Source organism: Gadus chalcogrammus, chromosome 14, assembly GCF_026213295.1.
Source record: "Gadus chalcogrammus isolate NIFS_2021 chromosome 14, NIFS_Gcha_1.0, whole genome shotgun sequence".
NCBI classification, from domain to species: domain Eukaryota; kingdom Metazoa; phylum Chordata; class Actinopteri; order Gadiformes; family Gadidae; genus Gadus; species Gadus chalcogrammus.
In genome coordinates this window covers 20,553,960-20,625,339 of record NC_079425.1, presented here as the reverse complement: position 1 = coordinate 20,625,339, position 71,380 = coordinate 20,553,960, and the positions used below count along the sequence as shown (strand labels likewise).

Genomic DNA, 71,380 nt, shown 5'->3' with positions numbered 1-71,380 from the left:
GGCTCTCCACTGACATCAGCACAGCTGAAACCCTAACCATCATCTGCCAGCCGCGGGCTGAAAACTCATCTGTTCAGACTGCATCTTGGCCCATTTAAAGAATAGATGAAAATACTTAATCCCTTGTTTCTATCTTGGAGCACTTCAGGCGGTTTGCCTATTTGATACTATACTTCCATGATTATTTTTCTTCTTCTTCTCCTTCAGAACTATCTGGGTCGTATCCTTGTGGTTTGAAAGCTGTTATTGTTCGTCGCAGTGGATTAAAGATCAAACTAAAGTTAAGGAAAGTCTGGTTCTTACCCCTGGGGGAGGAGCTGGGGCTGGCTGGCATGGTGCCCCCTTGTGGTACACGTCCGCCATGACAGCTGAGGATGACCAGACGCCAGATGATGGCCGTCTTCCCAGAGCCGGCGTTCCCGACGATGACGGCCCCCCGGCCCTCGTAGACGCTGCACTCTTTCAGGACCTCCTCCAGGCGGACAAACAGCCAATCACGGCCCACGAAGGGCGTCTCCGCGGTAACGCCGGGCACTTCAAACAGGAGCGGCTTCAGCATGATGTCAGTCTGCTTTAAGGGCGCCAACCTCCCTGGGCGAGAGACATAGAAAGACAGAGAGGACAGATGGAGAGATATACATAGAGGAGAGAGAGAGGGAGAGGGAGAGAGAAAGAGGGAATGAGAGAGAGAAAGAGATGGAGGGAGAGAGAAGTATTGTGTTAGTTGGTGTAAGCGACACGTAAGCAAAGAGAGTGAGAGACAGAGAGAGAGAGTAAGAGAACAGAGTGCACGATAGGAGAGTGAGAGAGAGAAAACAAAGAGTTTTGTTGAGAAGACAAATATGGAGGGAGAGAAATATATAGATATTTGCAGATTTTGGCCGGTCAGTTCAGTTGGTACATAAGTGTACATCGTCTGGTACGTGTACGCTCGCTGACCTCTGACCCCAGGGGGGTGGTCTGGTACCTGTACGACCTCTGACCTCTGACCCCAGAGCAGCGGTCTGGTACGTGTACAAAGCCTGACGCTTAAAGTCTCAAATGTTATCTCCATTGTATTCCAACGTTTTAAATGGTATGCATGTTTACATTGTTTACTCCATTTAGTCTCTGTTCAAATCCCTTCACTTGATTAAAGCCGTTTAACATTTCTTTACGTCTTAAACTATGTGGCTTTAAGATAAAGTATTTCTGACCTAAATTTGCACTACAGCACTCACTGCATTTTCTGCCGGAAATGCATTTTCTAGTTGTTATTCTGATCATTACCTCTGGAGTCGTGGTGTGACCGCACCGACTTGTGTTTCCTCACAGAACCGCGATGACCTGCGTCTCGCCGTGCGTCCAAATACCCAAGATCCTCCAGTCTGGTGGAGCTGGTCGCTTTGGGGGAGACACGGAGGGGAGGGAGGAGAAGAGAGACAGAGGAGCAGAGAGTGAGACTCAGAGCTGTGGATCAAGTACGAGGACAAGATGGTTCGCAACGCAGTGTTGGGATACGCTGCTGCCGTCACCATGACGACGACTAACAGAAGGAGATGTTGGGCATCGCTGGAGAGGAATCACTAATTGATGGCACCGTTTCAATTAATGATCAATAACTGGGGTATTATTGATCTAAAGGGGACGACGCTGTGTTAATGAGCAGTCAAACTTATCCTATTGGCAGAATGAGAGCGGGAACCAATTAGAAGGCACTCAAGTGACACTCATCGGAATTCCTTTTGACAACAGAACAGTGAATAACATTGTTAAGCGCATTCAACCTTACCCAGAGACCAAAAACAACCACTAACTAACTAACTAACTAACTAACTAACTAACTCCCTGACGCTGTGTGCTACCGCCCCTTCTCCTGACTGGGGAAATCCTCTCCAGATGGATTATTAATCCTCTGGCAGAAGACCAGTTAGCCAGAAGACCAGCATACCACACCCCGGTGGGTAGTAGCACGGGCCTGTCTGATATCGAATCAGAACAGATTGATGAACTGTGGAAATGACGTCCGGAAGACGCAGAGCAGTATCGCAGATCACACAGAAGAGCCCATTAATGACGCTTGTGATTCATTGACTTCACAAATACAGTCCCTCTCTCTCCTCCCCCTCTCAGTTCACCACTAGACTCCAAACTCATATTATATTCGACTGAAGTAGATATAATAGATTTAATTTGGATATGCAATGTAATCAACGATACTCTGTAAGAGATTGAATTGAGAGCAATAGATATGATCTACTGTGAAAGAAATAATTGAAGTGGATTCAAGAGAGAGAGATGGGTTATTATATCCAGGTGTTCATCCAGGCTTTGTCCCTCCCAGCTCTGCCTTGCCTGTCTATAGACAGGATCACTCAGTCTTCTCAGGTAGAGAGGAAGAGAGTGGTGGAGGAGCACGACCACGAGTCCTGCCCGTGAGTCGTGACGTAGCCTTTTCATCCAGTGGACGGAGAGGAACGCCGGACACATGGAAGGGTGGAGTTCCCATCTGCGTTACCCTGGCAACGCCTCCTCCTCCGCGACCACACTCACACCACGCTGGCCCTGCTGCTGCTGCCGTTGCCGCTAGTGTTAGCTGAGGCTACTTTATTTATTTAGCACCCTTCAAACACAAGGCTTTTCAGAGTGCTCTACATTTAAACACATCATTAAAAAGACATAGGCAGATATAGCTGTTTGTTTTGATTCGTGTCACATTGGGAATCATGAGTTTCATAATATGTCAAATTGCACACTCTTGATGTTTAACATAGACGCAAATAAATAACAATAAAGACATGAAAGGAACATTTTATGTAATAAATAATTCAAAGACATTCTAAGACTCTAAAAGGGAAGATAACGAGAGATTTGGTAGGTTAGACATAGGAGAGAAAATAAAGAGAGATAAGATAGGTAAGAGATAGTAGAGACAATAAAGAGAGATAAAGTAGGTAAGAGAAAGTGAGGAAAAGAGATACTGTAGGTTAGAGATGGCAGAGAAGATAAAGAGATACGGTAGGTTACAGATAGGGGAAAAGATAAAGACAGATCGGGTAAGTTAGAGATAGGAAAGAGAGTTACAGGAGTTTAGAGATAGGAGAGAAGATAAAGAGAGATACGGTAGGTTAGATATAGGAGAGAAAATAATGAGAGATACGGTAGTTTAGAGATAGGAGAGAGATACGGTAGGCTAGAGACAGGAGAGAAGATAAAAGGGAGATGCGGTAGGTTAGAGATAGGAGAGATATGGGAGGTTAGAGATAGGAGAGACGATAAAGAGAGATACGGTAGTTTAGAGATAGGAGAGAGATACGGTAGGCTAGAGACAGGGGAGAAGATAAAGGGAGATATGGTAGATTAGAGATAGGTGAGACGATAAAGAGAGATACGGCAGGTTAGAGAACGGAGAGAGATACGGTAGGTCAGAGATAGGTGAAAAGACAGAGATACGGTAGGTTGGAGATAGGTGAGACGATAAAGAGAGATACGGTAGGCTAGAGATAGGAGAGATACGGTAGGTTAGAGATAGGAGAGATACGGTAGGTTAGAGATAGGAGAGATACGGTAGGCTAGAGATAGGAGAGATACGGTAGGTTAGAGATAGGAGAGATACGGTAGGTTAGACATAGGAGAGATACGGTAGGTTAGAGATAGGAGAGATACGGTAGGTTAGAGATAGGAGAGATACGGTAGGTTAGAGATAGGAGAGGATACGGTAGGTTAGAGATAGGGAGAGATACGGTAGGTTAGACATAGGAGAGATACGGTAGGTTAGAGATAGGAGAGATACGGTAGGTTAGAGATAGGAAGAGAAGATAAAGCCCTCTACCTGCTACTGAGTTGGGGGCGCGGCAGCACCAAGGAGGAGGTGGTGTGGGCATTGCGTTGTGGGAGGGGCCTCTTGGGCGGGGGTGGAGTCCTGGGCGCTGTGATGTCTGGTCCTGTCTCCGCCTGGTCTTTGAGGAGCGCCAGATTGTTCCGTAGCGAGCCGGGCGGGGGCGGGGGGTCCGGGGCGGCAGCGCTGCCCTCCTCTCGGGCTAGCTTCCACACTAGAGCCCCGCTCCTCGTTCTCCGACGAGCTGGTGATGGTGGCTGAGGCAGGGGGTGGAGTTGGTGAAGGTGGTGCAGGTGGTGAAGGCGTCAGTGGTAAGGGGGATAGTGGTGGTGGTGGTGGTGGTGGAGAATGTGAGGGTGGTGGTAGGGGTAGGGGGGGGTTAGGGTGGTGGTGATGGTGGCAGTGGTAAGGTTGATGGTGGTGGTGGTGGTAGTTGTGGGGGTTAGGGTGGTGGTGGTGGAGGTGGTAGTGGCGGATAGGGCGGTTGTCGTGGATAGGGTGGCGATGGTGTGTGGTGGTTAGGGTGGTGTAAGGGTGATGGTGGTTGTAATGGTGAGGGTGGTGGTGGGGGTGAGGGTGGAGGTAGTTAGAGTCAGAGAAAATAGCAAAGTCAAGTTAACAGGCCAAAGTAAAGGAGGGCGAGGGTTAGGCTATCTAAGATATTTAATCTCCATACATTTTTATGGGATGTTTGAAATGGTTGTATGATACTGATACTGTGGTCCCTGGCCCTTTGTATTTTTCTATAAATACATCTCTATTTAGGGAGGAAACGTGTCCTATTTTAGCAGGATCAGACACACAAGTAACAAAGACAGGACTAGTGTCCTAGTTCTGACAGAAGGCCAGGGCTTAAGGCTGAGGTGGCCAGAAGTAATGGAGAGATGGTGGACGGACACGGCTGGCGTGACAAGGATCCACCATACAGGGACCCAGAAACACCACAAGACCCCACACACCCTGCAAGACCCCACACACCCTGCAAGACCCCACAAACCCTGCAAGACCCCACACACCCTGCAAGACCCCACACACCCTGCAAGACCCCACAAACCCTGCAAGACCCCACAAACCCTGCAAGACCCCACGAACACTATGGGACTCAGAAACACCTGGGAGACTACAATGGTGGTACTATGCTTTACGTCATTCTCTCTCTGCTTCAACTCCACTGTCGTGTGCGTTTACTTTTTAGGGGCACAAATAACCTAAACAGTGTCATGTCTGGATGATACATAGTCTTATAAATACATTATTCTCTGTAATAATGAAAGTGAAATACTTCACCTGGCTCTGCATAACCAGCTCGTCCCACCCACTCGTACTTATTGTCTGTTGTTCGTCCTGGCACTTAATGTACGTACTTACTGGTTAATGCTTTGCACTTGGTACTCTGAACGTCCTTACTGTACCGACAGCGATATATATTGTTTCAACTTCATCTGGCAAATGTACTTATTGCAAGTCGCTTTGGATAAAAGCATCTGCTGAATGCCCTAAATGTAAATGTGAATGAGGTTGAAGACCCATTCATTCCCCCATTTTCAAATCACAACTCAGAACACATCTGTTCAAAACTGTCTATTCCATCTGATGCCAATTGCTACGTCTAATACTGTTGTTATTATTTTCTCTGTCCTTATTCTCTGTTCTGCCTTTGAGGGACGAGAAAGGCGCCTCCAAATGAAATGTGTTGTTGTTATTATGATAAGACCCAGCGTTGGGACCCCCCCTCTCGTACCTATGATGCCGCTGTCCTTGCTCTCCAGGGTGGAGGTGGGGCTCCGGCCGGGCCAGGGGCTGCCCCCAGGACAGAGCCCCGGGCTGGGGGCCGGCCCGGGGTGAGGGGCCCCCGAGACACTCCTGGGCCCAAAGGGGGCGCTGGGTGCCGGAGGGCCAGAATGGGGACCCGGTGAGGGGGGCGCCCCGGTAGTGGGTATCATGTTGTTGGAGGAGGAGGAGGTGGGGCTGTCCGATCGCGGGGAGGCGGAGCTACAGGTCAGGGTGGAGCTGGGACTGGCTTCCTGGCACTGCAACACACACACAAACACACACACACACACACACACACACACACACACACACACACACACACACACACACACACACACACACACACACACACACACACACACACACACACACACACACACACACACACAGGAAGTTCATTTAAATTCACATTCACATCATATTTAGATTAATAGCTTTATGATGACACTTGCATTAGTCATTTATATTTACATTCAAATGAATAAATGTGTGATTTAATTTACAAGAGTCCTATATATTGAAATTGACATCAGTATATATATTGACATTTATCAATGTATGTTAACGTATGCATTAGTTATTTATGTTTACATTCACATCATTCATTGATGTTTACATTACAGTCATTAATTGTAATTGTGGATGATGGCTGGTTTAAACAGCCTGACCTGGCCCGAGTTAGACTGACTGGTGCCGAGGGCTGGATGAAGCTGCACACCTGTTGCACATCGAGCAATTCATTTGCACAGGTTAAATCAGCCATCACAGCACACACTTTCTGCCTTCTTTGCCTGGAGAAATCCAACAAAAGGGACTTTTCCTGGGCTCCTCTAGACAAAGGATGCTGGATGGTGATGTGGAAGCCGGTTGATTGTACGTTTTGAAAAGGATGATACATTGTCTGGTGCTCCATGTTGCAATGCAGGAGATCTATCCCTGAGTGTGGGCGTTGATGGCTGGTTTAACCTGTGCACATAGATTGCTCAATGTGCAACATGTCTGCAGCCTCAACAGCCCCAGAGTATAATCAGTCTGACAAGGGCCAGGTGAGGCTGATAAAACCAGCTTTTGTTTTACCAGATTTTCCTGACTAGATATTCGGTAGCTGTGTAAATCCCTCTTTGATTTGTAAATTATTATACATGTTAAAAAAAACAGCCATCATCCACACACACTCCAACATACACTTTATGAAATTTTCCTGACTAGATATTCGGTAGCTGTTTACATCCCTCTGTGATTTCTAAATGATTGTATATATAAAAAATAAAACATTAAAAGAAACAGACATCATTCACACACAATCCAACAGTATATTAATACACATCTCAAAATAGGCTATTGTAGGGGTATTTCTCCCTCAAAGTCTGGAACAGCACAGCTCGACTGTGCTGTTCCTTTGCTGTAATGTGATGTACGGTCATTGGTCACCAGCCTGGCTACCTAGCCTGAGGGCAAAACAGACTCCACCTAGTAAATCAGTTCGAAGGAAATCGATAGACTGAAACTAGGGAAAATCTCAAAGGATTTAGTAGAACATTTGCTGTTGCTAAATGCCCACCGTGGAAACCCTTAACAACATAATTAGAAGTCAATCAGGGATTTCTGTTGTCCATCACTTTGAGTAACGAGATCACAGGGGACCAGAACCTATCCACCGAGGGCAGAATAGGACCAGAGCTGTTCCACAGAGCTTGGTTTGAACCCTTTTTCCACTAGCGCACCCGTGTGAAGTGGGGTGGACAGAAGGCCCCAGATACTCTGGTCCTGATGGGACCAAGAGACCCCAGATAATCTGGTCCTGCTGGAACCAAGAGATCCAAGATACTCTGGTCCTGATGTGACCAAGAGACCCCAGATAATCTGGTCCTGATGGGACCAATAGACCCCAAATACTCTGGTCCTGCTGAGATCAAGAGACCCCAGATTCTCTGGTCCTGCCGAGACCAAGAGACCCCAGATACTCTGGTGCTGCTCGCTAGCATGGCCTCATCCAACGCTGGTTAGCCGATTGTCTTTTATCTCTATTCTCCACTGCACTGCCCGGAGCAATGGAAATGGAAATGTCTCAGATTCTAGCTGAAGGAAAAGCACATGAGAGGTTCAGGCTGTAGCCCAACGCCCATCTCCTCCACCCCGCCCCCGGGGCATTACAGAGATCACACACATCAGAGCTTCTTCTGGAGGGCTGGTTAAAGTATAATTCAGCAGAGACTGACATACCTACATATCTGTCGGTCTAAGAACAGTCACTATTAGATTCTACGCAAAAACGTTAACCAACGTTAAAAACCTCTACCAATATAAATAGTTATGGACAACTTCACTGATGTATCCATGTATACCAGTAGGCTTCGCGACACAGGTGTGTACCTAGCCTTATGTATACAGTATGTAACACAGATGGGTATCTATCCCTATGTATACAGTATGTAAAATAGATGGGTATCTATCCTTATGTATACAGTATGTAACACAGATGGGTATCCTTATGTATACAGCATGTAACACAGATGGGTATCTATCCTTCTTTATACAGTATGTAACACAGATTGGTATCTATCCTTATGTAGACAGTATGTAACACAGATGGGTATCTATCCATGTGTATACAGTATGTAACACAGATGGGTATCTATCCATGTGTATACAGTATCTAAGTCGCAGGGATACAGGAGGCAGACAAGGCGAGCAGGTCCCTGAGCTCTCCTCGGCTATCTCTGCTGCGAGCCCACTTTCTGCTCTGAGCACTGCGTGATAGGGCGAGCCCTATGTGGAGCTCAGCTGCTACAATCAGGCTGAGAAAGTGGGCCAAGGCCGAGCAACAGAGAGGCAAGGAGAGAGAAACACCTAGCTCGGTGCTGCTCATACCTACAGAGACCGAAAGACACCCAGCCTGCTGCTGTTCATGCCTACCGATATAGAGAAACACCTAGCCTTGCCCTGTTAAGACCTGCAAATAGAGAAACACCTAGCCTAGTGCTCTTTATACCTACAATATAGCGAAAAACCTAGCCTAGCAATATCTCTTTCTACAGAGATGGAGAAATACCAAGCCTAGCTCTGTTTATATCTAAAGAGATAGAGGTGGAGGAACACCTAGCATGGCTCTGTTTATATCTTGATTATCTTCAGAGATAGAGAAACACCTTGCCTTGCTCTGTTTCTACCCAAAGAGATAGGGAAACCAACCTAGCGCTGCATATACAGAGACAAAGAAACACCTAGCCTAGTGCTGTTTAATGTTTATAGCCACAGAGATGGCGAGAGGGAAACACCTTGCCTATAGCACTGTTTATATCTACAGAGATAGAGGTAGAGAGACACCTAGACTAGCACTGTTTCTACCTTCCAGAGAGATACATAGCACTAGCCTAGCAATTGTATGAATTGCCACTAAAATTACGTGTGGCTTTGCACTACTACAACTTACAGATAGAGGGATACATGGAGCCCAGCAGCACTTAAACTTGAAGTTACAGAGATACGTGAAGCCTAGCACTACTACAACTTACAGATAGAGAGATACAGGTAGCCTAGCAACTCTTAAACTTGAAGATACAGAGACATATGAAGCCTAGCACGACTACAACTTACAAAGGAGAGATACATGTAGCCTAGAACTACTATGACTTGTAGTTTTAATCATTCACTCAAGCTATGCTTTTGTGCACACTGGAGACACATTGACAGCTTGAAGGAACAACAGAGAAACATACAAAAAATATTGATCTGACGCTATTCCGTTCAGTCTTCAAGTAATTTTTAAGCTTTTTGTGAAGGATTCAGTAATTATTAACAAAACATTAATTAATAGGCCTTTAGTTAATGATGAAAGTTTCATTTACAAAACATGAATATACATTTTTAGATGCTTGGCTGCTATGACTGATGCTCAGTCTACCAGCCTATCCAGCGGACTGCGCCAACTGGGAGGCTGATCCATCCATCATACGGCGGACACTGCAACTTGGAACTCACTAGACTCGAGGGTCGATTTCGACATGGCTTCTAATGGCTAAACAACAGCAGACCTGGCGGTAAAAAAGGGGACCTTTAACAGCCCTTGTTTTGTTTACGATTACCTCCTCATCAAGTTAAAGCGGGAAAACATAAGTTTTGTTAATGATTAGCTCCTCATTAAGGCTTATATATGACCTGTAACTGAACATTATAATAATGTGTTTATATACCCTTATTTTGCCTACAGTCAATTATTGTCAAAATACTATCTCTGTTGAATCCAGCTCTGGGCTGATTGAGAGAAGGGGTCAGGGGTCGCCTTGGTATGGTATGGTTGTGCTCATAGGAGTGCAACCTCATGGTATAATACGAGAGTGGCTTGGAGTTCTACAACACAGAGAGGACATCACGTGACCTACCATGCTCTCCCTGAGATCCTCCATGGTCGCTGGGTGGGCGGGGTCTCCCAGCAGCAAGCATAGTCTGGTCATCAGCTCCTGGGGCGGCAGGACGGAGCCACGCTGGGGGGCGGTCAGGACCTCTGGAACACACACAGAAACACACACACACACACACACACACACACACAGGCACACACACACAAACACAAACATGGACGCACACAAACACATTCACATGCAGGCACACCCACACACATGAAAACACACAGAAACACACGGGCGCACACACACACACACACACACACACAAAAAGAAAACTACACGTGAGATGTACATTTGAGGGAATCCTTGAGACGCAGCTGTAGTGAATTGATGACATAACAGACAGCTGTCTCATCATCATACATACTATATATATATATATATGAAATTATATATAGAAAATATAGAAAATAAAGGCTAGATATTCTATTTACCTAATAAGGAGATCCCAGGCAATACTTGCAAGGACAGAGAGAGAGATTGATATGGACATATAGAGACACATAGATACATAGAGAGAAACAGTAAGAGAAGTAGGGGGACAGACATTGATACAGAGAGAGATGGATAGAGAGAGATGGATGGAGAGAGAGAGAGAGAGAGAGAGAGAGAGAGAGAGAGAGAGAGAGAGAGAGAGAGAGAGAGAGAGAGAGAGAGAGAGAGAGAGAGGAGAGAGAGAGAGAGAGAGAGAGAGAGAGATGGATGGAGAGAGAGAGAGAGAGAGAGAGAGAGAGAGAGAGAGAGAGAGAGAGAGAGAGAGAGAGAGAGAGAGAGAGAGAGAGAGAGAGAGAGAGAGAGAGAGAGAGAGAGAGAGAGAGAGAGAGAGATTGATAGACAGAAAGATTGACAGAGAGACAGCGATCGAAAGAGACACAGACACTTTTAGAGGGAGGAGAGTGACAGCAGAGGGAGAGAGACAGAGTATTGTCGGAGGTGTGTGTGTTGTTGTCTAAGTGTGGCGGACCCGGTAGCGCTCCAACGCAGGGAGCCAGGGAGTGAATGACAATGAGCCCCCTATCGCTCCTCCTGCACTGATTTGTTGACACAACGCCATGTGACACTCTAATTTATAACTGTTTAGGGAGCTTCAGCTTCAACCACAGGGTCACCTGTCCTCTAACGCAGGGGCCGTCGATATAGACCTCCCATAAGACTACTCAATATCTCCCTTTAATAAAGGATGGGGGGGGGGGGGGGGGGGGGCAGAAGAGTGTTGAGGATGGAAGAGGAGGGAGAAGGAGGAGAAGGAGGGATGATGAGATAGGAGGAGGGAACAGGAGGGAGGAGGAGTTATGGGGAGGGAGGAGGATGAATTAGGAGGGAGAAGGGGGGGGGGGGGTTGGGGGAGGAGAGCGGAGGAAGGAGGAGGAAGAAGGAGTGATGGGAAGAGAGGAGGAAGGAGGAGGGAGAAGGAGTGATGGGAAGAGAGGAGGAAGGAGGAGGAAGAAGGAGTGATGGGAAGAGAGGAGGAAGGAGGAGGGAGGCACAGCTCTCTCTGGACCTCGGCGTACATTCTCTCCCCTCTCTCCTCTCGGAAGCTCCCTCCTCGCAGTAAAACTCTGCGTCACCATGGTAACATTGAGAGAATGCCGGCGAACCAACGGGAGGTGAGCTGTGTTCATATTGAGGTCACTTTGAAAACAGGAGCCTGATGCCGAGGATGTGAGAACGGCCCAGTGGGGAGACTTTGGACATAGGGAGGTGTTCCTGTAGCGAAGCCCAAAGAAGGCAGGATGTGAGAGCAGGCTTAGTCAGGATGTGACATCAGGCTTAGTCAGGATGTGAGAGCAGGCTTAGTCAGGATGTGAGAGCAGGCTTAGTCCGGATGTGAGAGCAGGCCTAGTCAGGATGTTAGAGCAGGTTTAGTCATGATTTAAGAGCAGGCTTAGTCAGGATGTGAGAGAAGGTTTAGTCATGATGTGAGAGCAGGTTTAGTCCGGATGTGATATCAATTTATGCCATGATGTTAGAGCAGCTTTATGTAGAATAAGAGAGCAGATTTTGGTTTTGAGAGACATTTATGTAGGATGTGAGAGAAGTTTAGTCATGATTTGAGAGGAGGTTACAGGTGTGAGAGCAGGATAATGTAGGATGATAGAGAAGGATGTGAGACTATGTTCAGTCAAGATGTGAGAGCAGGTCTCGTCAGGATGTGAGAGCAGGTCTCTTCAGCATGTGAGAGCAGGTCTCGTCAAGATGTAAGAGCAGGTCTCGTCAGGATGTGAGAGCAGGTCTCGTCAGGATGTGAGAGCAGGTCTCGTCAGGATGTGAGAGCAGGTCCCGTCAGGATGTGAGAGCTGGTCTCGTCAGGATGTGAGAGCAGGTCTCTTCAGGATGTGAGAGCGGGTCTCGTCAGGATGTGAGAGCAGGTCTCGTCAGGATGTGAGAGCAGGTCTCGTCGGGATGTGAGAGCAGGCCTCGTCGGGATGTGAGAGCAGGTCTAGTCAGGATGTGAGAGCAGGTCTCGTTAGGATGTGAGAGCATGTTCCTTTAGGATGTGAGTGCAGGTTTATTTAGGATGTGAGAGCAGGTTTAATTAGGATATAGGTGCGGGTTTATTTAGGATGTGATTGCAGGTGTATTTAGGATGGGAGAGCAGGTTTATTTAGGATGTGCAAGCATATTTATTTAGGATGGGAGAGCAGGTTTATTTAGGATGTGCACGCATATTTATTTAGGATGTGAGAGCAGGTTTATTTAGGATGCGAGAGCAGGTTTAGTCAGGATGTGAGAGCATGTTTATGTAGGATGTGAGAGCAGGTTCAGTCAGGATGGCAGAGCGTGTTTATTTAGGATGTGAGAGCAGGTTTAGTCAGGATGTGCAAGCAGGATTAGTCAGGATGTGAGAGCAGGTGTCCGGCTCCATCACAGCCTCACCGTTGCCATTGGAAACAGGAAGCTGAGAGGCGCCTGGCAACTAAAAGATGCTTCATAACACATGTACACATTGTAGAAGTACACAAGGCACTACACGTAGAACATGTACTAGAAGTACACATAATACATCGTACAAATCATAGATGTACTAGAAGGACACATAGTAAATGTAGTAGAAGTACACATAGTACACATTCGAAAAGTACTCATAGTACAGGAACTAGAAGTACACATAGTACACATACTAGAAGTGCACATAGTACACATATGAGAATTACACAAAGTTCACATAGTCCACATACTATGCATAGGAGACATACTAGTACACATAGTACACGTTATTAAAGTACAGAGTACACTAGAAGAACAGGTACAACACGTACTAGTACACATAGTACACGTACCAGAAGTATCTGTATCAGCATGCATATTACAACATGTGCTAGAGCTACACATTACATTACCTTACATTAGAATACAGGTTATAAACGCATATACAACACATATTAGAAGTACATATACTATTCTTCTTTACTTACTAGAAGAAAAATATATATAAATACTAGAAGTACATACACAACATATTTAACCAGGTCAATAAAACCTTCTACGAAACACCTTATATCACACACACACACACACACACACACACACACACACACACACACACACACACACACACACACACACACACACACACACAGCCAAACATTCACACACACACACACACACACACACACACACACACACACACACACACACACACACACACACACACACACACACACACACACACACACACACACACACACACACACACACACACACACACATTCACTTACACACACACACGCACATCGGCAAGCACACACCCACACCAATAGGATGTTACGAATAGAAAACATGCAATCCAAGTTAACCCAACCCAAATTTCTCAGATAAACACAAGCATTACTTTTCACAACTTCAACCTTCCTTCCCTCTCTCTATCTCTATCTCTCTCTCACACACACACACACACACACACACACACACACACACACACACACACACACACACACACACACACACACACACACACACACACACACACACACACACACACACACACTCTCTCTCTCTCTCCTCCAATCCTCTCTCTGGGCAAGTGGAGGGGACATACCTCTGTAGTGCTCCGTCGGTCGACACGACGCGGAGACCGGCTCTTCATAAGGACATCCATCCAGCGCCGCCTGCCTCCTCCTCCTCCTCACACCTCCAGCACAACACAAAGGGACACGGAGGGAGCGAGGGAGGGAGGGAGAAAGAGAGAGAGAAAGAGAGAGGTAGAGGGAGAGGGAGATAGGTACAGAGAAGAGAGTGAGGAGAGTGTAGTGGAGAAAAGGGAGACGGAGGGAGGAGGGAGGAGGGAAGAGAGGAAGAGAGAGAGCGAGAGTGAGAGCGAGAGTGAGAGAGAGAGAGAGAGAGAGAGAGAGAGAGAGAGAGAGAGAGAGAGAGAGAGAGATAGGAAGATGAATGACAGGAAGTGAGATCTCAAGAAGGAGAGGGAGGAGATAGAGAGATGAAAGAGAGTATGGGAGAGGGAGGAGAAGGGAGAGGGAGGTGGGAGAGAGGGATGAATGCGAGAGAAGTGAGAGAGGGAGATGAAAGAGAGAAAGCGAGAGAGCAAGAGAGAGAGAGAGAATGAGAGAGAGACATTAATCTTGTACTGATGAGATCTGTGGTGCAGAATTTGAATTGCGTCCCTAGAGATGGCTGGGCGTGAGCTGAGCAGCATGGTTACACACAATACCTGATTCTAACTCACCACAGATGTCTCTCTAACCAGTACTCCTCTCTCTACTATATATCTGTATATATCTCTCTTCAATCTCTCTCTACTCTCTCTGTCTCTCTTCTATATATCTACCTTCTCCTCTATTATATATCAGTATAATTATCGCTACCATTTCTCTCTACTATACTCACATTACACACACACAGTGTGTGTGTGTGTGTGTGTGTGTGTGTGTGTGTGTGTGTGTGTGTGTGTGTGTGTGTGTGTGTGTGTGTGTGTGTGTGTGTGTGTGTGTGTGTGTGTGTGTGTGTGTGTGTGTGTGTGCCTGGTTACATGAACTCTACAGCAGTGTCCATTCATAAAGAGCCATTAAACCTGAATAAATTTCTAAATTCCTGATCAAAGCGTCAACCTATGACTAACATGCGTGAAGGTTCTCTGACACACTCAGCAGACACATTTCCCTTAATTAATTGCTTAATTAGTTTCCCGCACCCTGATTGGCTAAAAGCCTCCAGCTCTAGAAACATCTGGTAGGCAGCTGTTTGGGAGAGACTCGATTTAACAACAGGTCCTCGTGCCCTTACTTGGTAAAACAGTGTCACCTAGTGGTAGAGTTTATACATGACTTTATTATTACTTTCTCTTTATTAGAGAAAGAGACACAAGAATGGTACAACTATAAGGACATAACGGAGTACAGGGCAGGCCTAAGACTCTTACCCCAACCTAATATGGTCTGGAGTGAAGGGTGAAGGCCTTTAATCAAACCTCTTATGGTTTGGTGGACTGGACCAAGACTCAGCCTATAATCAATTATGGTGTGGTGATGTTGGGTCGAAGGCTCTCCCTCACCTGGTGAGTGGCCCCATGCGGGGGTGGGAGAGGGCAGAAGGTAGTCCTGGCGGGGGAGGAGGGGGGAGGAGGGCAGTGATATGGACATGCCCTTAGTCAGCTTCCGCTGTTTCCCGCTCCGAGCTAGTAGGGGAGGGAAAGAGGGGGGCAAGGGAGGAGGGGAGGGGGCGAGGGGGAGAGGAGATGGGATAACAGGTAGAGAAGGCTAGAAAAGTGGTCTAGAATAACTGTTCTACCATGACATGTCAGATGATAAATATGGACATAAAGACATGTCACATGATATTTATGAACATAAAGACATGTCAGATGATAAATATGAACATAAAGACATGTCAGATGATAATTTTGAACATAGACATTTCAGTTAATAAATATGAACATAAAGGCATGTCAGATGATAATTATTAACATAGACGTGTCTGATGATAATTCCGAACATAAAGAAATGTTAGATGATAAATAGGAACATCAAGACATATGCTCCTTTAGAACAAGTGTCCTCAATCTTCTATGAATAAGATAGATGCAGTGCTTTGCTCCACACTTGCTTGAAAGGTGCAAAATATTTCCAGTTTAATTTGGAGCAACAGATGTCATCCACATCAAGGTTCCACGCAGAGTTCTACCACTACGCAGACAATGCCTAGTAGGCAGGATAGTATAGAGTACAAACTCTAATCTACTAGATTCCTCAGGCATGTTTTCATATTAAAGTTATATGCAAGGTTTGTATATTTATCAAACTAACCTAACCCTATATATGAGCAATTGTTTCATGCATCCACTATACATGATCATGCATTTATTTGTTCAAGAACACTATTTCAAGTCATTTACAGTAATTGATTACACATTAACACGTACATATATAGACTGCATAATGTATATCATGAGGAACTATGCAGGCCGTGTGTTAGCACTCGTCAGTTACAGTCTCCCTTATAGGAGATATAGGCTATAATCTGATCAACTATGCAGGGCAAATGCTAGGACTGGTATAGTGGGGACTACAGTCCCCCAGCCCTGTAGCACTAATTTACCACTTTAATGAGATACATTCTCTCAGATCGCCCGTCTCTTGCCAATGAGTTCAGTACATGATGAAATATTCATGTGCAACATGCTAGCTGTGTTTCTGGAGATGTTTCCAGCACTGAGATGGAAGGACTTGTCCGCTCCCAGCGATAGGATTCAAACAGCATTTGTGTATCCGCACAGCTGTAGCTTCATTCAGCGGCGGAACAGAAGGGGTTCTTAAACGTTTTATCTTAGGAGCCAACAGAAACGATCACCCCTGGGGGCCGAACAATCGCACACTAAGAAAACTCTCAGCAAACCAGAATTGGTGTTCCTTAAATCTTTACAAGGATCAAAAGGTTTTCCGAGCATTCTTTGCGTGTCAGACCATGAGCAACCTCCAACCCGATTGCAAACCATAGTTTAATAGTTTGTGAGCAGTCTCATTAGCACAGAGACTGTGCTTATGAAGAACTACCAGAACACTTCTCAGAAGCACTGCAGGACTTCATGATCCTCTCTTTAGTAGGTCAACTCCTCTCCTGACACACTTCTCCATGACGATGAGGATGATGGTGGTGATGAAGGACAGGGGACAGTGTTAAGTGGGCTGATGAAGATGATGATGGTGGCGATGAAGAGTATTAAATGGGCTAATTGGATTTGCCCTCCACCCTGAAGGAGCAGAAATTAGCACTAAGAAACACACAAGAAACAATCTACTCGCAAGAGGAAAAACATCACTGATTATGTGTAATAAAACTGATAATAAACATATAATTACTATGAATACATATATTGTGATTATGTATTATGCACTATGTATTATTATTATTATTATTATTACTTCAACACTCATGATCTGTTTATTATGATGAATATAATGACGTCATAATCTGGTTATAACGATGAGTTATAATATCATCATGGTGTGGTTATCATGATCAAGTTATAATGATGTCATGATTTTGTATAATGATATATAATAATGATTTCATCATCTGGTTATTATGATAAGTCATAATGACTACAATACTCCTATGAGAAATATTGAATGAATGATGCTGCAACAAAAAACTCAGTCACTAAACAACCTAAAGCAAACACAACAGGCTATGATTGCACAATCAAGTAATGTGTTCTAATAAATGAGGTATTAATAATTATTAAGTAATAATAATCTTACCTGAATCAACTTTGGCCTTTTTCTCACCTTTTTTTCCTTTTCCATCGCGTCTATTTCCAAACACTGCTCTGAACATACCGAGGCGCTCTGTTAAAGTAAATGTATTGATTGGAATACAGACTGTGATGACCTATTAATGACACACCACTTCTACTCTATAGCTGGTAGGCCTATACTCTGATCACTGCTGCTGTCTCTCTTTACTGTTCTCCTCTCCTTACGCTTGTGACAACCACCATGGCTCTACTGAGATTTGTGTTTGCGCGCAAACGCACGAACTTCTCCAGACGCCCTATATTTACGCTGCATGGAAAGCGTTTAGCAGGGGTCTTCGTCTCTCCCCGCCTCAAGGGGTCAGTGCTGCACAGCAGGTAATTTTTTTTAATTGTACTTTTAGTTGTTTACTCTTCATGGTTAATGCATATTTCTAAATTGGATTGAGCAGAGACAATTAAAGAAAATAGTTGACATTGAGGGTAGTTGTAGCCTACATGTTGTGACCAAAGGGAAACGGACGGTCGAGCATGTTTAGGTTGTTTGTTGGATATAGAGAATATGCGGTGGTGAAAACAGTTCGAGTAGGTCTAGGAGGGAAATCAATAATTTACTTTACTTACACTTTGCTACTTCAGGTGACATTAGTTCATGCTCAGTATGTTTAACACCTCAGCCTGTACATGAGCCACTTCACCAATTTACATATTATGTATTGGCATACACGTTTTCTAGAGTATACATGCTCATTTTCTCTACATTTGTATTGTTTAACATAAATGTATTGCATCTTAAGATTGCAGCTCCAGGCGAACAACCATGTCCAAGTTGTGCAGTCCCTCAAAGAACATATTGTACTACTCATGATGTAGGACAAGATGACACAAAGAAATGCTAACAGAATTCATGCTGGTAACCATGGATGTATAATAAGTATTATAATAGTTCTAAAGACAAAGCTATAATTTCAACAATATTTTTTTCATTTTTATTTCAACAACTTCCCCCCGGGGATCAATAAAGTATTTCTGATTCTGATTCTGATTAAACAAACACAAATAATATTGAGTTGTAGCCACGGCGCCAATCGTGCCGCCGGGAGTCCAAAGACAAAATTGACGTAGTCGCTCACTTCCTTATAAAAAATAAAGAAAAATAAATCGAAAATAAACATATTAAAAAAATGTAGCAAAATATATCTTATAATCCATAATTTACAAGGGAATATAAAGTGCATTGTTAAGAGTTTGAGATGGGGTGTGGGGGTGATTAAATTCCTACCCTGACCAAAAGGTGGCGGTAGCCAACGCTGTAACATTAAGCAGAAGAAGAAGAAGAAAAAGAGGTATAAGAGGAAGATTTTAGCCTCCCGTTATTTCTACTCGGTCCGGCGTTAGGTGATGAATCATGTGAGTTTAACATCAAAAGCCATCGACTCTTAAATGTGTTAAAATGAATTGTACAAGCCTGTTATCAGGAAGAATACTCTACTTGTTAACAATTCTACTGTATTATTTTTACGTTATATTGTTGAAGTTAAGCGTTGGGTTAAGCGTTGGTTTGGTTTTTGAATCTGTGGGGTGACTGAGGATCTCTAATCAAACCTACGATATGTATTTCATTTAACTAAACCCGTTGTCCCCGCAAAGTACATTTTTTTTCATTCATTATTTTCCGAGTTTACAATGAATCACGGGTTGTCTTTATACCTTCTTGCGACTATTACTGCTAATATACCAAATTAATTGGTATAATTCTTGGTTGTACGTAAATAAACATCAAATACAACTGACTCCAAACTGACGTCGTTATCCTCAACCAGTGACGGCCCATAAGCATGACCAAAGAGCCTACATTTTTATAATTCGGTTTGACTTGAAACAGAAAGTTCTGAATGCGACTTGACCACAAGTGTTGAAGAGGTAATCTATCCTGGATTAAAAATGAAATTAATGGAAGAAAATGTAATTTAATTACAGGAAGCCGAGGAGGTGAACTAGAGATTACCGCGCCAGTTCTCAGGTGAGTGGAGCGCACGGCTGATGTCATGGAAACCTTGCATCCCCTGATAGACCCGGAGCATGACTCATTGGCTCCTGGGTTTGCAAAGAGATGCTACATTCACCTCCTTCTTACGCCTCCTTTCCCACCTCCCCCTCGGTGGTTAAGGAGGATAAGTGGAGAACACTTCACCTCCTTACACATACTGTACATATTAGATTCACCTCCCCACATACTGTAAATGTCAGATTCACCTCACAAATACTGTTGACAAAAGATGGTTGGTTGCAACGGGTAGTCAGCTAGACTGAAAATGTTAATTTTGATAATTAATAATCGTCACATCAAGTACAAATACCATACATTGGTTGCTTTATGCTACAGAAATAAACACCTGGGTCGTTTTTCAATGGTTCAGAAGAGATGTCTAACTCTATGCTGTTTTTTTTTTCTTGTAGGTAACCATGGAGGTATGGCTGCATTACAAAACCGTTTATTTATTCTGTAAAGAGCTGAGATGTTTTTGCATGATATTTTTTAATATGTCTGATGCATATTGTACACCAACATCCAGACTGGATTCATAGCATGACAAGTTGCCCTATTGACCCCATTTGTATTTCAAATGAACTAGTGGCTGCATTGCAGTTCTTTTTAAATCTTAATGTATTGTCTCTAAATTATGCACTGTACTTAATTTTAAATGTTAATAAAATGTTAAATATATATCGTTTCCCTGTCATTTTTTAAGGTCATGTCCGCAGTTCAATTATATAAAGTCTTGAGTTAAGACTAAGGCCCTCATTGGTCAGCCAACTGAGTCAAACATTACATGCATTCCGTTCCTTATGAGATCTAAACGGCAGCCCCATACACTTGCCAGGTTAACTAATTTTTTGACTGTTAATATTAACATGCACATTAATATTGCTTTATTCAAAAACCCATTTTCCATTGAGCAGAAATTAAGCCTGGATAATATCTTGAGCAGTTACTTTAATATGTGAAACAAGGGTTACTGTACATTAAGAGGAAAATTAATGTTAATAAATGATTCAAGTTTAAAATGGGACGCAGCCCAGACACGAGTGGACCTAAATAACACTTGGCAACATTACAAACAATGCACCGAGTGGGCTACCCAGTCAGACAACTGGGTTCGTTGAAAGCACATGTGTAAAACCCCATCCAGCAGTTCTGATTCGCGGGGACCAGGTCACCACTCGGTTAGGTCCACTCAACACAGAAAATACATATAAACCACTTTCTAAAAACATGAGCGTGTGGGAGGAACCAGTGTAATCTTCAGACGAGATGCTGGAAGGAGTTCAGTACCGAGGGCCTCATCCTTCTGTCTCGAGACTGGGAAACTATTGGTCCATCTCTAACCCTTTGCGGCTAGAGCCTCTCCTCTACCTTCTCCTCCTCCGCCTGGTAATGTCTGTACTCCGGCCTCAGCTCCCAGGTGTTCTTGTGGGTTCCCTTCACGTTGTAGTTCCCGATGTCCCGCAGGATCTCCTTCAAGTACGTCTGCGAGAAACAAATAAGGATTACTTATGTATTCCAGTCCCCTATAGACGCATTCATGCTTGGTTACAAGAGTGGAAACCACAGACAAAGAAAGCGAGAAACAGTACAGATACGCTCGCACGCAGGTGAACTTAATACAGAAATAACGTGTTTATATTGCCCTTTTAAAGAGTCACGACATAATGGGAAACGAGTAAAAACAAGAATCAAAGCCACCATTTAACATCTAATGAAAGTCCCATTAAAAAGCATCCAGCATGGATGGTATAGAGAAGAGAGCTGTCAGAAAGTTTTCAAGACATGGTGGTGCTGCTCACCACCGGCTGCTTGGTGATGTCCACCAGATCTTTGATGTTGTAATACTGGTGCTTCTCAAACGCCGAAAACAGCATGTCCAGGACCTGCTGCTTGTCGACCCTCGCCCTTTTCCCTTCTTCCTTCTTCTTCCTGTCATACTCCAACTGCAGGGGAGAGAGAAGAGAACCAGGGGGCGAGGGAGATAACCATGATGAGAGAGAAGAGGGCCAGAGGTAGCGGGAACAGGAGGAAAAAGGGGGACAGAACGGGTGGTGAAGGGAGAAAAAAGGTCAGATTGGTCAGGTACAGACCGGGCAATGTTGCTTCACAGCCATAAGGTCCTGGTTTAGAGCCAGCTTGGACATTTCTATACGTTTCCTTCCACACCAGAGACTTTTGTTTAAAAGGTGCCATGGCATGAAAATCTCACTTTATGTTCCCCTAGCCTGCCTATGGGCCCCCAGTGGCTCAAACTTGCGTTCGGTGTTGGCCCGCCAATGAGACACAACCGTGCGAGCACCACATGTGTGGTTGTGAATACACACACTGTAACGCAAGTTTTTCTTGTCGGCTCTTTGACGTCTCTTGTATTTCCACAACGAGACTGTAGTGGGGGTTACCTCAGCCATGGTTGAGAAGGAATTGAGTGAAAGGAACTTTGGCTTTGACTCCCTGAAGTACATGAACTGCGACATGCCACCGGTTGCCGAGAGGCACCACCGCCGCGAAGCACCATCGCCCGGCAGCGGGCAGCCGGCAGCAGGCAGCGCGCGGTTCAGTCTACTTCAGATTGATGTGAAAGTGGAAGAAACTGAGACGTCGGAGAACCCGACGAAGTCCTTTGTGATTCATAATATCGTCTGGAGGCGCACACAGCTTTTGGCCGTGATAATATGTATTATATGAAATAGATATCTATGTATTATATGATATTATTTAGATATAGAGCTCCAGGAGTGTAACGCAAGTGTTGTACACTTCCTTGTTATTTGGATAACCGGGGTTATCTCAGCCATGGTTGAGAATGAATTGGGGGAAAGGAACTTTGGCTTTGACAACCTCAAGAACATGAACCACGACATGGAGGAGAAAGGGTTTGTTGGCTGCGAATGTCTCCCGCTTGAGCCCCGCTCAAGGGTGGGGGCCACACCCCCACCCTCCTCCTTGACCCGCCTCGCTCCTCCTCATTTGCATTATAGCTACAGACACCAAAACAGCGCATTTGGGGGAAGCTCAATGTGCGCCTGGCTCGGAGTGGCTGTAACTCTGCACCACGGCTGAATTTCAGGAACGTCTTTGAATACTGTGTTAGTTGCCCACTAATACCTATATTAAAGCATCCATAAAATAGCATGTCAACTTTGACCCTATTTTCAGATCATGTTGGGTCTAAGGGGCTAATGAGGACAACAATATATATAATCTGAAAAAAAAAAACACTGTAAGAGCAGGAACATTTCATTGTTATTGCTCAAAAGGACTTCATGCCACTTCATGCCACTTGATCCCTGACGGTGAGGAAAATAAATGCAAACTATTATCCGAGGTGAAGTTGAGCCAGAGAAGTGAATAATGATACAACTAATCTCTATAGCGCCTTCCACCAGGACCCTAGGCACTTGACAATTGGGACACGCAGAATGAACACCTAAAAATGTAAATTGAAATGCCAAATAAAAAATATCAAAATCAGAAGAAAAAAAGCAGGATACTCTAATACTACTAGTAGCGTGGGTTTTTCTGGAAAAATCTCTTGAGTACTAGCAGTAACGTTGATACTTCTAGGAAGTCCCTTGGTAGTACGACTACTTACGTTGGAGGCGTGGTTTGCCACTGGCTTGTAGTTGCTGGTCACAGGCTTGTCCAACTGCTGAGACAATCGCAACGGCTTGATAGACTCCTCAAGCTGCATCCTGGGGGTAAAGAGTACAGAGAGAGACAGGTCATTTAGGAGCAGGGTGGGGTTAGACAGAACAGATACAGGTCAGCAAGGAGCAGGTAGGGGTTATACAGCACAGAGCAGGCAGGGGTTGGAATGTAAGAAGACAGGTCATTCTTGAGCGGAGCGGGTGGGAGTTGGACAGCACAGAGACAGGTCAGTAAGGAGCAGTAATGGGTTATACAGTATAGAGACAGGTTATTGAGGACAGTTCTCACCGTTTGAGTTTCATGTAGCTGTCGTTAACGGCTGGACGACACTCGGCCCTCTGCACCACGACCCCCTCCAACGCCACCTTGTCTACAGAGGACCAGCCACATCACAGCCTTTACCCACAAGCCATCTCTTCATTGGCGCCCACGCCAAGAGAAGAAGGGAGACTCCTTTCTTTCGAGCTTTGATGACTTCAGTCATGCTTTGATGACCAAAGATGTTTTGATTACAGATTTGTCCACGAAGCCCTATCTAACCATAATGCTGTCTCTGTTTCAGTGTGTTGCGGTGACCGTGTCTGGATGCCTGGATCCCCACCTAATGGCTACCACCTCCGCACTGGCCAGCAGCCAATCACAATTTACCCTGAATATGTTGCTCTATGTATGTCAAGTATGGCCCCCATTGCACTCCTTACCATCAAGGATTCTTTCTTGCCATTTGGGGAGCTAGGGATAGGGGATGTCATAAATATATGGCCTATTGAGCCTTTTGAAACTGATTGGGATTAAGGGCTATACAAAAATAATTGACTTTGATAGTTCTTCCTCTCTTGTTCCAACAAAAAATACTTTGGAGCCCCTTAATTTACGAAGATGGATGCTCCTTTACGTACTGGGGATTAAAGGGCTGTAACGTATGATACCACAGGATTCATCAGTTTACCATGAGTAAACAACATGACTCAACATTCAACAGCATCACCTCAGCGGCCAATCAAAGTACAAGGGAGATGTGCACGCACAAGCACAAGCACACACACACACACACACACACACACACACACACACACACACACACACACACACACACACACACACACACACACACACACACACACACACACACACACACACACACACACACACACACAATTCCTGCTTCAAACCATTATCTGAACCTTAAAAACAAACATCAGAACCAGAGTAGTCGGTTCCCACATACTTATAAGCTACTAATGCTTCTAACATTACACTAAGTAGAACTAACACGAATGTGCACTACCAAGTAGAAATACTACAACTGTTCCCCATACACTACTAAGTAGAACTACTAATACTGCTCCCCTTACACTACTAAGTAGAACTAATACTACTGTTTACTTTAACGTTAACTACTATTACTGTTCAAATACACTACTCAGTAGAACTTATACTACTGTACATTACTTAGTAGAACTACTACTACTGTTCCCCGTACACAACCAAGTAGAACGACTACTACTGTACACTAAGTATGACTACTACTACTGTTCATTGTAGTGTGATTGTAACCCTCCTCAGTTTTAACACATCAGATTTCTCATCCTTCTAAACTGTTGGAACACACAACATGTATTGTGTGAGGAGAGACACAAATACCAAGGATCCCCACACAGTGTCTTCAGAACTACATCTCCCATCAGCACCAGGAACAGACTATTGTGTTATTGTGTTGTGACAGGGAACACATCTGAAGGTTAGTTCAACTGAAATGTTCAGAGACACCGATACTATGAGATGGCCAGCTCATAAAAATAATCTCAACACGGGGCTGAGTGGGAGGAGCTTTGACCACCGGGCCCTGGGTGGGGGGCGACGGAGGACTCACCTGGACATGTCCCCCCAGAGCTGCTACCCTCAGCCCTCTCTTCTGATTGGCCTACAGGGAGGAGGGAGGGGTGAATGGAGGTACGGGGAGGGAGGTACATGGAGGGGAGGCAGACGGGTAAAAGGAGGGGAGATGCAGACAGGTAAAGGGAGGGGAGATGCAGACAGATGGGTAACAGGAGGGGAGACACAGACGGGTAACAGGAGGGGAGACAGACAGGTAGAGGGAGGGGAGATGCAGACAGACAGGTAACAGGAGGGGAGACACAGACAGGTAAAGGGAGGGGAGATGCGGACAGGTTAAGGGAGGGGAGATGCAGCCAGACGGGTAACAGGAGGGGAGACACAGACAGGTTAAGGGAATGGAGATGCATGGAGGGAGGGAGATACAGGGAGGGAGATACAGGGAGGAGCGAACGGTCAACACACCCAGGATTCTCCTTTAGCCACGCAGGAAGCCCCGCCCCCCTCAAGTCCCCACACCTCTAACCAGCAGACGAGCCACCCAGCGCGCGCGCGCACACACACACACACACACACACACACACACACACACACACACACACACACACACACACACACACACACACACACACACACACACACACACACACACACACACACACACACACACACACACACACACACACACACACACACACACACACCAAACTCGAAAATTGCTTGTTCGCAATGGCCGTGCAAATGCTGTTGAAGACGGGGATGTTATGGCGGTGTGTTTACTGACTCTAGAAGTTTCCTACAATCTCTGTGTCCTTGTCATCTCTATTTGAGCGGTCTACAAAAGTCTTGATTTGAACTGGGAATTACTAAAATAACCCGAGAGCGATTTGGCTGATTTGGATCTGACCCTTATTGGAGGAAATTGTCCTATCATAGATATATCAGTATCAGCGTGTAGGTTTGTCAATATGCGCTGATAGGAAAACTTTAGAAATGGTGTTGACTTATAAATGTAGTAATCTCTTCATGAAACCTCTACTGTGCCTTTGAAGCTCTAAATAGTAGTGGTAGGAGTAGCTTCTTTCCATACAGTTAATTGGTTAATTTAGCTCATTATTTGAATGTAATGGTGCTGTGGTGGGTGAGCCACAATAACCCTACCACAATAATAATGGCAGATAAATCTCTATTTTGAATATCGGCCAATTTACGATCTGTCATTTTTAACTCCCTTATATCCGTATAGGCATCGGCCCCTAAATATAGCATCGGTTGGGCTCTAAAACTGGTGTCATCGTTCATCTGGTATTGTTGACCAATCGCAGGCAGATGCATATCGGTGGAATGTAGACATTCAGTTGGTCTCAGCACCCTGTGCATTCTGGGGCAATAGAAGCCAAAGGCACCACTTTGTTGGGTCGATAAAACACATCTTAAATTTTGTTGCAAGTATGTATAACATACATCAGCAAACGTACCCTCACACTACCACACACCTCACACACATGGTAGCTCCATCTACTATATGTTGTTCAGGTTATTAAGCAGTTTATAAAGATGTGGGCTCATGAACAGATGGTAATAATTACTAATGAATGGTTTTCTGTATCTTATGACCTACAGTTTGAATCTGAGGCAAGAGGGTGCAGATCATTATGGCGGCGGCGCGGCGCACCTTCACACACTCTCAAACGTTCTTCAGCAAGCACAAAACCACGAGCTCAGCAGAACAACCAGACAACACATAATAAATCAACAGACACACCAAGATGCCACAACAAACTCATGCACCAAATAAAGCCACAATCAGTAGAATGGTATTGATTGGTTAAAAGGATGTTAAAATCATAGAGCGAAGCCACTTGTTGCACACCACTGAGTTTGTTATCTGTAAACCTAGAGAACGGAGTCTGTAGTGAATGTGAGAGAGTGAGTGAGAGAGAGACCCCAAACCACACCAGAAGCTGTTGTACCCCGTAAAAGACAAAAACTCAAATACAAAGACAGTTTTGTATTTGTCGTCTTATTGTGGGAGACATAAAAAGCAAAATCAACACAAATAACACAAAAATACATCGGCAAACAAAAAAAGCTTACCTTTCGAATGTTCTACAGGAAAAACATGATGGAGTGGAGAGTTAGTAAGCCATTTACAGAGCAGCAGTACTCTCTATGCATCACAGACTGAACCTAGACCCCCCCCAGGCAAAACCTAGACCACAGGAGACAAAAACCACTACCCCACACTATTCCTAGACCACCCCAGACTCTATCTAGACCACCCCAGACTAAACCTAGACCAGCCCAGAATACAGGATAACCTAAGGCAGTCTGACCTGAGGGTTATAAAGTTGGAACCGAGGGGTCTACAAGAAGGTGGACTGACCTGAGGGGGTCTCGGTGAAGACCGCTAGCATCTGGCCTCCCACGGTCTGCATGCTGAAGGGGTGGTCCCGGGGAGCGTGCACTCTCTTATCACCGCTGCCATCGATGGCCGTCAGGTCCTCGTTCAGTGTGAAGGCCACCTAGAACACCACCCATACATCAAGCGGTACATTCACTAACACCCCACCCTCTTATCTTTTAACCTAGCAACGAGCACCACCCATACATCAAGCTGTACATTCACTAACACCGCCCCCTCTCATCTACTGACCTAACAACGAGCACCAGCCATACATTTTTGTCTGGATTCCCCAACATTACTCAAAAACACCCACCCACATCAGTGAACCAACCATTAGTAGTAAGAAATAACTCACCTCTGCTTTGCCTTGGTTTCTATAAAAGAGTAGGAGTAAGAATTTAGTTATGAAGTGAACTCATTCGTACACAGCGAGCCTACCAATCCTGAGTCTTTCCAAGACTGGACAAGGAGTTTGGTAGGTGTGTAGTGCAAACATACCCATGTATTATGCTATGGTTGTTTTACAGAGTTTTGTTTTTAGGGTTTATATAAACTTTTCTCATCACCTTAATAAGTGTGGAGTGAGTGATTCAGCACATTTTATTAAATGTGAACTATTAATTTATTTAACGTATTTAACTGCTAACATCTAATACTTGATGAAGACCACTAGTTGTACATACTTGCTGATCCGTAGCTTCCCCACCTCTCCCCTGCCTGCGGCCTTGGCCCACTGCTGGGAGAGATACTTGGGGACCTGGATACCGGGAAACATATAGAACACACACATGTAAACACACTCACTCTAATATTATCATAAAAACAAAAAATGAACAGACTCTTAAGGACCTGAATACTAGTAAACCTTCAGAACACAGTTGTAAGTACAGCACACTCACTATGATCATATACAGAATATCACCAGAACAGCATTTAAAACACACTAACTCTAATCATGGAATCTATGGACAGATACCAGGCAAAACATCTTGAACATCCTACCACAAGCTGTCACAATTTAGGCTAGGGCTGGGTATATTGCCAGGTACCTCACAATTCAATTCAATTTGATTCTTTAGGTCTTGATTCAATATCGATTCGATTTGATATTGATCTAATTGCTTCGATATCGATTCAATAATACGTGCAGATGACAAAAATACATTAATATTATTTAGAATTAACCATTTCAAAATTAATTAACCATTTCATTGTGCTTTAACTAGCAAAAAGGGAATACACCATTGTATAGTATTGTTCCTGAGCTAAACTTGCAGCATAAAAGTAATAATCATAACATGGACAAATGTAAAAGGGCATGTACATTTAGGGATACTCGCTTCTAGATTACAATGACTGAGTATACTTCTTTATTTTTTACAAAAAAAAATCAGAATCGAAATTGAATCGAGAACAAATAAATTGCAGTGCATTGATGAATTGATATTTTTACCGAGCCCTTCGTATAAAATATAGTAGCCGTCGTCAGAGATATTATTTCCACGTTGATGAGTCGGGTATGTAATTTAATTTTGTCCCACAGTACTTCTCAGAGCTTTCAATAAATGATATTACATCACATCGCTAACAAAGATTATTGGTTCTCTAAGAGATACTTAACATAAACATGGTCAGGTCTATGTGTTCGACTATCAAATATCGTTGCCTAACTAAACATAATGATAAGATCTAAGTTATGTGTGGTCTGTTAACTACCTAACTAGCGGTTTCAGTAGTCTAGGACGATAGCAATAGCTTTACTGTGCTGCTTCTTCTCATCTCAACAAAACATCACATCACATAACGTAACGTAAATAACTAACTATCTGAATCACATCCGCACCTTGACCAGCCATACGCCCGTGTTCTGTTTGGCACCAGTAAGATCCACTTCACCCTTGTCTGACATATTTGAAGCGAAGGATAAAGAAGAAAATAATAAACAATCAAGCTCAAAGCTAAAGGCTACACGCTAAAAAAAACAACACACAGACAGAAAGAGAAGTACGGTGGCGCTACGAGGCCAAAACACCAGCAAGCAGACCACTTTTTGGGGACAGGGACTTAATTCTCATAGTATTAAACTCGTATATAATTACATCCTTCTTATTATCTATGACTTACGTATTTATGAAAAAGATTATTCTTATTATATAATAAACTTAGAATGATGTTCAATAATAACCGTATGCCTGAGATACAATGTGGAGCATAAATGCATTCCCGAGTACTGACTATCAGTGAACTATTACACCAGTCAATCGTCAGTTGTGAACATGTGTTAGCATAATAGAAAAACACATTAATATAGAAATATTTTAGAATTGATGGGGGAATGTCAGTATAATGTTCAAGCAGCTCCATATTCTTTATATCACATTTATTCATTATTGTTTGTGAGTGCCATGGCAGGCAAAACAGTCAACAATGTCGTTCTAGACAGAAAATAAGGAACATGCTGCTATATATAGATAGTCCCATCAATTGTAATAAAATGATTTATTCTGTTCCAGACGAGCTGACAGATTTGGCGCTCAAACATGTTTCATAGGGGTGGCCAGATGGAGCTCTGAAAATTCTGGGTTGCACACATGGCACACCTTAACCGAAAGCCAAAACAGACTTACAGCAATTCTATTGTGCTGTTGAATTATAAAGGCTAGATGAATATCATGTAAAAAATGAGTTAAAGAATACCATAATGCTATACTGTTTTGTTTTGCAGTTACTAACTGATGTGCAGAGACTTAACCGGTAGGTAGCATTGAGTTCCACAACAATCCTTTTTTAATGTGTATGTATCTATCTCTACATTTATTAGGCAATAGATTGTTCAGTAAATAGCCACGGGTTTTTTTTGGACAAAAGACAAATATACAGCTTAAATTTGAGTAAAAGGAACAAAACCTTTACTCGGTCTGGCTGGTTATGCACCTGGTATTTTCTATCATTCTAACAATTTTAAAAAATGACATTAGATAGTTTTCATGAATAGTAAATAATGCAAAATGTCAGACAGAATCATATTATACATGACTCGCCAGGGGACGCCACTGCCAAGCACCTGCCCCAGGATCTGTGCTCGTCAATTTCCTGAAAGAAAAGCCAAGGTACTGGTCTACCAAAGAAGAAAGTGTCCAGCGCCTCCCAGTGGCTTCACCCTGTCATACCAACACCACAAGGAGAAGACGTTGGTATTCAGTGTCCACCAGGAATAAATTCATAAATTGAAGAAGAGTTTGGAATACCAGCTTATACTGATCTGTTCAAAATTGTGTAAACAAAGCAATTTTTACTTTATTAAAACATTAAATTGAAATACATAACAATAATCAATATCTGACATCCAGGTATTAAATCCAGGCTATGCTCCTAAGAAGGTTAAAGGCATGAAATGATGGCTTTAAGTTTGAACTCATTCATATTTGGACACAGTATGAAGTTGAAAGGTCTCAAACTATGTGGCAGTTCCCTGTTTTTTCAACATCATCAAACCATATAGGAGAAGACCACAGGAGGTAGCGCTACACGAAACAGATTTCTAGACCTACTGGACTGTCCAGGGGTCTCCGGATCGAATTAACACATTTCGATAACAGCTGGCTCCCCTTTGCCTTCGAGATAAAACGTACAGCTTTCACACACAGCCTCTCCTCTGGAGGCCTAGAGGAACATGCGCTCCTTGCTGTGGGAGAACTTTGTGTTCAACTCCTGAGATTTCTTCAGCAGGCGTTCCTTCTGCGCCTCGTCGAAGCGGTTCACCTGCAGGTCTGCGTCGCGGTCAAACGCCTTCCTCTCCACTGGCTCCTTGACCTTCGTCAGGGCCTCTTTCTTCTGCTTCTTGGAGTGTAAAGTCATCAGAGACTCGCTGCGCTTCTTGTCCTAAGCACGGGACATAAAGAAAACATTATTATTAATATTTTTTATCATTGATAAAAGTTGTTGTTCCTATGGTGGAAATGTAGCTTTAACTGCAACGAACACCAAGGACACTCACATTGTACTTGGAAACCTTTTCCGCCATCTCCAGGTCTTTGCGGGACATTTTTGGTGCATCTTCTTTCACCTTCTCCTTTCCTTCGAGGCGCTCCTATTAGACAGGTCAATAAAAGGACAGACTTGAATAAACACACAAAACACATCCTTGTCTCTGGTCAGAGAGGGGGGCTAGTGTTCAGAGAGCGTTGGTTGTGGGCGAGTTGTTAGAGATGGGGGGCTGGGCTAATGATGAGGGTCTACCCTTTTAGAGAGGGGATGGGCTATTGGTTAGAGGGGGTTAGTTATAAGCTAGTGTTGTGGATTCATGTTAAAGAAGGAGAGGGGGCTAGGTGTGGGTTTCTACCTGTTAGAGGGGGTGGGTTTCTACCCGTTAGAGGGGGTGGGTTCCTACCTGTTAGAGGGGGTGGGTTCCTACCTGTTAGTGGGGGTGGGTTCCTACCTGTTAGAGGGGATGGGTTTTACCTGTTAGAGGGGGTGGGTTCCTACCTGTTAGAGGGGGTGGGTTCCTACCTGTTAGAGGGGGTGGGTTTTACCTGTTAGAGGGGATGGGTTCCTACCTGTTAGAGGGGGTGGGTTCCTACCTGTTAGAGGGGGTGGGTTCCTACCTGTTAGAGGGGGTGGGTTCCTACCTGTTAGAGGGGGTGGGTTCCTACCTGTTAGAGGGGGTGGGTTCCTACCTGTTAGAGGGGGGGTGGGTTCCTACCTGTTAGAGGGGGTGGGTTCCTACCTGTTAGAGGGGGGGTGGGTTCCTACCTGTTAGAGGGGGTGGGTTCCTACCTGTTAGAGGGGGTGGGTTTTACCTGTTAGAGGGGATGGGTTCCTACCTGTTAGAGGGGGTGGGTTCCTACCTGTTAGAGGGGGTGGGTTTTACCTGTTAGAGGGGATGGGTTCCTACCTGTTAGAGGGGGTGGGTTCCTACCTGTTAGAGGGGATGGGTTCCTACCTGTTAGAGGGGGTGGGTTCCTACCTGTTAGAGGGGGTGGGTTTTACCTGTTAGAGGGGATGGGTTCCTACCTGTTAGAGGGGGGGTGGGTTCCTACCTGTTAGAGGGGGTGGGTTCCTACCTGTTAGAGGAGGGCAAGGTGTAAGTTTCTACCGTTAGAGGCGGGGGGGTTCCTACCTGTAGCTTGCGCTCCCGTTCGGCGGGGGTGTCAGTCCACATGGAGCGGTCCTTGTTCTCAGGACCGGCCTTCTTCTTGAAGGTCCTCGCCGCGAGGCCGAGGCCGATGTGCTGCAACTCTGGAGGGAGCTCTGTCATCCACGTCTCCCTGGCAACCACCTCAGGGGCTTCCTGTGGCCATGGGGACAACAGACACGCAGATTATTTTCTGTATAATTGTTGTTATTCATCACCATGTACTAGTACTTTCTGTTGTGGCATCCAAATCCCCCGTCTGGGTGATTTGGACTAGTATAATGCAAGCTCTGTGAATGAAGATGCAAGTTGAACTGAGTTGTCTCCGAACATTGCACTCTGGAATCCTTCCAGGTGTACCAAAGAACTGCAATCAGACTTGTATTCAGTCAGCCAGTCATCTAGTTCTTGTATGCGTATTGCGGGAGGCTCTGGCTCTCTCTCAACTCGTTTTAAGTACCGGTAAGTGTGTGTGTGCATATTGGTGCACGTGTGTGCATTAATGTCTGTGATCTCATTGTCACTTAATTGGAGCCTCCAGGGCCAGCCCCTCTTCCGGTGTGTAGAGGACCGCGTATAATCAAGACAGCCACAGTACGAGGTAACACACGCGTGGCCTTGTGACAACAAGGAAATTACAGACAAACGTTTTGATCTAAAAGTGTACATCTGAGGCAGTTTTGTGTCTGAGGAAAGGAAGTGGTCAGGAAGAGGACATGTGGTCAGGAAGAGACAGGATGGGTTCAGGAAGAGGACAGGATGTGGTCAGTAATAGGGCAGGATGTAGTCAGGAAGAGACAGGATGTGTTCAGGAATAGGACCGGAAGTGGTCAGGAAGAGACAGGATGCGGTCAAGAGAGCTGGTTGGTGTGCGGGTTAAAGGAGGTGACAGCAGGTTCAGTAGAGGTTTAAGCCGTAGAAATAAAGAGAACCAATAATAAACAGACTCACGTTTCCAGTCAGCTTGTCCTTCATCTTCTGAGCCCGACGCTCAATGTCCCGAAGAACGGAGTCATCCACGGGCCCCCGGGCCGGCATGGGGCCGATCACTTCCTCTTCCTCCTCACTGCACGACCGCTCGGCCGTGTAGCCCGGAGGAAGAGCGGGTCCCGGGATCCCGTCGTCACTGTCTCCATCATCCTCGTCGTCCGACGCTGCCCGGCGAAACCCTGGTGGTAGGGCAGGACCTAGTACAGACGGCCTGAACACACACACACACACACACACACACATTATTTATCTCTTCAATCACATTGTATTAGAATTGATTCCATCATTTCTTCTTTCAAGGATTTATAATCATTTCATTCACCATTTTAATCATTATTTACACCTCATTTACATGACATCACTATCATGCATTCATATTATGTGAATAAATCAACTTAAAAGTCACTCTTTCCATGTCTAAGTCTCCATGTTTCAACTACTAAACATAAACCATGTTTCACGTTTCAACTCCTTAACTTAAAACAGTAACCATCCATGTTTCAAGTCTTAACTCCTCAAACTAAGACAGCAACTATCAATGGTTCATGTTTTAACTCTTAAACCTAACATACCCGCTAACCATGTTTCATGTTTAATCTCCTAAATTTAACAGTCACAATGTTAAAAAGGAAATGTGCAGGGTTAGTTCAGCACTTTTCCAGTCACCATCGCAACCTGAAGCACTTTAGTCATGGTGTTCATCCCATACCATGTGTTTACTTGAGTGCGAGGTTAAGGAACAGAATAGTGCTCACCTCTCAGGTGAAGCCTGTTGCTTCTTAAACCCTGGGGGCAGAGCCGGTCCAAAGTATCCAGCATCGTCATCCTTGGTGTCTTTATCCAACCTGAACACATATCAATATGAACATTACACCAGTTATCCAACTATCTAGCTGTTGTCGTGGTTGTAGATAGTAACTAGTTATAAAACTGAATAACTTTTCGGGAGGTAATAGAATATGTAACTAGTTATAAAACTAACTAGCTGTTGAGGTAGGAGTGCAGGTAGAAAGGTAACGTTAGTGTATAGTGTGGTTACTCTTCGGTAGGGTGTCTGGTCTTGGCTCTCTTCGCCACCACCTCTTCCTCACTGTCCTCTGATGAAGATGACCGTCCTCCTGGTTTATAACCCGGAGGGAGAGCTGGACCGGCGACTGAACACACAACATACAGAGGAGACAGAACATCTTACTGTCCCCTAAGGGCCTTCTGGTGTGCATACAGTTGTCAGCCAGGGAGGGACATACATGTAACATGCATAGTAACAACAATTAAAACGTTAAATATAGTATCCACACTCCACTCCGTCTTTAGGGTTAGGGTTAGGGCTAGACATCGTGTTTCTGCTAAATTGGTCCATAGTTAAAAATGACTTACAATCATCATCATCACTTTCGGAGTCTTCGTCGCGGGTCTTCCTCGGCGGCAGGGCGGGACCGATGACGCCACGACTAGACATATTGGTTTATGATTTCTGACCAAAACGAAGCTGAAATCAAATGTAAAACGTGTAAGATAGAATTTTAAAAAACATTAGGGAGAACAAAAAGGATTTGAACCCGTAGCCTACCGGAAGTAAACATAAGACCGTACATCCAATCAGCGCCCAGATATGGACCACGTGGTCATCTCTGCGGAAGTGTTGTGTGTGTTGTTTTCCTCTCTGCCACCACCACCATGCCATCATCATGATCATCATCATCCCTAGCAGCAGCTACAGACACAGTTTGATTTGATACCTTTAGAACTTATTGGTAGATGAAGACCTATAAGTTGATCTAAACATATGAGTCCTGTGGTTATTAAAGTGTGATCTTTGAGATGGGGAAGAAGGACAAAGCAGACCGGGGTGGTGAGTAACTCACGGCGCAGTTAAGCTTTAAAAATCAATGTGTAACAACGTTATATAAAATACAAATGTCATAAAATATGAATCATCCCTTAAAATAATCAGATTCAAGCGTTTCACCAGTTATCCAGATTTAGCTCTATGTTAAACTAACTAACTGTTCTGAACTTAACATAATATATAAGTTAAAACTGCTGTCACGCCATCTACGCAGCACTTTTCTCTCTCAGTGTTAGTCGTCACTACTCTTTCGTATGTTTCAGTTATTCCCAGCCCCACCTGTAAGTCACTAAGAATAAAAGCGTCGTTCGTCAGATTGTTATTTGAGTTATCTCTTCCTCTCCGTCCCCAGAGAAGCGGTCCAAGAAACGTTCCTACGAGGAAGAGGATGATGATGAAGAGGTGGGGGGAGCGGATTCCCAGGAGATCCCTGCAGCTGCGGGGAAGCATGTGGAGGAGTCCACCACTAAGCTGGATGAGTACGGAGCTAAGGACTACCGCTCCCAGATGCTACTGAAGAACGACCACTCCTCACGACCGCTATGGGTGGTAAGGACCTGCAGCCTACGTCCTTATGGTTATTGTAGTGCTTCTTCAGTTGGTTCGTGCACAATGGATCGATGGAGTAGGTAAAGTGTTTCAGAGCTAGTTGTGCATGTGTGACTTTTGATGTGACAAATAATAGTTGAACACACACAGTTAGAGAATCTCTGAAAATACTGTTACAATACTAATGTCAACCAACACTTCATGTGACCCCCAAATTCTGTCATCGCCTCGCCAGATCCCCCCCTCCGTCAACATACTGCTGCTGACTAATCTCGTTAAGATACTCATTCCATATCGGCCTCTAAATTGGTGTAGCCACCCTGTTTTATAAGTACTGCAACAGCAGGTGTATCAAATTTCAAAGTGCCTTCTAAGTCCTCCACAACACTACCGATCAACAAAGTGCGTTTCAGATTACTAGAGCTAGATCAGCAATTGTTTGTAGGGAGATCCATCCAGAAAGCCCAGGGGTTGTGTTAAACCTGTCCCCCCCCCCCCCCCCTCCCATCCCAGGCCCCAGATGGTCACATCTTCCTGGAGGCCTTCTCTCCCGTCTATAAATACGCCCAGGACTTCCTGGTGGCCATCGCTGAGCCGGTGTGCCGGCCCGTCCACGAACACGAGTACAAGCTGACGGCCTACTCACTGTACGCCGCCGTCAGTGTCGGCCTGCAGACCTCCGACATCGTGGAGTACCTGCAGAAACTAAGCAAGACCTCTGTACCCGACGGTATCATTCAGTTCATCAAGGTAATTTGAGGCAGCTAGAATCAACATGTAACCAATAGTAGAATGAATAAGTGTGTGTGTGTGTGTGTGTGTGTGTGTGTGTGTGTGTGTGTGTGTGTGTGTGTGTGTGTGTGTGTGTGTGTGTGTGTGTGTGTGTGTGTGTGTGTGTGTGTGTGTGTGAATATATAAATAAATACTATGAATTATTATATATATATATATATATATATATCAGTGGCGGCTGGTGGATTTTAAGGTGAGGGAGGAAGGGCCGCACGCTTGGTTGCCATTGGCCTGCTTGCACTGTGGGTGTATGGTGGCATAAGAATGTGAGACTCAAGTTGTTTCAGGGTGTTTTGGTGAACTACAAAATAGCAGGGAGGGAGTTATGTGAACAAAATGTATACAAAGCCACCAGTGGCATCACTGTAATTTGAGAAGGAAAGGATGCAAAGCATATTAGTCAAATCAGGCCTACTATTGATTTGTAAAAGTAAATCAAAAATCTGGGCCTACCATTGGGCCTATTTTTGCCCTCACTGACTGAAGTTATTTAGCTATGTTTATTTTCAGTTACAATTGCTTGTAATGCTACCAGTAAGTCATGCGTACCTAGCAAACCATGTAGCACTCACAACACTGACGTTGCCATTACTTCTGGTGACCTTGATTTTGGGAAGTGGTCTACCTCTTTCTTTGGTCGCTAACTTAGCACTGTAACTGAATGAATGGAATGCTTTTTGTAATAAGACGTTAACAATGTCCTCCGTTTCCAATGTTTCCATTGTGCATTTAGGATCGCGCTATCGCAGATTTCACTTGCTCTGCGTCTTTCAGACTGAACACCGCGGCAATGCAGACCGGGTTTGCTATCGACAGCGTTGCCAGATTGGGCAGATTTCCCGCCCAATGATAATTCTTCCAGCCTAACATGGTTAAAAGTAGCCCAATTGGGTGGGAAATCGGACCAATCTGGCAACACTGCTCAACATCCAGGGATCCTGCTTATTGGTTCATAGCGCAGACGGATAGATTTTTGCGCGAATCAGACCCCTTAAGGTCCCACCCACTCAGAGGAGGATTTTCCTCCTCTCTCCCATTGAAACCCATGTTATCCACCGGCCGCCAGTACTTTCGGGAAAATGAATGGGAGTGGACGGCGGCTTCCGGAGGACGTTCCTCCCTGAAGTAATTGTCAATAGGCGATAGGGGGTGCTAATGTCCCTTTACCCAGGGAAACGAACATTATATATTCAAAGGCAATAAAGTAGTCATATTTAAGGGCATTAATTCATTACAATAGTCTGGGCAATCTACATTTTTTATTCTCAACAATGTTAGGGAGGATCTTCCTCCCTCTCCTCAATGGAGAAGCCTCCACTGATATATATATATATATATATATATATATATATATATATATATATTTAGATATACATAATGTTTGTATGGACTCGTCTCAAAACTGCTCCTCAACCGTGTCCACTATAGATTATTCAACCTAAGTCTGTATCTCGCTGTAATACATCCTGGAATAAACCATCTGTTCACCCCTCTTATCCAACCTGTCAAGTTGCTTTGATTTCGACTTCAAGAATTACTACTAAGACGGAAAATGAGTCTACGAACAGTTTAGAAATAAGCTGAAATCTAACACTATGTATATTTGTACGTATGTATATTTGTACGAACATATTTACTGTATATATTATGTACAGATATAATGATGTCGTCACCTTCCTTCTATTCCTCAGCTCTGCACTGTGAGCTACGGAAAAGTCAAGATGGTTCTCAAACACAACAGGTATAATATTATAGTACTGCTGACCTGTACTACTACAGGCATACTATTATAACTAATATACTAACTAACTACTACTAAATAACTACCCACCTTTCTATCTAACTGACTAACTATACCCACCTCTCTAATCAACTAACCAATTTATTATATCTTAAACTAAATGACTACCCACTTCTCTATGTAACTAACTAACCAACCTACCACCTCTCTATCTTATTAACTAATCCCTCTCCTCTCTACCACCTAACTTGGCTCTCCCTCCACCTCTCCGAATCTGCGCCCTCCCGGTGTGTCTGCTCAGGTACTTTGTGGAGAGTGCGTTTCCCGAGGTGATCCAGAACCTCCTGCAGGACTCGGTCATCAGAGACTGTCGCCTGCGCACCGCCGACGGAGCGGACACGGAGCTCATCACAGAGATCATCAGCAGCAAGTCAGCGGTAGGTCGACCCTTCCTCCTACCGACCCTACCTGCAACCGACCTCCTAGCCTCTCGCTCCTAGCCCCTACCTCCTAAACCATAGCCGTTTCTCAATGCCAAGTACGCGAATTGCGGACTCGTGGACTTGGAAGTTCGCACTTGGCAAGTCCGGACTTCCAAGTAGTACAAACCTCCGAGGCCGGGAGTACGCACCTGCAATTGGAACAGCAGCGGACTGGATGACGTCACCATCTTATTATTGGAGAGTAGGCTATTGATATAAGAATTACGAACGTGCGGGAATAGAATAGAAACACACACACACGCACACGCACACACACGCATACAGACACACAAGGCCTGAGTGCTGGTCACTTACTGTCCCCTATTTGAAAACATAGGAATGCGAAATGCATCCTGGGATATTTAGTCCACACATGTCACCTCCGATGCATCCTCGATGAAACGGGCAATTGAAGAACGGATCAACAACACTTCCGGGTTTTACGACAGTACTTGACTTGATGCGTACTTTGAATTGGAACAGTACTTGGGGTACGACTGACGACGTTTCACGAGAACGCAAGTACACAAGTACAGAAAAGAACGCGAATTGAGAAACGGCTCATGTCTCCTTGTCCACCAAGCTCCTACCCGGTGTCCTAGCCCCTACATCTCTTGCTGTCTCTCCTCTCTGTAGATCCCCTACTCTCTTTTTATCACTAGATCTCTAACTATCTCTCCTCACAGCAGACCTATAACTATTTCTCCTCTAGGTAGCTCTCTAATTATCTTGTCTCTGTAGATCTCTTGCTATCTTCTCTTAGTAGATCTATAACTATCTTGTCTCTCAGTAGATATCCTACTATCTTGTCTCAGTAGATATCTTACTATCTGCCAATATCTTGTCTCATTAGATCTCTAGCCATCTCTCCTCTCAGTGTGCCTCTAACTAGCTATCCTCTTTGTAGATCTCAGTAGATGTCTAACATCATGCCTCAGTACATCTCTGACTGTCTCTTCTCTCTAGATCGCCAGATCTGTGCAGGCTGAGAAGGCAGGAGCAGCGGCGACCTCGACCACCGCGGCAGGAGAAGGAACCTCTTCCACCGCGCTGGTTCCTGAGGACATCTTCAGCTACTACGAGCAGATGGACAAGGAGGAAGAGGAGGAGGAGGAGACACAGACCGTGTCCTTTGAGATACGACAGGTCAATATTTCAGCATTACTGTTCTTTAAAATATTTTGTACTATGATAAAACATTTACCGGTAATATGAGTTTTAAGTGTGTGTGTGTGTGTGTGTGTGTGTGTGTGTTCTTCCGGCCCATCCATCCGTCCCACTCCAGGAGATGATCGAGGAGGTTCAAAAACGCTGCATCCAGCTGGAGTACCCCCTGCTGGCGGAGTACGACTTCCGCAACGACACGGTGAACCCCGACATCAACATGGACCTCAAGCCGACGGCCGTGCTGCGGCCGTACCAGGAGAAGAGCCTCCGGAAGATGTTCGGGAACGGACGCGCTCGCTCCGGCGTCATCGTGCTGCCCTGTGGTACGGATTACGCTTCATCAGCCTTTTTAAATATAGTAGTATTAATGTGTAGGTATAAGTAAGATATTATATAATCTTCGAGTTAAACCTAAAGGAAAACCCTGTTCGAGAAATTCAAAGTTCTTTGGTAGAACTTACTCCCGATATAATTGTTGGTAAAGCGGGCATTCTCTCCTTTTGTGTTTGTGTGTTGTACTGTGGATTTGTGTGCGTGTGTTGTGCGTCTTTTTGTGTGTGTATGTTGCACTGTGGATTTGTGTGTGTGTGTGTGTGTGTTGCGTCTCTGTTTGTGTGTATGGCGGGTGCAGGTGCGGGGAAGTCTCTTGTGGGCGTGACGGCCGCCTGCACGGTGAGGAAGCGCTGCCTGGTGCTGGGGAACTCGTCGGTGTCGGTGGAGCAGTGGAAGGCCCAGTTCAAGATGTGGTCCACCATTGACGACTCCCAGATCTGCCGCTTCACGTCGGACGCCAAGGACAAGCCCATTGGCTGCTCGGTGGCCATCAGCACCTACTCCATGCTGGGCCACACCACCAAGAGGTCCTGGGAGGCCGAGCGCGTCATGGAGTGGATGAGGAGCCAGGAGTGGGGCCTGATTATACTGGATGAGGTGCACACCATTCCTGGTGAGAGGACTACTTTGTTTCTTCACGCTGATAGTGTCGGCCCAACTATATTTATACACTCTGTTGTCGGCCCAACTATATTTATACACTCTGTTGTCGGCCCAACTTTATTTACACACTCTTTTGCTTTCGGCCCAACTTTATTTACACACTCTTTTGCTTTCGGCCCAACTTTATTTACACACTCTTTTGCTGTCGGCCCAACTTAATTTACAGTCTCTGATACTGTTGGCCCAACTTTATTTACACACTCTTTTGCTGTCGGCCCAACTTTATTTACACACTCTTTTGCTTTCGGCCCAACTTTATTTACACACTCTTTTGCTGTCGGCCCAACTTTATTTACACACTCTTTTGCTTTCGGCCCAACTTTATTTACTCACTTTTTTACTGCCAACTTTATTTACTCCCTCTGATACTATTGGTTTTACTTTGCTTCTCCCTGTCCCCCTTTATGCATACATTTCGTTGATGCGAAGCTGAAGGCCCTGCAGGCCTAGGCTACAGAGAGCCTGGCCCTGAAACCACAGTCTGAGGGCCAGAGTTACATAGGCTGTATCGCTAAAGATAAGCTCATTCATGAGTGCAAGACGGAGGTTTAAGAAGTAGATTTAACAGAATTGATTTATACATTGGCAAGTTATCAGTCCTCTTTTGGATGCGAGATGAATGTTCAGCCATATCAAGTTTTCGAGTTTCGGCCTGTAGAGTTTCACAGTAGAGAGACCCATTCCACTTAACACACCTTTACTGATCCCCGACCCCAGCAGCATGTTTGGACAAAATACATTTAAGGCAAACGAAAGTGAGGCGCTCCTATTGATCTAAAGTCTGCTTGGTGAGACCGCCATTCCCCTTTGTTCAAACACTGTGAATTGTAGTTTATCCTCCAAAATCTGAACTGAAATTCTATTTTTTATTTATTCACAAAAGGAGATATACATTTGTCGACTTTTAAAAATGAGGATAACCGATCAATAAATAAGTGTAGTATTAATATTGTGATATTAACATTATAAATATATTTGCACTAACATTCACTATACACGTGGCCTCCCCACAGCCAAGATGTTCCGGCGGGTTCTGACCATCGTCCAGTGCCACTGTAAGCTGGGTCTCACCGCCACGCTGGTCCGAGAGGACGACAAGATCGTGGACCTGAACTTCCTGATCGGACCCAAGCTGTTTGAGGCCAACTGGATGGAGCTGCAGAACAACGGATACATCGCCAAGGTCCAGTGTGCTGAGGTGGGGCTCGGGGCCAGTAGGGCCACCATGGTCCACCAGGGGCCACTAGGGCCATCATGGTCCACCAGGGGCCAGTAGGGCCGCCATGGTCCACCAGGGGCCACTAGGGGGCACTAGGGGCCACCGGCATCCACTAGGGTTCACCAGGGTCAACTATGGCTACAGGTTCCACTAAGGGCTAGGGGGGGCTAGGGTATACTAGGGGCTAGAGGGGGGCTAGGGTATACTAGGGGGGGCTAGAGTATACTATGGTATACTAGGGGGGGCTAGAGTATACCAGGGGCTAGGGTATACTAGGGGGGGCTAGAGTATACTATGGTATACTAGGGGGGGCTAGAGTATACCAGGGGCTAGAGGGGGGCTAGAGTATACCAGGGGCTAGGGTATACTAGGGGGGGCTAGAGTATACCAGGGGCTAGAGGGGGGCTAGGGTATACTAGGGGGGGCTAGAGTATACTATGGTATACTAGGGGGGGCTAGAGTATACTAGGGGCTAGAGGGGGGCTAGGGTATACTAGGGGCTAGAGGGGGGCTAGGGTATACTAGGGGCTAGAGGGGGGCTAGGGTATACTAGGGGCTAGAGTATACTAGGGTTTACTTGGGGGGGCTAGGGTATACTAGGGGGGGCTAGTGTATACTAGGGGCTAGGGGGGGCTAGAGTATATTAGGGGCTAGAGTATACTAGGGGCTAGGGTATACTAGGGGCTAGAGTCTAGGGTGAGGATGGAGGGTTTAGGCCAGGCGTCTTCAATTAAAATTGAACAAGGTCCAGTTACTAAAAGTTCCTTCCAAGAAAGGTCTGAACCTCTAACCTACCACGTCGTAATAGCCTACTTTTGTCAAATACAATCAACACGACATATTTCCTTATAATTTCAATTTCCAAATAGCCTACTTTAACGCAAATGCAAAAAGAGCATTAGGCCTTCATTTCAAGTAAGCAAAACAGGTACACTAGGCCTACATTTCAAGTATGCAAAACAGGTACCCCATCTGTAGTGACTGAGACCTTTGTTAGATCAATCCCCCTCTTTGACAGCATCTCCTTAATAGCCTCATTAATATCTTCTCGTCTTGTGTGTGTCTCAAGTGGTGTTAGACCCAACAGGTCCTCACAGATCTCTTTCTTGTCTTGATGAAAAAATCGCACATAAACCAAAAGGTGGGCATTATCCGTTACATCTGAAGACTCATCGATGGCTAAGGATGGGGCACTCTGAACAGCCGCATCAAACTGTGACAGTGCGTCTTCTGATTTTCTGATTTTCTGGTTGTCGTTGCAGCTGACATTGGGATATGCTTTATTTTTTCACACAATTCATCCCTTTGTTTACCTTCAAGTATCGTCTTGGCAGCGGCGTTCAAGCACTCCTCGACAATAGTCTGAAAGTTTTTTTATGTTGGATTCGTAATGCCCCCTGATATTCCCGCTTTTTATCAGCGCCACGGTTTCAACACATAAAAGACGCAACAAAGGTTTAGTACTGCCTTGCGGGAGAATGAACATTTATTGGTCAGTCCATTCATCTTTAAAATGACTGTTTTCGTGGTCAACTTTCCTAATTTTCGAGCAAGTGATTTTATCATTCCAAATCGCTCTTCCAGTAAACAAACGCTTTGATTGGCTATTTTTTTAGTGACGCTATTACGCACATGCCGTGACAGACGGAGGGAGGGGGGGAGTTCGGTGAGGGCATGATCTTCGCTATGTGAAGATCATTGCCTTTTGCTGTTTTTATGCTGTACTACAGACTATTCTGCCTTCCAATTTGTATTTCAGTGAGAAATGTCTTTATTAACATAATCATGCTTTGTATAGTGAAATCATGAAAAAAAAAGGGTTAGTCCTGGCATCTCCGGTCCGCCGTTTGGAGATGCCAGGTCTAGGTCTCTAATGTCGGGACCGTCCTCCCCTAGGTGTGGTGTCCCATGTCTCCAGAGTTCTACCGGGAGTACGTCGCCATCAAGACCAAGAAGAGGATCCTCCTCTACACCATGAACCCCAACAAGTTCCGCGCCTGCCAGTTCCTCATCCGCTTCCACGAGCGCCGCAACGACAAGATCATCGTGTTTGCCGACAACGTGTTCGCCCTCAAGGAGTATGCCATCCGCCTAAACAAGTAAGATCCGAAGCCATGACAGCCACGGAGAGGTTCATGTAAGGCTTAATTAATCGAATATTGATCGCGATTTCGATTTTTGGCTCAAACGATCTGCAAACTAATATAATCGAGTTGAAACGATATGTATATATATTTATTGTTATTATTATTTATTTTTATTCATTAATTGTTTTATAGAAATGGAACAGCTGGATACATTTTTGTACATTATTTTCGATTTAAACGTTTTCTACTTGAACATTTAGTGGAAATGTCAAGGTTCCCAGTTTCGAAGTGTTATTTTGGAGAGAAATGCCCAATAGATGCATTATGTTTTGAAACTCAAAAATGATCGTTTGAATTATCGAGATTTCAATATCGGCTACTGTAGGCCACGAGGACCAGTGTGTTGAGCTCTTTCTCTCCCCCCCCCCCCCCCCCCTTCTAGACCTTACATCTACGGCCCCACCTCTCAGGGGGAGCGCATGCAGATCCTCCAGAACTTCAAACTCAACCCCAAGATCAACACCATCTTCATCTCCAAGGTGAGTCCCTCTCTCCTGTGGGATCGTCCGGGCTCCGTCCCTCACGTCGTCCACAGAACTGCCCTCTCTCGTGTATGCTGTGTGAACAGCCCTGTCCCTCCGCCCGCAGGTAGGAGACACGTCCTTCGACCTCCCGGAGGCCAACGTGCTGATCCAGATCTCCTCCCACGGCGGGTCCCGGCGGCAGGAGGCCCAGAGGCTGGGCCGCGTGCTGAGAGCCAAGAAAGGTGCGTCTGACTTCATGTGTGTGTGTGTGTGTGTGTGTGTGTGTGTGTGTGTGTGTGTGTGTGTGTGTACTTGGATAGATGTCATTCAGATTTTAGTAATTCCTTTTGGCTTTAATGCTAGCCTAGCCCATTCACACACAGATACGAATTGTAAGCTTATGGAGGTTATAGTTAATCGCTATTCTATTACTCTAGCCAGACTAGTAGCCTTATACTGGATTTTAAAATGGATATATTTTGTATGAAACAAGAATGGGGGGAAAAAGTGATTTGCTTACAATTGCAGCAAGATGTATCAGAAAAGAGGGTAGAAGCTCATGGCACATTGGAAACGGATGTTGTAAGTTGTGCTCTGGCTCGGTTTATACAAGTAGCTTTTTTGACCGTTGAACGATAAACCGCCATGCTTTGGGGTGAGACACTTTTAACAAAAAGCGATATCGCTCAACCCTAGTCTAGCAGGCCTCTAGCTGCTTTGTCTGACCTCGCGTGGTGTTCTGCTCGTGTAGGCATGGTGGCGGAGGAGTACAACGCCTACTTCTACTCTCTGGTGTCTCAGGACACTCAGGAGATGGCCTACTCCACCAAGAGACAGAGGTTCCTGGTGGACCAGGGGTACAGCTTCAAGGTCAGATACTGCCCCCTGGCCCTGAACCCCTGACCTTTAACCCCTAGCCCTTAACCCCAAGCCCTTAACCCCCAGCCCTTAACCCCTAACCCCTAGCCCTTAAACCCTAACCGTTAACCCCTAGCCCTTAAACCCTTACCGTGTGTGTGTCTTTGTGTGTGTGTGTGTCTGTGTGTGTTTGTGTGTGTGTGTTTCTTTGTGCGTGTGCGTGTGCAGGTGATCACTAAGATGGCGGGCATGGAGGAGGACGACCTGATGTTCTCCACGCGGGAGGAGCAGCAGCTGCTGCTGCAGAAGGTGATCGCCGCCTCGGAACTGGACGCCGAGGAGGAGGTGGTGCTGGGGGAGATGGGGGGCCGACCCACGGTGAGATCAGAAGAGAGTCCTTTGTTGGTCCCACAGTGGGACCTTTGAAGGGTTACAGCAGCAGAGAGGATGGTGCAAATAACAGACGACAGAGTAGTGCAAAATACAAAACACAATGAGAAAATACAAAAAATGGACCATGTACAACAGTGTGCACTTTTTGCTGACAAGTGTGTGTCAGCAAGAGCAGTGCTGATTGTAGAGTATATAACGTTATTTTAAAGCATGACACAATACTATTTTATGTAACAGTATTATATTATAATATAATATCTGACGTGACATAATCAAATATATTTGAGCATTGTTTTTGTTACATTATATTCAAATATATTATGTAACATCTACCGGTAATTAAAATTAGAATATATAAAATTAATGTTTACAATATCACATAATTATATCTAAAATGATATTACAAACCATAAAATGATCAAATATAACATAAATAGCATACAACTATATACGAATATAGAATATAACATTATGCTGTATAAGTAACATTTCAATGTAATTTAATGAGTTTCGGTGACTATTTTATAATGATGTCATAATTAAGTCTCAATGAATAACTACTGATTTACTTTTAGTTGAACACTAGAAGGAGTGCATGCTTACAGGTATTTCTAGCATTTGTTTTCAGACATTTCTGGTGATTGTTTTCTTCTCAGTTCTCGCGGCGACCGGGCACCATGAGCTCCATGTCCGGGGCGGATGACGCCGTCTACATGGAGTACCACAGCCGGGGCCGCTCGGCCGCTGCCTCTGCCAAGGGATGCCACCCGCTCTTCAAGCGCTTCCGCAAGTAGAAAAAGCGCCCTCTGGTGGTCGATCCGGGACCTAAGGGCCAGCCCAGGGAGAATCTGGTTGAACAAAGCTACTTGATACTGTGGAGTAGATCCAGAGTTTTCCCGCCATACAGCTGCAGCTGAAGCAGAGAGGAAGTTCTGGTTGAAAGGAATCTAAGTGGACAATTTTTGTGTAGGGAAATAACCTTAAAAAATAGCCAAAGTTTTGGATACCGGTTATGATGATGTCTAAAGAGCAGAAAAACAGAAAATAATAATTTCCCAAAGTGTAATCCAGTATTTGGGTAGGAAATATGACTTTTGTTTCATTTGTGCATTAGGAAGTTTTATAACAGGTTGAAATATGTTTGGGTTGTAATGACACATTTAACTTTTCCATGTCAGACGGTTTTATAACTCCACCTTTAAATAAACAAAACTGGGAATTAAAAAATAATACTGATTGCTTATGTAGTGTGAATGTCCATTCATTGTACATCTTTTATTCATAGCTCCGCTTTTATTGATTGTACATATTTTATTAATCATACATACTACTTTTATTCGAGGATACTTTTAAAAGAGGAGGATATAGGGGAGGCCCCTTGGCGACCTCAGGGCGAGCCCTGATTGGCTGTGCAGCAGGACTGTGTCTCATGCTTACAGATCATTGGCTGGCGTGGTGGGATGGGAGTGTCTTGACATCGGGGCATTCTCTTGGATTGAAAACCTTCTAAATTTTTAGTAAATGTGTCAATATATAATTTTGTTCTTGGAATTCCTTATGGTTACAGCATCTTTACAAACACAGAAGACAAACAACTGTCACACAATTCAAATTAAAAGACTAAACAATTCATTATATTTTATTTAGCTTAGCTTATGCTCGTTGAAATCCATTGTTCCTCAGCATCATCAATACCTTATTTCTTCTTCTGTATTGCATCTTGTTCAGTCTTATCGCTGTGGTTCTGATTGAACTGGTGTCAAATAAGATTGGACAGAGTTATAACAATGTTCATATTATCAACCACTTTGGAAACAAACCATTAGGACCTTTTTGTTACCACTAATTATTACCAGGATTATTTAGATGCAAAGTGGACTACTGCAGAGGTGGCTTCTGACCTCAGAGAGGTTCTGGTACATGACCTCTGACCTAAGAGAGGTTCTGGTACATGACCTCTGACCTGAGAGTGGTTCCGGTACATGACCTCTGACCTGAGAGAGGTTCCGGTACATGACCTCTGACCTAAGAGTGGTTCCGGTACATGACCTCTGACCTGAGAGGGGTTCCGGTACATGACCTCAATCAATCCTTCCGAAGAAAGAAATCAAGTTTTGTTGGACCCATAGCCATGCTGTGACGGTAGGCCTAAGATATTTATTGACCCAAGACAGGAAATTCTAGTGCTACAGCAGCAAGGACATCACAACAGTGTAATGAAAGATACAACATATAAAACAATTGTAAAGCTAAAAATACATATGAAATATGTCTATATACACAATAAGTCTACTTTGGAAGAAATATAAGTCAATGAATACAACCCAACACTCTTGTACTCAAGTGTCATTGTTGATTACAAGAGTGTTGCTTGTTTGCAGTGAACTTGTTAAGATGTCTTCTGCTCCAACAAACTCTGTTTGCTTTAAAGTAAAAGGGTAAATATGGGACTATTTTCTTTGCAATACATCGATAATGGTTGCCTAGAGTTAAAAAAAATAAACAATCAACTGTCATACTATTATGCAAATGGCCACTTAGTCAATAAACAATGAATTCAAGTAAAAAAAAATGTAAACGTTTTTTTATTTTTATACATTGATCCATATTTCCCAGTAATGACTGATTTGGATTTTGTAGTGGCACACTCAGCGTGTCCAGTAGGCTATATGTTGGTGAAATATCACGATGTCAAGCACATTCTAGGCTGTTGGCATATTGGTGTTTTTCCCAATCATAATAATAATAATAACTTATTGCTTATTCTAGAATTGGTCAAGGAGTAACAAGACGGCTACATAATTACTGCTTAATTGATGCAACTCTTAGTCACTTGTCCAATGAAGTCCTTACTTTCACTCTTCTTTAGTGAATAAAAATGACATGGTAGTCAATTCCGTTTTTATTGAGGCTGAGACACGGGTTAATATGTACACAAGGGTTGAGTGTTTGCCTTTATTCCGGTAGGTTTGTATGTAGAGAGAGAATGAGTTTATCTGTTGGTACGAAGCCTCCAGCTAAACATGAAGTTAAACATTGCTAAGGCTGTTAGTTAGATCATATTGTCCAAGAGCTCTCAGGGGACACGTTGAAGATGCTCTGCAAGGTACGTGGTAATACACTATTTCACTTGTGTGTATATATATATTAGAGCTGTCAAGCAATTAAAATATTTAATCGTGATTAATCGCATTAATGTCATAGTTAACTCACGATGAATCGCATTAATCACAAATTATTTTTCTATGCTAAATATCCCTTGATTTTTTTGCCCCATAATTCTTCTCATTTTAATTCTCTTATCAACATGGTGAAGTGCATCGGCTTGCCTTGTGCAAATGATTTTTTATTGATAACAACATTGGCATATACTGATCAAAACAGGACGATACAAAAAAAGAGCCTATAGTGCAATTAAACGACTGCTTTGAACAAATGTCATTTGAACATAGCAGTCAGGCTACTGCTTCTTTTTTTTTTTTAATAAAATAATTGCGTTAATCGCGCGATAATTTTTTTAACGCCGTTAAATTTGATTTGCGTTAACGTCGTTAATAATGCGTTTAACTGACAGCTCTAATATATATATATATATTTAGCTGAGATATAGGTTACGAAATAGTGACTCAGGTCCTACCCAACCAATTATTGATCAACAGAGACATTTAAATATTAATCTTACACTATTTAATCTATTAATGTATTTATTTATTTATATCCAGGGTGATACCCAGGTTTTTCAAGTTGTGGGATATGTCGTTCAACAGTATTACTAGGGCTTAATTCCCATACACGTCCTTATAATCCTATTTGCTGTTGCGTTTTCCATAGATAAACTGTAAATATTGTTTATAGAGTGTAATAAAAGTGAGTGTAATAAGTGTCTATAAATATGGTCAAACTGGGATTTTGGTTTGACCTCAGGTGGCAGATTTTCTAGAAACTGCAAGATGTTACAGTTGTACCATTTTTTAAACAAGACTAATCGGCCCTTCAACAATAGGTGAATGTCATATGACAAACTAAAATAACAGGTTAGGGATGTTTATGATCAATGTTTTGAGCATTTTTATTATTATTTTGTGTTAGGCTACGTGTATTGATAAAAGTCACTGGAGTCTGGAGTCTTCATTTGAACAGACAGAGCAAACCAGCAAAATGTCACGTACCACTAAGAAAAACAAGGATGCAGTGGAACTTGTTCCTGTAAGTATCGGCCTTGAAAACCAATATGATCTTCTTTGTGTCACATTTACATTCAGGGCATTTAGCAGACGCTTTTATCCAAAGCGACTTGCAATAAGTACATTTGTCAGAAGTGTTTTTCATATAAAAGATGACCACTGAGCCTGTCTAAGTCTACATGTTGGTGTATTTCTGTCTCTCTAAGAAGGACACAGAAGACCAAGAGACCATCTTCACAGGTCCAGAAGATCACAGTGTTCATACTCCAAAACCTCTGTTCCTTGTCTCGAAGTCAGTAACTCACAAATCAGAACCTGCATGTGAATCTGTAACTTTGATGGTTTTGCTATGTATTTGCACAGTTCTAATGTCAAAAATTCAAGGATTCACCTCCCTTAAATGAGAAACAGTAGTAGAAAGTAGTAGTAAAGTACTAAAGTACTACATTGATTACCTATCATGTGGATATTGGAAGACAGTTATATTCCAATGTTTTGATAAAGAATAAAGGTCCCATGAAAGATAACTTAGCTGTACCGGCAGTAATGACTGTAACTTACTTACAATAGTGAAGGAGGCCATCTAAATGAGTGTTTAAGATACACTGAAATCGTTTGATGTGTTCAGGAACGTCGTAGTGAAGGATCCAGGCTACCTGTCCTTTATAACAAGCTATTGGATGGGCACCATCATATGGGGTCTGTTACGTAAAAAGTTGGATGTCAGCAACTACACCTTGTCACAAGGAAATGGAGCCAGCAGGAATGAGATCTTGTAAGAGCCTTTTTTTCTTGTTCAGTTTTTCAGTCCAATGTGTCGTAGGAAGCCTTAATTAGCGCTAAATATGCACATGATGACTAGGCCCCTTGACGACATGAAAATGTCATGTTTATGTATTAATTAAATGTTTTTAATAAAATCGGTTAGGTTGATCTATAGGAAAACTATACATTTCCAGTAAATGGACCCAAAAGATCCAACTTTATTCTACTGAAATCTAGTAATTAGAATAGAATAGAATAGAATAGAGGAATGTCTTTCTCTTGAAAATCGTTAAATTTGAATAATTTCTGTCTGCTTATTTTTGTTTCTGCGTTTGTCTCCTGCCTCAAAGGCTCAGGAAGTTCTTAGAAGAAGAAATAGATAAAGTAGGGCTGGAGAATGTCTCTATGTTACGAGTGGCTCTTCGCTTCCAGTTTGCTTCCTTTGTGCTTGCCACTGTTACCATCACTATTGCCTGTGTGATTAACTTTGGATCGGTAAGATGTCTATAATTGTCTTATTGATAATTCAATTTTAATATAATTATAATTATTATACAATAATATAATTATTACTTAAATCGATTATATTATGTTATATTACATTATTGCCTATATTAATTTATACTTCATATCTATATTTATATATCAATATATATATATAGTTCTGTGTGTTGTAGATCATAGAAGCCAGTAGTTTTGTTAATTTATTGTTTTTATAAAATAATGAAAAATACTGACAAAGCTGCAAGCAGCAATTGAGGTCAAGCAATCAGCCCACTCCAAACAGCCAAGTTTGCAGTGGGCACTGCTATTCGGTTCTAGAGAAAATAGAAGAACAGACATACCTACAGAGAACCCTTCCTTTTTAGTTTGATTAGGTCGAGTTACAAATAACAGAAAATAAATAACAGAAGAAAAAAACCTACAATCACGGAGAAGTAGTGTTAAAAATTTTCATATCTTTCCATACAGAGTATTGTGGTCTACGATTTGTTGCAGTATTCGCCAGAGGCCTCGACTCTCAGCCTTGGAGTGCGTCTGGCTTTTGCCTTCTTTGTAATGCAACTTTTGTTCAGCTTGTTGTTCGTCACAATGAAGACGTTTAATCTTCGATCAGGCATCAGGCTGAAAGGTGCTTTCAGCTTGTTTGTCTACAAGAAAATCATCGCTTTGAGGGGAGAAATGGTCTCCCTGGGAGAGGTAGGAATCGTCCACTACATAACCACTAAATTGTTCACACGTTCAACCAAACATTTGTATTTGATGATCAGCCAAAACAACATATTGATTTCAAATCTCTTCATGGATCATTTTTTCCCTCCTGTCTTTCAGATGATCAATGTGATTACTGCTGATTCCGCAGTGCTGCCGGAAATATATAGTGCCATCAGTATATTTTGTGTTACTCCGATTGTTATTTTGATCGCCACTATCTACTCCTGTTTCTTACTGGGTGCTACTGCTCTCATAGGACAACTGGTCTTCCTCCTCATCACTGGATTCCAGGTGAGCGTTCTAACATTTTCTAACATTTGGTTCGCTGTATATCACATGCCTGTGTTTACGCTTCTCACTGAGATGACCACAACAGATGGGTTATTTTCTGAGGTGTTTTCATTTTAATGCAAAATTTAACTTATGAAAAAAAATGATGTTTTTAGATAGATTCTCATCTTGATTGGCCCCTACCTTGAAATGGCCCAACTTCACAACCACTAGGGGTTAATATATATATATATATATATATATATATACACACATATATATATATATATATATATATACATATACATAAAGATAAAGATCATACTGTAACTGTTCCTACAATAAACCTTTTTACAGTTAATCTTACTCTTCGTAATACAATGGAGCAAAGGGAAATCAGTTGGCTGGACAGACGCCCGGGTCAATACAACCAGCGAAGTGCTGAGCGCCATCAAACTCATCAAGATGTATGCCTGGGAGGAATCCTTCGAGAAGAAGATCAAAGGTAAGAGCGGCTTCTTCTATCCTTGACCACATTACCCACTGTTCCAGTTGTTCACATTGTTGAACATATTGTGCAGAAACGCCACGTTATGGAAACGTAAGACCGGAAGTTTTGTACAAAACAGAATACTATAGTAATAATAATAATTTTACTACCAGCCCATAGTACTACCATAGCGCCCCCCCCCCCCCCTCCCCGTCAACAATTGCTCCCTCGTCAACAATTTCTCTTTCCACCCCCCCCCCCCCCCCCCCCGTCAACAATTGCTCCTTCCACCCCCCCCCCCCCCCCTCCCGTCAACAATTGCTCCTTCCACCCCCCCCCCGTCCCCCCGTCAACAATTCAACGCAGGGGGGCCCATCAGTAAATCTTGTCTAGGGGCCCAGGAATTGTAGCAACGGCCCTGCATGTACCTAAATACATCGATGTGGTAGCGAACATACTCTTTAAGGCATTGGTTCTCAAAGTGCGGCCCGCAGAAACATTCCGGGTGGCCCGCAATGACATACAGATGTAAGTTATAACATTTTTTTTTTTTTAATAAAAATAAATATATACAAAGAGAAAAGTCAACGCTGGCTTTCCATTAAATCCCATTACTTTGAAAGGATGAACCTCAGTTTCGTGATTTAGACCTCAATTGACCTCACTCCCAGAGGTCCATGGTGCAATGTTTTTTTTCCCCACTGGGATGCTGTTGACGTTTCCCGACTGTTTTTTTTTTCCTATGGCGGCCCTCAGTCAAATTTTGGGTTCCTGAATTGGCCCTCAGCTGTCAAAACTGTGCGAACCCCTGGGTTAAGGTATTAAACTAGCAGGGAATAGTTTACCTAAGAGATTATCTAAATGTATTAAAGGTCCCATGACATGAAAATCTCTTTTTGTGGTTTTCTAACATAAATATGAGTTCCCCTAGCCTGCCTATGGTCCCCCAGGGGCTAAAACTTGCGTTTGGTGTAAAACGAGCACTAGCTGTTCTGTTTGCCTTTGAAAAAACTCAGGCTCAATCGCGCTGATTTGGAAAGTCTTTATTTATGTCGTCATAAAGCATCTAAGCTCCTCCCCTTACTCTGCCTGGCCCGCCCAGAGAGGTTGGCCCGCCAATGAGACACGACCGTGCGAGTGCCACATGTGTAGGTGTGAATACACACACTGTAACGCAAGTGTTTCATGTCGGTTCTTTGACGTCTCTTGTAATTCCACAACGAGACTGTAGTGGAGGTTATCTGAGCCATGGTTGAGAAGGAATTGGGGGAAAGGAACTATGGCTTTGTCTCGCTGAAGTACATTAAACTGCGACATGCCGCCGGGTGCCGCGAGGCACCATCGCCCGGCAGCCGGCAGCAGGCAGCGCGCGGTTCAGTCTACTTCAGATTGATGTGAAAGTGGAAGAACCAGAGACGTCGCAGAACCCGACAAAGTCGTTTGTGATTCATAATATCGTCTGGAGGCGCACACAGCTTTTGGCCGTGAAAATATGTATGATATGATATAGATATCTATGTATCATATGATATTATTTAGATATAGAGCTCCAGGACTGTAACGCAAGTGTTGTACACTTCCTTGTTATTTGGATAACCGTTCTGCTTTTGGTGTTATGGCGCATAACACGTCGGACTCTCGTCTCTGGTATTTCTACAACGAGACTCGTAGTGGGGGTTATCTCAGCCAAGGTTGAGAATGAATTGGGGGGAAGGAACTTTGGCTTTGACTCCCTCAAGAACATGAACTACGACATGGATGAGAAAGGGATTGTTGGCGGCAAATGTCTCACGCTTGAGACCCGCTGAGGGACCACCGCCGGAGGCGGAGGTGCCTAAGCGCTGCCCGGCAACGATCCCTTTCTCCTCCTTGTCGCGGTTCATTCTACTCCACATTGATGTGGACGTGGAAGAACCAGGAACGTCGGAGAACCCAACGCGGTCATTGGAGATTCATAATATCGGCTCACACAGCTTTTGGCCGTGATAATATATGATATAGATATCTATGTAGGCTGTATGATAATATTTAGATATAGAGCTCCAGGACTCCCGTGTGTTCTAGAATATTTACAGAACACAGCTAAAGGCTGTGTGCGCCTCGCCATTGCGATACATCCACTGTAAACAGAGTGCATGGTACCGTGGCTGCAAGCTGCTGAGGGCCACACCCCCACCCTCCTCCTTGACCCGCCTCGCTCCTCCTCATTTGCATTATAGCTACAGACGCCAAAACAGCGCATTTGGGGGAAGCTCAATGTGCGACTGGCTCGGAGTGGCTGTAACTCTGCACCACGGCTGAATTTCGGGAACGTCTTTGAATACTGTGTTAGTTGCCCACTAATACCTATATTAAAGAATACATAAAATAGCATGTCATGGGACCTTTAACGTTGAGACACATTCAAACTAGTCACACACTAGGGATGCAGTAAATAAATAAAATAACAGTAGTAAAGATTACACTGTCCAATTCGATACAAGTTTGAGTTGTTTTGCAGTACAGTGCCTGAACTAGTTTCCACCATTTTCCACATTTATTAATGGCACTGAGAACATGGTAAACACAGAGTTTAGGCTGGGGAGACACCAGCAGACAAAAGTAATACACACTGAGAGTTTAGGCTGGGCAGTGATGTACAAGTTATGTCTCTTTGTCAAGTATAGGGTTGAAATTGTAATTAATGACTTCCAATTAGGGAGTCACCCCAACCAACAGGTCTATGTTTATATATATGTATATGTAGCACCCGTGGTGTTAGCCGGAAGGGGCAAATAGGATGCTAGCATCACTCTAGGTCCTTAAAGAAGTTAAACACTAATGACTCACGAAGGGAGTTGGTGTTAGTTGAATAGATGAGTTATTCTAATGCCTTTCATCATAAACATTCACATTTGGTACAAAATATAGCTTTTGAAAATAACAAACAAACAACCAAAATCAAAAGAATAAGTCCTTTGTAGCTGGATTCCCCAGCTACAGTACTCCTTGGGAAGGAGTTGTTCGGTCGAGGAATGTCGAGTTCAAGGGGGGGATATCCGGATATGTGTGTTTCTCTTACTACTACCCGGGTAGGTTAGTGTGTATCTATTTCTATGTCTTATCTGTTATGAATGGATCTTCACGGTATGGCGGTGTTCACGGCTGGCCACGCCGTATCCACACCATCCACAGTTCTATTGGGCAAAGCTAGCCATCGTAGATGCAATCTTCCTTCGATCAAACAAAAAAAACCAACCTGCACAAATAGTGCAGAATTGTAAGTTATCTGGTACTATTCTATATCAAACATGGGATTTGACACATCTATATTACAATGTATAACCAAAAACCAAGGTTATATTTATAAATATAATGAAATGAATTGTCACCTATTAGAACAATTAGTATTTAAACCACAAAGAATGAAATACTAATCTTGAATTACAATATGTCACAGTATTTAATCAAACAATTAATTATTTATCTTTTTAAACCATGTTTCTAACTTAACATTTGTAATTTAAATTATTTGTATACATATTCATGTTTTAACCATTAAATTGAATGAAATTATTCTTAAACTTATCTAACAAGTGCACTACAGTCAATGAAATTAATTCAATCACACAGTGGGTTAAGTATGCAAAACAATGTCCTTCGGTAACATCAAATAAACGCATTGCTCCTTCAAGGTTTCATCATCATGTCTGTGCTGCTCTACTAAGATGCGTCCTTAGCATAGCGATTGACCTTCGCTAGCATTAGCATACAATTAGCCTGGTATGAACGATTATCAGCTATCGCTTAACATGTAGCTAACGATTAGCGATTCATTAAACAGCTTTTAAAATGACACTATGAACACAAAAGAATAAATAAAAAGGTATCTGAACTCAAACAGCATTTATAGTATTTTGTTCTCTTTAGTACTAAGCAACAATACATTAGCATTGGCATGTCCAACACTCACCGGAGATTCAAGTGAATAATATAATTCACGGTAGTTTCCTGTATTTTCAATGATCAGATCCTAATAAAACAACACCTTATTAATACCATGGAAATATTTATGACTGAATTAATCAAGGTAGAAATATTAATTTATGGCGTTTTATACCGGGAGATTCTCTGTTGTGCTTAATACCGTCTTTCCAGTGTTACGGTTCAAGGTGACGCCCTCGAAACGGTGTGCTCACGTGCAATTTCCTGTTACTGGAATCATGTTGAGCGTGCCCTACTGGAGAACTCATGCAATTGCATCTTTAAATAATCACGGGTTTAGTAGCCCTATATTCCATGATACATATGGGTTACATTACAGATGTGAATACAAATGTTGTGTTATACTTATCTGACAGATATAAGGATCGAGGAGAGGAAGAATCTGGAAGTGTCATGCTTCACCATCGGCTTGAACGCTAACATCATCTTCCTCAACACTATCATCACTGGCTGTGTTCTCATAATCACTCACACCGCGATCGGCCTTCCCTTGAATTTTGCTCAAGTAATTTTGCAACTATGATAATTTTTTTTAATTATCATATTTTTAGAAACATAGTTCATTTAAAGCTAGCTTTGAATGAACTATGTTATAGTTCATTGTTAATTTAAATCTATCTTTAGGCATAGCTATTATGAAAGAGATTCTTATAAATGCCGTGGCACTGGAGCACTGTAGCTTGTAACACTGTGTGAGTGCATGCCTGCCCCTCTGAATAACAATTTGTATGTATCTAAATCTTACTCTCATCCGCTCTTTAGTATATTTGTATGTATGTTTGTACATATATATATATATATATATATATATATATATATAGATGTATAGATATATAGATATATAGATATATAGATATATAGATATATAGATATATATTAATGATGTGCTATCATGTTTTTTTCATCTTCTGCTGACTGGATACAATTATAAACCTTCATACAATTGCCAGTTGATTAAGTACGGTGTCAAATGTTCTAAAATACAATTCTTAATGTCATTTCTTCCAGGCTTTGACCATCACTGCCCTCTTTAGCACCATGGCTTCCCTGACGCAATGGCTTCCTTTTGGTATCTTGATCCTGGGACAGTCATTAGTGGCTCTGCACCGAATCAAGGTAAGAATCCTTTAATTTAGCCTAATATTAAGCATTCTGACAGACTCGGGTATCCAGTCCATTAACTTTGATTCATCTATTTAAAACGACTGTTCTTAAATTGCTGTCCTTTCCAGTACTCAAATACAATAGTATACTTTGTTTTAATATCTTCTAAGACTATAGGGATGTGGCCAGCCATATGTTTTTTCTTAATTGTCTCAAATTCAAACCTTTATTTTGCTAGGCAATTTTAACTTTGAAGAACCCTGAGAAATACTTGATTCAGAAGACGGATACTGGCCCTGCCATAGTGACAGAAAATGCTACTCTGTACTGGACCAAACCAGCCAGTGAACAAGCCTCTAACAAACCAGCCAGTACACAAGCCTGTGCCAACACAGACAACGGGTTGCTGGTCAACCGGTTGGACGACAAGGATGAAAAGGAAGAAGTCCCGCCTGCCTTGAGAAACATCTCCTTCACATTACCTAAGGTGACTTTTAGAGTCAGAAATACTAAATGGGCATGGCTGGGGGTTCAAGGCTTACATCTCCCTCTGATGTTTCTCCTGAAGGGCCACCTGCTGGGAGTGTGTGGGAATATGGGCAGCGGGAAGTCATCGCTGATATCCAGCCTCTTAGAACAGGTGATTTAATGTGTTGTTACCATACATTTATAAACAGGATGTTACCGGCTTACCGAAAGTAATCGTAGGGACACTTTCCTAACCCTGGAACAATGCGCCCCACATGAGGGTACATGAAGGGACTTAGTGGAGGCTGGTTTATAATAAGGATTTGTTGGATTTCTATTGCAGATGCATCTTCAACAGGGCTCCGTCACAGCACGGGGGAGCTTTGCATATGTGCCCCAGCAAGCATGGATATTCCACGGAACGGTTCAGCAGAACATACTGATGGGGGAAGCTTTTGACCAGGACCGGTACAAACGGTTTTAATGAACAAACCCAGAAGGAGGGATTTAGATGAATTGCATTATTACTGACTAGATTACCAGCATTTTTATAAAACGTCACATATCTGAATGTGGCAAGGCAAGACAACTTTATTTATATAGCACTTTTCATACACAAGGCAGACTCAAAGTGCTTGTGGTAATGATATGTCTGATATGATATGTCTACTGAAGGCCAGACATTCAGTAAATTTTCCCAGGATCTGAAACTCTCTGCCTGGTTATTCTTCATGAACTGCATTTACAAGAACAAGGACAATATAGCCTCACTTATGAATTCCTGGTTTGGTTCTTTTCTCACAGCTACAACAGAATTCTCCATTGCTGTAGCCTCATACCAGACATGAAGATACTCCCAGGTGGAGACCAGACTGAGGTAGGAATGAATGCTTTCTATATTCTTAAATCTAATTTCTAAGTAATTGTAACAGGTATTTTAATTGGTCTCAAATTGTAGGTGAGGCGTATCTGAGGACTTTATTGCATGTTGGTAATGACAAAGTTTATAACTACTAGACAGCGAACATAATATATTACAATACTATTTTATCCTTTTCTTTGATGGCCAATCTGAGGATAGGACCTTGGGTCCAATATAGTGAACTTACGTTGTGACATAATTTGTAGGTCCTGCTCTACCGCAAACATTGGGTTGGCTGGCTGACAGTGTCTATCTATATCGACAAGTGTTCTTCCAAACATCTATTGAACTAGAAGGCTAGTGTTCATGATGTGACTGGCCATGGTGATTTAAACTGTACATGATATCATGGGTTCTTGGCAGATTGGAGAGCGAGGTATAAACCTCTCTGGGGGGCAGAAACAGAGGATCAGCCTGGCCAGAGCGGTGTACTCTGACAGAGACATCTTCCTCCTGGATGACCCTTTGTCTGCTGTGGACGCCCACGTGGGGAAACACATCTTTGCGGAATGCATCAAGAGAGAGCTTGTTGGAAAGTCCGTCATCCTTGTGACTCACCAGCTCCAGGTACGACCCGTTGATACAGTCTTTGATAGGACTGGAGTGGCCTCCTCAAGCCTCAGGACAGTGTCTACTGCTTATCGAATGTTGTTTTGGGACTAAGTAATAGCGTTCTTTGTTTCACCCGGTTTGTTACCCAGTTTACTCCGTTAATCTCACTAAAGAGCTGACCATAAGGTAGGTTGTTTGTGGTCAAACAACCTACCTTATGGTTAACTCTTTAGTGAGCTTACGTGAGTCAACATTACAACCCAGGTTGTGGTTATCCCAAGTCGATGACATCCAGGGAGGTAGTTCTAGACTAGAGTGAGGGGGAACAAGAGTGTGAGATTGACCACTGCATCGGGGTTTTCTCCTTCAGTGGTATTAGTACGAACATGGTCACAGATACAAGGCACACATTTGTTTCCTATGCAGGCTATCTAGAAACACGTTAAATGAAAGGATGAGTTCAAAGGGTTCCAACCATCCTGGAAAACCTGGATTTTGATCCAGGTGTTTGTTGTGCTAAACTACGTTGCATTTAAAAATGACAGAATTGACCTCAAATTTGCTTACCAGTACATGCAGTTCTGTGATAATGTCCTGCTCCTGCACGGAGGAGAGATACTGGAGGCAGGAAGACATGAAGAGCTGATGAATGGGAGAGGACGTTACGCCCAGCTCATCAGCAACTACCAGCTGGAACAGTCCACAGTAAGAGGGCGGCCATCGTCAGTTCGATCATCATGTTTGACATGTGTTATAATGTTCAAAATGTTGTATCGTTATCGTTATGTGTGTGTAGCAACCATTACCACCTCTGATATCCACTTGTATTGTTGGCAGCTCAAAGTAGTCTCGTTGATGATACTTCATTGAAGAGCATAGCTTAGTGTAACGTAACCTACATCTTTGTTTTGATTTGAAGTGGGGATGGGAGCTTGGTGAGGAGGGTGCTACTGCTCTCCTCGTCACCCACTTTGTGAAGGTTCCTTAAGGGTGCACTTTCCCAATGGATCGAACCTTGTTCCCAGGTTCTGTTACAACAGGAGAACGCCGTGGATCCGCCATTTGTTGAACCCCACCAAACCAATGGCGTTGTGAACCAAGGTGAGGCAAATAACTTGTTTAGGAAATGAATGACCAATGTGGTTGCGTCTTAAAAAAGGCTCCTCAGTTAACTTCCATGATTTGGCGTTAATATCTGTTAATCTATTCTAGAAGGTCCAACGGCTCTTCAGTTAACCTTCATGCAGTGGTGTTAATATCTGTTAATGTAGAAGGTCCAATGGCTCTTCAGTTAACCTTCATGCAGTGGTGTTAATATCTTTTAATGTAGAAGGTCCAATGGCTCTTCTGTTAACCTTCATGCAGCGGCTCTGGGTTATCTTATTCTTACATTTTTGGAAATGGTGACTGGTTAATAAAACAGCAGCTGTTCTGAAAGGTAGAATGGGTCTGAGAAAATAACAGATTATCATTGCTACGGTTCAGTAGACTCTTACACGTTTAACATGCTGTCGTCTGTCTCCTTTTTAGCCTTTGACATATCTGATGAAATGGATGACGTCAGCATGTCTGACAAAAAAAGTAAGTGTTTAACAATACCGATACCTTTATACCTATAGTATCAGCTGATTTGGGAATAAGTTACATAACTCCATTGTTGTTAAGTCGATCGACGATAAAAACACCAACATCGACCAGTGTTCTCACTATTGGTTTATCTTTATGTACCCAGCAGTCATTGCACGTTCAGAAAATGTAACCGGCCGTTCGCCAATTGTGCAATCCTTTATGGGAAATACTCTGACTTTAAATATTCTCCACTTATGCATAGTTAAATGAGAAGCATCAAACCGTTTTGAATGACCACAGTATTTTTCCTTTGAAGTCCAGGAGGGTGACAGGGCAGTTGATAATAAAGGAATTCTCCAGCCAAGTCTCTATATCCTGGAGAACCTTTCATGCGTACTGCCAGGCGCTAGGAGGTACCAATACCCACACACGCGCACACATCTCAGTGTTTCTGAAGGGTGCAAAACACACACATGTCTAAAGGGACCGAAACATGTGTATTTTGTTGCTCTGCCCTTCAGGTTATTTCCTTGCTGTTGCCGTCCTCCTTCTTTACGCTGTGCTAATTGGAGGAGTCGCATTCAGCAATGTGTTCCTCGCCTACTGGATGGAGCAGGGATCTGGGGTGAGCAACACACATCCACTGACACATAGAGGGGGTAAAGGGTTGTCACAGACTCCACCAGAAGAGGGGTTGTACTGGTAAGCTCCAAGAGAAGGAATCGTCCTTCTGTAGATACCTATATGTCTCAGAGGAGGGGATTGCAGCAGTAATGGGCAGCTGCCAGCATAGGTGCAGAATAGTGAGAGTAAGACCATGTGGTTCTGAATGGGTTCCTTGTTCTCAACGTGCATGCTCGGTAACGCACTGAGCTTTGTGTTTTTTGACCCAGACTGCAAATGTGACTGTTGAAGACCAGGCTAACGTCACGCTGAACCCAGACATCGCCTTCTACCAGAAGGTTTATGGAATAATAACATTGGTTATAGTGATAGTTTCTATTATTAAAACATATTTCTTCGCCAAGGTCAGCCTCCGTGCTTCCTCAGTAATTCACATGAGGATGTTAGAAAAGGTAAGCAGACCTCCTAGAAGTGGCCAGTAGCCGATAGAAAATAACATATTGATTTATTATTAATTACATTATAAGTCATGATAGCTGGTCTGTAGAGCAATGAGGCCTTGTTTGTGCATCACTTCCAGGTAATTGCCAGTCCAATGAGTTTTTTTGATACCACCCCTATTGGTCGGATCCTGAATCGATTCTCCAAGGATATGGAGGAAGCCGATTTCTGGATTCCCATGGAAGTGAACTATTTCGTCAACACATTCCTATCAATTGTGGGCTCCGTCATCCTCATTATCTATGCATTTTATAAAATGGTTTATCCCCTGATCATCTTCTTCGCTATCACTCTCGCCTTCCACTCGTAAGTTGTCACCAATCCACCTTGAGCTCCAACTCAAATGTTGAATTCAATAGACTAAATTAATTAACTATTTGTGACAGTAATGGACACCTAAGGGGCAATAATTGACCTATAGTTTACAGAAATGCTAAGAATGTAATCTCAATGCTAAACATATAAAGTAAGTGCTAAACATGTTAAATCATCGCTGAGCATTCAAATACTAGGTGTTTCAAGTGAATGAGCATGTACGGTGAATGTTAAGCTTAAAATGAATGCTAAGAGTGTTAAGTGAATGCTAAGCATGTCAATTAAATGCTTAGTATGTCAATTGAATGCTAAGAATGTAAAGTAAATTCTAAGCATGTAGAGTGAATGCTAAGCAAGCGAATGTTAAGCATGTCAAATGTATCCTCTGCAGATTAAGCCAGAGAGCAATCCGTCAGTTGAAGAGGTCAGAGATCACAAGTCGCTCTCCCTGGATCTCCCATACTAGCTCCACCATCGAGGGCCTCAGCACCATCCACCTCTATGGCAAGACAGACAGCTACATACACCAGTAAGATACCCGTGTGCTCTATAAAGGCTCTTATCCAGCCTATTCCAAACATTTAGGAATGTCAAATTCTACCTGGAAATAGTTTTTTTTGAACGGATGAATATGATATGTTAGCCTGGTCCTGCCAGACTCTCGTACTTCATTTAATTTGCACAGAGAGTCTGGTCACTCTCCAACTGTTGGAGTTTAAAACTATGGGATCCGCCCAGTGCTCCTCTGGATCTGCATATCATAACGTTATTGTTCTCAGCCACTCCCTCTGTTCGCTGATTGGACCGGAAAAATTTGGCTGGAGATAACCCGCGAATATACCGCAAACCGAAACGTAGTACTGAAGAGAAATGAAAATTCAGCGGAAGTACGTAGGTGGGCGGAGCCAGGCTAATGATGTGTAGCATGGGCATATAATTCTGTTGTTAGACTGAGGCCACAGGTGGACCCAAACGCAGGATGCAAACACTTTGGTAGGGTTTAAAAGAGGGTTAGGGTTAAGGTTAAGGGTTAATGGTTAGGGGTTAGGGTTAGGGGTAGGTTTTATTGCGAACAGGGGTTCAAGAAGCCAGAGCTCAGGGAAGGGGGGATGGACAGGTCGAGACTCCTCATGGGGAGGTTGAACCAAAGGCTTATCCGGAGGTGGAGAAGGGGAATCACTGTCAGACTGTAGAACCAGGCTGGGGCAACAAGGCAACAAGGCGATCGAGGCAGGCAGGGTTCTGAGCTGGTTGGCAATCTGGATCACAGAAAACAAGTGAGCAGGAGGAGAAAGAAATAAGACCACAGGCAGCATGGAAGCCCGAGGACGGTCCAACTGCTAGCGACGGTACGGTCTGCTGACGCTGAAGAGGAAAGCCAGGTCCCTTCACACTGCTTCACAGAGATGATGCAGATGATTATTTTGCTCAGGATCAGCAGAGAATTTTCTGTCATCTCTTAGTATTCTTCAGCAATTCAAATGATTAGGCTTTTGGGGCAAATAAATGCTTAAAAAAGCACTATTTTCAGGTTGGACCCTGACCTCTGTTTTTTTTTGCAGGTAGAGGTGTAACACAAACTTCTTGTTGTGTTGCAGTACAGGTGTTACCCTGACTTCGCATTGTTTTTCAGATACAGGTGTGACCCTGTATTATTGTTGTGTTTCAGGTACAGTTTGCTGTGTGACTTCAACTCCAGCCACATGTACATGTTTCAATCAGGGATGAACTGGGTATATCTCTGGACATCATTTATGAGTTCTTTGCTGAATCTGTGTGTTGGATTGTTTGTGGTCCTCACTCCCAAAGATGACGCGAGTGGTTCCATGAAAGGCCTGGCACTCACCTGCGTTGTACAGGTAAAGACACCTTCAAGCTGACAATGAATGTTTTGGTTATCTTTAAAGTGTCTGTTCGTTAAATAAAGGTGTGTGTGTGTGTGTGTGTGTGTGTGTGTGTGTGTGTGTGTGTGTGTGTGTGTGTGTGTGTGTGTGTGTGTGTGTGTGTGTGTGTGTGTGTGTGTGTGTGCGTGTGTGTGTGTGTGTGTGTGTGTGTGTGTGTTAAGTTAGTAACCGGTTTTCTAACAGTGATGGAATTGGCCAGAGGGTTGGACGCCAGGTTCTGCTCAGTAGAGAGAATCCAAGAGTACATAAAGGTACATCAAGACACGATGGCCTGAATCATCACCAAGCAACACCCAACCTCCTTCAGACACCATGACATCATTGGCTACCTACATATGATTAGTACACAGAATCTTTCTTGGTCATTCAACAGTCTCTCGAATGATAATAGAGACATGATAATATTTCTGATAACTGATCTGATGATTTAATTGAAACACAACCTTCCTTCTTGTAGAAACACCCTCCTTCTTGTAGAAACACCAACTTCCTTATTGTAGAAACATCTTCCTTCTTGTAGAAACACCTTCCATCTTGTAGAAACAGTATCTGGTCTTCTTGGGTCCATTTTGAACGTCTGGATCTGGGTAGTTTTCCCATTCTTCCCTTAAGCTGGTTGGATTGGATATGTCTGTGAACTGGAGGTCTCTGCATATGTCTTATGGGGTTGAAGTCCAGTTGGTTTGTTTTGTATAGACCTGTGGGTCCGAGGGTCCCCGGAATGTGAAGGAGGCTCAGATCCCAGAAGGCTGGCCACAAAGCGGATCCATAAACTTCCAGAACTACACGATGAGGTACAGGGAGAATACACCTATTGTTCTCAAAGGACTCCAAATCCACATCAAGGCTGGGGAGAAAATTGGCATTGTTGGACGGACCGGGTCAGGTAAACTACAGATATGTTTGTTTTATGCTATAGCTCCTTCCCTTCTGTTCTTAGCATTTGTGTGTTCAATGACCTGCTATCAAGAATATTTAACATGAGTGTAAACACCAAGACACAAAGCCTTTCCCTTGAACTCCTGAAGGGAAAGACTCTTCATTACATTGAAGGGGTGTTCTTGTGGGACTTCGGGACCGTCGGTGAATCATCTGCTTTATCTACCAAAGCAAAATTTACTGGGCGTGTCACCACACTGGCATATGCCATTGTGGTCATTTAATAGTGCATGTAACATTGAGAAATAACAGTAAGTGAGTACATTGCTTGTAAGATATACACAATATCTTTGTTTGCAGGAAAGTCCTCCTTGGGTGTGGCCCTGTTCAGGCTAGTAGAGCCGGCATTTGGCAGCATCCTGATCGATGGGGTGGACATCAGACACATAGGCCTGCAGGACCTGCGCAGTAGGCTGTCCATCATCCCCCAGGACCCCGTCCTGTTTCTCGGTTCCGTCAGGTAATCCCTGAGCCTGACATCCCCCCACACCGATTCGCAAAAGGTGTATGAGTCGGGGAACCTCCAAGTATATGTTTGATTTTGAAAGGTGCGTTATCAACGGGCACACACCAGTATGGATGGACTGTGTGTCTGTAGAGGCATTTTCACACCGCCACGCCGGTACGGTCGTGGCTTGGAACACCCTGCAATTTCACTTGCCTTGCCTGTGTAAACCACAGGGAGTATATTCTTCCTTCGTCAAGGAGCCAGCTTTCTTGGTTTGTTGGAGTAGGCGGGGCTACGCACAGAGAGTAGACCTCAGAATAATTTGCACACTCCGAATGTTTTTGTTTTTGTTTTTATTCAAGCCACTCGCTTGCAAGAATGACGGCAACATATTCTTTACTTTGCCGACCATATGATACTGTGGTGAAAGTGTACTCAAATAGAAGTGAATGTACTGTAACTTTTTTTCAAAGCACTCTAAGAACCAATTACTTAGGTACTTTTAACAGTGAGTGTGATTGATAGCGGACTTACCCACTGTAACCATCAGGTCAGATCAGCCCTGCAACAGGTTGTTTTATTTTATAGCCTGTTGAGTGTTGTGGGTAAGCATAACGGTCAAAAATCATCATCTTTTTCTAGACATGGTTGACTGCGATAGCCTATAAAGAAACACTAAGGCTTTTTACAAATGTCCCCTTTCAGGTACAACCTGGACCCTTTCAACAAACACAGTGAGCAAGAGCTCTGGTTAGTGCTGGAGAAGACCTACCTGAAGGACTTGGTATGTTACCTCCTGCAGACACGGAAACACGGTCTTTAAGTATGACCAGCGTGCACAGGGGCGGCAGTAGATCGGGTTGGCTGGTAACCGCAAGGTTGCTAGTTCGATCCCCGCCCCCTCCTCCTGGTTGTCGTCTTGCATGGTTGAGTCCGCCAACGGTGTGTGCATGAATGGGTGAATGTCAGGCACTATTGTGTAGCACTTTGGGTGGCCACTGGTTACAAAAAAGCGCTATATAAATGCAGTCCATCTACATGTCCAGACGAACGTCTGGACATGTAAATGGCCTGCATTTATATAGCGCTTTTTTGTCATGTGTATGGCCCGAATGTCTGGATAGGGTATAAACATCTACCACCAAGAATCACCATGGTGGTAGAGGTTGTTCTGTGTAACAATGTTTCTGCCTTTAATAGTGGTAATCAATGTGGGCTGACGCTGATCCCAAGCTCTATTTGTGTTCATGTCCAGGTCTCCGGGCTACCTGAAAAGCTGCAGGCAGAAGTGGTGCGGAACGGAGAAAACTTCTCCGTTGGAGAGAGGCAGCTCATGTGTATGGCCCGAGCCCTGCTGCGAAACACCAAGGTGTGTCCCTCTGTCCATCCCTCAGACCCTGTCTATCTCTCGGCCTGACTGTCCCTTTCTGTTCTGTTCTCTGCATGTCTGTTTAAAGCCGACATACATCCTGTTCTGGACGTACGGTAGAAACCCTATATATCAAGGTGTTCTTCTGTTGACACTTTAGAACACCCCCATATATCCAGAGGCCTCCTCCAATCACACTTCCTCCATGTCCTGCCTCAGATCATCCTCCTGGACGAAGCCACAGCATCCATCGATGCCGAGACCGACGCCCTGATCCAAACCACCATCAGGGAGGCGTTCGAGGGATGCACCACCCTCACCATCGCTCACCGCATCAACACCGTGCTGCAGGCCGACCGCATCCTGGTCATGGAGCAGGGACAGGTGAGAGATATACTGGATACATACACACACACTACTTACTATACATGATACACATAGACATATAAACACCCGAATGCAAGCGCACCGCATTCTAGTCATGGACCAGGGACAGTGATACACACACAAACACACACACACACACACACACACACACACACACACACACACACACACACACACACACACACACACACACACACACACACACACACACACACACACACGCACACACACACACGCACGCACGCACGCACGCACGCACGCGCACGCACGCACGCACGCGCGCGCACACGCACGCACACTACTATACATGATGTACATAGACTTATAAACGCTGTGATGGAAGCTGACCTGGTTACGGACCAAGGACAGGTGATATATGAGTACACCTATAATCCCACACATATCCAAACAAAAGTCCCATTTCAATCCTCTGTGTGTCTTCCAGGTGGTGGAGTTTGACAGTCCTGATGTGTTGAGACAGAAGCCAGACTCTCTGTTCAGCTCCCTCCTGGCAGCTGCAAACACAATCGACGCCTGAAACACACAACCATCATACAGACACATAACGATCATAAAGACAGTCAACACCTGTAACACACAGCCATCAAACAGACACACAACCATCATAAAGACACAGTCAACACCCGAAACACACAGCCATCATACAGACACACAACTATCATACAGACACACAGCCACAATACATACACAACCATCATAAAGGCATTACATCCACAATCAACACAAATACATCCTGTGATCTTTCTGAATTTTACATTTTGTACTTACTTTGTACTTCGTAGTTTTCCCCTGTGGTTAATGTATAGTTGTATTGATTCAAGCCACTATAGCACGTTGATATGTTGATGTTGATTTTAAGATAACAATAAAGAAGAGATTGCATCTTTCAGCAGAAATGTGTTTGTGATAAAGGGAGTTTTATTGTAAATATCCCAGTTGATCTAATAAAAGACCAGTGAGGAGGTAGTTCAAATTTTGGCTGAATATCACATCCTTCATGGTTCCCTCCTTGTCCATTCTCATTAAATTCAGACACAGTGGTCGAAGCGACTAAAATCCCTAGTTAGAATTCATAGCAGAAGAGTTAATATTCTTTAAGTCTTTCAGACCTGTTCTTAAGGACGCCTGGGCAAAATGTGATATTGCGTCTCTGTGACTGCCTCCGAATTTGCGTGTTATGGAAAATGGTCTCATGGTGGTGCTGTTTCTCCATTCAGATGGTTTATTTGGAAGATTTCCATGGGATTGCATCAGAGGTTAAACCGGGTGATGAAACTGCTTGAAATATATAGGGAGGCTTGCGGATTCTGGCAGAGCTGCTGGTGAGTTTCTCTTGTGTAGCTTTTAAATAAGGGGTTCGGTTGGTGTAAGGGTTGTGAGATGTGATACATACACAAGGCTTTACCTTGGCTTTCAGGCCCCCAAGCAAAAAGATCAGATAAGATGCATCAATCACCGCACCACCCTTCTCTGGCTTCTTTTTTATACCCAAACTTAAAATGATCGACCCCAGTAAGTCTAGCCAAGTTCACAGTAGGAGGGATTTCCCCCAGCTAGGGTCTATACAGTTTATAATAAATATTATAGGTAATTTGCTGCATTTCTAAATTTTTAAAACGTACATTAAATGTGTTGCTGTTAATTGTTGCATTAATCCCAACTAGTACATTGGGTGTCACAGCAGAAAGTAAATGGCAGGAATGATTATTCAAAATATAGATTTAAAATAACAAAAACTAAAAAATAAGTAACAATTATTACAGTAGGCCTACAATAAGAGTAGTAGAGGTGCTAATGCCACACGAATAAATGTAAACATTATAGTCTGTTAAAAACAGGCCTCAACAAGGAACATGAAATGCAATTCACTTGGGAAAGAGGTGTGTTGGTCAGCGGCTTGGATGCAACTGCAGGTCTGAGAATAGCAAAATAATACTCCGTAGGATGTACTTGCATCCCAATAGAGACACAACCATTCAGACCAGGCAGTAGAGGCCGCTATTGTTTCGAAATTAACCTTGAAATTCCATGACAGGCTATATCTTGCTTGGTCATAACACGTGTGTACGTGTACGCTGCACGTACGTGTGCGCTGCAAGTACACGCTGCACGCTGCTGGAGGTATGGTTGGAATGGAGTAGTGGAATAGTTTTTGACAAATGGAAAGTACGAAACTTTAGGATGATGAATCAATTACTGTTGTCTTTTATTTTGCACTGGGTTTCTTTATTGCTTTGTCTTGTCCTGTCTTGTTGTACTGCAACAAAGTAATTTCCCTACGGGGATATGGTATCTATCCATCCATCCATCCATCCATCCATCCATCCATCCATCCATCCATCCATCCATCCATCCATCCATCCATCCATCCATCCATCCATCCATCCATCCATCCATCTATCCATCTATCCATCTATCCATCTATCTATCTATCTATCTATCTATCTATCTATCTATCTATCTATCTATCTATCTATCTATCTATCTATCTATCTATCTATCTATCTATCTATCTATCTATCTATCTATCTATCTATCTATCTATCTATCTATCGATTCAATTCAAAAAATCTATATTGGCATGAGAAATTTACATTTGCATTGCCAAAGCAGGTGAACAATAAAATAAACAGTGTTATAAAAATAAAAAGTAAATAGGTAAGGTATATATTATAATAATAATGCGAATGAACCTTTGAACACAAAATATCTATACATAATATCAAATGTTAAACTATAAAAGTACTTTAAAAAGTAAAATGTGTGATATTATAAAAATTACAAAAATTACAGTATCTCGTATAAACAGATAAGTTAAAGATACGCTCTAAATACAATGTTTACACATTTTACAAAGTGTTTTTGCATTCTTCGTCAAACCACTTATCGTTAAATTGTTTTTTGTTCTTAGTTTGACTGTTTG

At 43.5% G+C, this 71,380-nt stretch overlaps 4 protein-coding genes and 1 long non-coding RNA gene across 7 annotated transcripts; 2 read left to right on the top strand and 3 right to left on the bottom strand.

The window, feature by feature from the left end:
* Positions 1-18,696: 18,696 nt before the first annotated feature.
* Positions 18,697-29,667, bottom strand: gtf2f2a (general transcription factor IIF, polypeptide 2a). 3 transcript variants are annotated; one of them, XM_056608021.1, is made up of 10 exons: positions 29,489-29,667; positions 28,329-28,402; positions 28,001-28,019; positions 27,625-27,763; positions 27,336-27,347; positions 25,276-25,326; positions 23,691-23,772; positions 23,347-23,446; positions 21,554-21,697; positions 18,698-21,236 (listed from the first exon to the last, which is right to left on the bottom strand). In XM_056608021.1, exons 1-10 carry the CDS (start codon positions 29,552-29,554, stop codon positions 21,105-21,107), a joined length of 819 nt encoding a protein of 272 aa, XP_056463996.1. In that variant the 5' UTR covers positions 29,555-29,667; the 3' UTR covers positions 18,698-21,104. The 3 variants fall into 3 exon arrangements, with proteins under 3 accessions (XP_056463997.1, XP_056463998.1, XP_056463996.1); XM_056608022.1 differs by lacking the exon at positions 25,276-25,326 and having other exon boundaries at positions 18,697-21,236; positions 29,489-29,654; XM_056608023.1 differs by lacking the exons at positions 25,276-25,326; positions 27,336-27,347 and having other exon boundaries at positions 18,697-21,236; positions 29,489-29,654.
* A 370-nt stretch (positions 29,668-30,037) lies between these two features.
* On the bottom strand, positions 30,038-35,358 carry gpalpp1 (GPALPP motifs containing 1). The gene is made up of 7 exons (XM_056607682.1): positions 35,147-35,358; positions 34,809-34,923; positions 34,525-34,614; positions 33,731-33,980; positions 32,765-32,935; positions 31,643-31,735; positions 30,038-31,527 (listed from the first exon to the last, which is right to left on the bottom strand). The coding sequence occupies exons 1-7, from the start codon at positions 35,226-35,228 to the stop codon at positions 31,309-31,311; spliced, it is 1,020 nt and encodes a 339-aa protein (XP_056463657.1). The 5' UTR covers positions 35,229-35,358; the 3' UTR covers positions 30,038-31,308.
* A 37-nt stretch (positions 35,359-35,395) lies between these two features.
* Positions 35,396-47,884, top strand: ercc3 (excision repair cross-complementation group 3). The gene is made up of 15 exons (XM_056607681.1): positions 35,396-35,621; positions 35,971-36,167; positions 36,681-36,917; positions 38,651-38,700; positions 39,002-39,137; positions 40,149-40,328; positions 40,468-40,672; positions 40,981-41,295; positions 42,359-42,543; positions 44,461-44,663; positions 45,094-45,190; positions 45,300-45,417; positions 45,927-46,045; positions 46,262-46,411; positions 47,083-47,884. Exons 1-15 carry the CDS (start codon positions 35,591-35,593, stop codon positions 47,218-47,220), a joined length of 2,361 nt encoding a protein of 786 aa, XP_056463656.1. The 5' UTR covers positions 35,396-35,590; the 3' UTR covers positions 47,221-47,884.
* Positions 47,885-55,311: 7,427 nt separating this feature from the next.
* Positions 55,312-57,504, bottom strand: LOC130404012 (uncharacterized). Its single transcript, XR_008904141.1, has 3 exons — positions 57,450-57,504; positions 57,303-57,362; positions 55,312-56,588 (listed from the first exon to the last, which is right to left on the bottom strand). It is a non-coding gene; the product is annotated as an uncharacterized LOC130404012 (long non-coding RNA).
* A 250-nt stretch (positions 57,505-57,754) lies between these two features.
* Positions 57,755-69,285, top strand: abcc12 (ATP-binding cassette, sub-family C (CFTR/MRP), member 12). The gene is made up of 23 exons (XM_056608131.1): positions 57,755-57,839; positions 58,343-58,450; positions 58,677-58,925; positions 59,007-59,078; positions 59,250-59,374; positions 59,711-59,783; positions 60,192-60,395; positions 60,951-61,085; positions 61,406-61,481; positions 61,911-61,939; positions 62,266-62,362; positions 62,471-62,574; positions 62,843-63,025; positions 63,154-63,380; positions 63,781-63,918; positions 65,059-65,248; positions 65,455-65,544; positions 65,990-66,179; positions 66,533-66,692; positions 67,386-67,464; positions 67,936-68,049; positions 68,269-68,433; positions 68,882-69,285. Exons 2-23 carry the CDS (start codon positions 58,373-58,375, stop codon positions 68,972-68,974), a joined length of 2,871 nt encoding a protein of 956 aa, XP_056464106.1. The 5' UTR covers positions 57,755-57,839; positions 58,343-58,372; the 3' UTR covers positions 68,975-69,285.
* Positions 69,286-71,380: the final 2,095 nt, after the last annotated feature.

Excerpts from the sequence above, each read along its gene's own strand:
- gtf2f2a (XM_056608021.1), bottom strand. The coding sequence starts at position 29,554 with ATGTCAGACAAGGGTGAAGTGGATCTTACTGGTGCCAAACAGAACACG. Across the intron at positions 23,773-25,275 it reads CTCTGGGGGGACATGTCCAG|ACAAGGTGGCGTTGGAGGGG; the intron begins GTGAGTCCTCCG and ends GGTCCTCTGTAG. Across the intron at positions 21,698-23,346 it reads TGGCAAACCACGCCTCCAAC|TTGGAGTATGACAGGAAGAA; the intron begins GTAAGTAGTCGT and ends TCTCCCCTGCAG.
- gpalpp1 (XM_056607682.1), bottom strand. The coding sequence starts at position 35,228 with ATGTCTAGTCGTGGCGTCATCGGTCCCGCCCTGCCGCCGAGGAAGACC. Across the intron at positions 33,981-34,524 it reads CAACAGGCTTCACCTGAGAG|GCCGTCTGTACTAGGTCCTG; the intron begins GTGAGCACTATT and ends GTGTGTGTTCAG. Across the intron at positions 31,736-32,764 it reads AACGGGAGCGCAAGCTACAG|GAGCGCCTCGAAGGAAAGGA; the intron begins GTAGGAACCCCC and ends CCTGTCTAATAG.
- ercc3 (XM_056607681.1), top strand. The coding sequence starts at position 35,591 with ATGGGGAAGAAGGACAAAGCAGACCGGGGTG. Across the intron at positions 40,329-40,467 it reads TGTCCTTTGAGATACGACAG|GAGATGATCGAGGAGGTTCA; the intron begins GTCAATATTTCA and ends GTCCCACTCCAG. Across the intron at positions 45,191-45,299 it reads ACACCATCTTCATCTCCAAG|GTAGGAGACACGTCCTTCGA; the intron begins GTGAGTCCCTCT and ends CTCCGCCCGCAG.
- abcc12 (XM_056608131.1), top strand. The coding sequence starts at position 58,373 with ATGGCTTCCCTGACGCAATGGCTTCCTTTTGGTATCTTGATCCTGGGA. Across the intron at positions 58,926-59,006 it reads TCTCCTTCACATTACCTAAG|GGCCACCTGCTGGGAGTGTG; the intron begins GTGACTTTTAGA and ends TTTCTCCTGAAG. Across the intron at positions 63,026-63,153 it reads ACATGAGGATGTTAGAAAAG|GTAATTGCCAGTCCAATGAG; the intron begins GTAAGCAGACCT and ends CATCACTTCCAG.